Below are 71,903 nucleotides of genomic sequence, written 5' to 3'. Positions count from 1 at the left end.
ACTTACAAACATTTAGACATCAAACAATACAACATTAAACATTTACACTTAATATATTTACAAGATTTATTTTTTAACAATTCTATTTACTATACCTTTTTCTTGATTTCCACCCAATTGTAAATTTTTTCCCACACTTTGTAATAGTCCTTATTTTGTTGATTTTGAATTTCGTATGTTAATTTGCTAAATTTGGCGCAGTCTAATATTTTTTTAATTACCGTTTCTTTGTTTGGAATCTTATCTTGTTTCCAGACTTGTGCATATGCTAATCTTGCAGCAGTAAGTAAGTGATTTATTAAGTAGTAATTTTCTTTGCTATGTTTGCCTCTAATTATGCCTAATAAATACATTTCCGGTTTTATTTCAATTTTATAGCCCAATATTTCTTCCATCCATGCCCTAATTTGAATCCAAAATTTTTTTGCTTCGTTACATTGCCACCATATGTGGTAGTATGTTCCCACTTCTTTTTTACACTTCCAACATTTGTTACTAATGTTTACATTCATTTTGGCTAGGCGTGCTGGCGCATAATGCCATCGGAAGAACATTTTATAAAGATTTTCTTTATATGGTGTTGACAAAGTCATCTTATAATTAACTGACCATAGTTTTTCCCAGTCTTCTAGCTGAATTGCATATCCAAAGTTGGTCATCCAAGATATCATGTTAGGTTTAACAATTTCTTCGATGTTTTCATAGTTTAATAGATAAATATACATTTTGGTTATAAATTTTTTGTCAGATCCTGTCAATATTTTGTCTATTTCATTTTGTTTATTACATATTCCAAATTGTACCAAGTCCCTTTTATATCTGCTTTGAATTTGGTAATATGGAAGCCAATCTATTACTATACCTTCCTCTTTAAGTCTTTCTCTAGTTTTAAGACTTCCTTTAGTATTTAATAGGGCTTCGTAGGTTATTTTTTGTTCTTGGCTTATTATGTTTGGATGAATTTGAGCTTCTAGAGTGGATAACCATCTGGGAATTTCGTTGTAATGTTTTTTCCTGACTTTCCGCCAGTGTGTCAATAGTGTATTTCGAATTTGGTGTTGTTTAAAGTGAGAATGTTTTGAGTGTTCTTTTTCCCACAAATGTGCGTGCCATCCTTCATTTATATCGTGGCCTTCTATTGTTAGAATTCTAGGATTTTCAAGGTTGACCCATTCTTTAATCCATAGTAATTTAGTGGCTTGGTAGTATATTTCTAAGTTGGGTAAACCGAATCCTCCTCTTGTTCTTAAATCTTGTAGGGCTTTCATGTTTATTCTAGGTTTTTTATTGCACCAGATAAATTTAGAAATTATTTTATTTATTTTAGCAAAGAACGATTTGTTTAGTTGTATTGGTGCTGTTTGGAAGAGATAGAGCCACCTTGGAAGTATATTAGACTTTATTGTATTGATCCTTCCCATTAAGGATAGATTTAACTTTGACCATTTTTCTAAATCTTCTTTTGTTTTTGTTAATAATTTTGTATAATTTAGTTCTTTCAGTGAAGAATACCTTGTCGTAAACCAAATCCCTAGATATTTAATTTTCTTTTCTATTTGAAAACCTGTTTCTTTTATTAATAATTTGTTTAAATCTTGATTACAATTCTTGGTTAATATTTTAGTTTTGTTCCTATTTATTTTTAAGCCGGCCACTTTCCCATAGTTCTCTAATTCTTTTACTAAATATATCATTGAGCTAACTGGATTCTCTAAGAAGAAGACCAGATCATCAGCGAAGGCCTGTGTTTTATAAATTTGTTGTTTAATTTGGGTGCCCTGTATTGATGATTCCCCTCTAATTCGGTTTAATAGTATTTCTATAGACATTATATATATTAAGGGAGATAGTGGACAGCCTTGTCTCACTCCTTTTTTAATATCGAATGTATTGGTTAAATCTCCATTTATAATTATCCTTGCCTTTTGTTTGGAGTATATTTTATTTATTGTATTTTCAAAGTTCTCTCCTAAATCCATAGTATTTATTAATTTTTTGAAAAAGTTCCAATTGAGGTTATCGAAGGCTTTCTCAGCATCTAGAAATAGCATTGCAAACTCCTTATCATTATGGCTTTCATAATATTCTAGCATATTTAATGTAATTCTTATATTATTTCTAATTTGTCTGTTAGGTAAGAAACCATTCTGATCAGAGTGTATTATTTTGTTTAATATTTTTTTAAATCTGTCTGCTATTATTGCCATATAGATTTTGTAGTCTACATTTAACAGGGATATTGGTCTATAATTCTTAATATACTTTGGATCTGTGTCTTCTTTATGTATCAGCGTTATGTTAGCTTCTTGCCATGATACCGGGCATTCTCCGTTCGTTAACATTTTATTATAAATTTCTAATAATAATTCTCCCGTTACATGGAATGTTGCTTTATAGAATTCAATTGGGAAGCCATCTGGGCCTGGTGTTTTATTATTATTCTGTTTCATAATTGTTCTTTCCAATTCTTCTTTTGTTATTTCTTTGTTTAATATTTCTTTATCTTCTTTACTTATTAAATTGATTTTACATGTCTCTAAATATTTTAATATATCTTCTTCCTTAATATTTTCTTCACTATACAATTCTTTATAGTATTCTAATGCAATTTCTTTCTTTTTTTTTAACTGGCAATGTGTTATTTCTTTTTTATCTGTTAATTGTTGGATTAATTTCTTCTCTCTTTCTTTCCTCAATTTATACGATAGCCATCTGCCAGGTTTAAGCTTCCTAGGGAAGTACACGTGAGATGTGTAAAAAAGGAGATTAGAAATGAAATATTGAAAATTACAAAAGACGAAGCAATAATTCATAATGGGAAGGAAATCAGAGTTCTTAAGCAAATCCCAAAAAAATTAAGGGACAATCGAAGGGGATACCGACCGTTGGCAGATTTGTTAAATCAAAGTAAAATTACCTTCAGATGGTTAATTCCGGAGGGGATGCTTATCACATGGAAGAGGCTGAAAACTGTCTGTCGGAGAAGGCAGGTGGCTTTCCTTGGTTGACCAATGAAGAGAGAAGAAGACAAGAAGCAAAGCAGGAGGGAGACCAGGAGGATGTAGGAGAGGTCCCGGTTGTTGGCTTTGACAATGGGAGTTTCTAGGTATTTAATGAAGATGATTAAAACAAGACCTGTGCTTAGGAACAAAAGTAGGGCAAAGGTGACCAGGATGATACCTAGATGTTCTTCATAAGACAGAAAGGTTATAACTTTGGGGATACATTGGACTCTATGCTCATTAGGATATTTATCATCCGGACACTGGGTGCATTTTTCAGTATCTGAAAAATAAAAAGCAATATTTCCTTAATATTTTGTTTTTTAACATTACAAGAAATGACCTGAAAAATGGTCCAGAAAACAGCCAAAAGAAAGACAGTTTGCAGGTGATTTTTTTTGGACCAAAAATAACCTGAAAAACAGCCAGAAAATGGCCTGGAAAATGGCCAAAACAGGCATATGCACTCTAGCCAGCTGGTCTTTGTGTTTCCGATGCTCCAGCATGTGTGTCTGCATGTTCTTGTTTGGAAATTCGGGGCCGAAAAAGTTTGCCATCACTGGTATAGGTTCTCCTGTTTGGGTAGGTGGTGGGACTAGAAGACCTCCAAGGTCCCTTCCAGCTCCATTTTGATTGATCGATTGATCGATATGACCTGCAGGATATTTGTGTAAGGAGTTCCCCCCATAACTATCCACAACACCACATTATGGACCTTCTCAGTGATTCTAAAGGGGAGACCAATATACAGTGAATTGCAAGGCCTTTCAGAAAGTGGACCTGAAAGAATTCATCAAGTTTCAAAGATCTCAGATGTTCCTAGAAAGGTAAATTTAGAAGCACTTATCCAAACTAAAGAGTGTATGATGTATCTACTCTGCTGTTAGTAAAGCTTGCCCAGTCTGCCCCCCTCCCATCTCTTCTCAGTCCTCTTTCAAAGTCTTATTGATTTACTTCTGTTTAGATAAGAAATTGTGCAGGTTAAAAATAAAAAACAGGTTCGCTTCAACCTGCCTTTTAACTTGTACTTTCATGAAAATGTTTCCTCAGTGTCACCCACCTTCCTGAGTGGAGAAGGTCCCCTCCGGACAAGAAACGCAGTCGTAGCAGCAAACTGGCTCTCCTTCTCGAGCCCTCTTGACAAATCCAGGATGACAACTTTCCACACATTTGGACTCAGGCAGGGACTGAGCAGAAAAAAGAGAATGTGTTAGGAAATATGTTAGGACTCTCCATCCATGGAAAATGGAGGTAAAAATGGATGGAGACAATTAGCCTCTGGTCTTCACTGAGGTAAACATGAAATCTCTTACTCCTTCTAAACAGATACAGGAGATATAACAACAGGCAGATTCTTCATTTAATTCCTCCCTTTTGCTTTTGGAATTTAACATTACAATAAAGTACTTTTTTATTTGATAAAGTCTGGAGGGATGGAATTGTAGAAAAAAGATTTAAGTATGATGATGTCTTCATGTTAAAACTGAGAATAAAGTTTACTGTAAAAGATTTGGGAAACTTTTATTTCATTCAGTTTTTTTTTAATGTGGAATAAAACTGTGATGAAGAAAGAAACCTCTGGCCAGTAAGATCTTGAAAGATTTCCATAAAAGATGGCAAAGATGCTCCACTTCATGTCCTTTCTATTGAAGAACCTCCATTAGATGACACCAACTTGCATGGAATGCCAACCATCCTGGAGACTCTAGGCTTTCTGCACTTGAAATGGGACCTCAGGCTTTGGAAAACAGAAAAAATACAGCAAAATGTCTCCCACCTTATTGAGCAACTTTAGCCATGAAAGAGCATCTTGGTTGATAGAAAGTCTCTGTCTTACAAAATACGCCAGAGTCTCTTCCTTGACATCTTCCTTGGGGAGAACCAAGTAGCTGTCAATGAAGAGATCTGCTTTGATCTCTCCATTTTGGTCCAAGTACATTTTATATTGTGAAATATTCCAATATTCATTCTTCTCCAGAAAGGGATGAAACTAAAATGAGAATATCCATGAATTTGAAATATAGAAAACATTGTTTCTTATCCCACATTGAATCTTTCTTCTACAATTGTCTAATCTCCAAATATGGTTAAATAATACTGCCATTATCTTCAAAAGTGAATGAAAAGGTTTGAGAAAAAATAGTCAACCATATACTGTACTGACAAAATATAGAGAAAATATAATTGACACAATTGGTCAATTATAGGGAACATTCTAGACCAGATAACAAATAAAATGAACACAGAGAGAAAAAAAGATGATTTATTTATTTATTTAATAATTAATTTACCATATTTTTCAGTGTATAAGATGCACCGGTGTATACAGTGATGGGCTCCTAAGGGAATGGTCAGGAACGCAGTTCCGGTAGCAAAATTTGGAGCTCCATCCCAGCGCAACCAGTTTTCATTGAAAGATGTTGAAACAAAATGTATAAGCCATGGCCACAGTGTGGTAGTAAAAATTTTGGTAGCCCATCACTGGGTGTATAGGACGCACCTAGATTTTAGAGGAGGAAAACAAGGAAAAAAGTATTCTGAACCAAATGGTGTAGTATTAAATATTTTTCTCTTTCTCCTTTTCTCTCACACCTCTCACTTCCCTCCCCCCTCTTTTTCCCTCCATTTCTGTCTCTCTGGGGATGAGCCAGCAGCTTACCCACTTCTTCTTAGCTTGTCCTCCGGGGATGAGTGGGGTGTGAGGCCTCCAGCCAGCGGAGGAGCCTATGGGGCAGCTTCGATCATCTGAATGGGGTTCAGCTCCATCAGCCCCCACCCCCTCTACTTGGAGCACCTTCGCCAACCGCTGTGCCCTGCCAAAGGTGCCCCTGAAGGCGGGAAATTAGGGTGGGTGCCACCGGATGATCGAAGCTGCCTCACAGGCTCCTCCGCCGTCTGGATATGTTGAGGGACATCCTCCTTCTTCTTGGAAGCTGCTGCCATGTGCCCAGCCTCAACTGCCCACCAGTAGGCTTTCCGGGTGTTCCTCCCAGCATCCCTGCTGGCACTGCCCCAGCAGCGGTGGCGGCTGTCCCCAAAGCCGCCCGGCAGTCATCGGCTGGAGGCCGGCAGCTTGGCCCCAGGGGTGAATGGGCTGCATGGTATCCAACTGGCAGAGGAGCCCACGGGGCAGCGGAAGGGGCTTGGCTCCATCAGCTCCCACCACAATCTCCTGCCTTCAGGGGCACCTTTGAGAGGGCGCAGCGGTCAGCAAAGACACTCCGAGCAGAGGGCGCCAGCTGCAGAATTCCCAAGCTGAGGCAGCTTTTCTCGGAGAGCCTTCGCTGACCACTGCGCTCTCCCAAAGGGGCCCCAAAGGTGGGAGATTATGGTGGGGGCTGATGGAGCCGAGCCCCATCCCGTTGGATGATCGAAGCTGCCCCATGGGCTCCTCCGCCGGCTGAATGCATTGAGGTGACGCCCACCCACTTCTCCAAAGCTGCTCCCATGCACCCCACTTATCCCTGGGGCCGAGCCGACGACTGCCGGAAGGCCTTGGGGTAGTCCCTGTGGCTGCTGACCCCCGCCCCACATCCGGTGTATAAGACGCACCCGTTTTCTGACACATCTTTTTGAGGTAAAAAGGTGCGTCGTATACACAGAAAAATATTGTATTTATTTATTTATTCAATTTTTTATGCCACCCTTCTCCTTAGACTCAGGGCAGCTTACAACATGTTAGCAATAGCACTTTTTAACAGAGCCAGCCTATTGCCCCCACAATCCGGATCCTCATTTTACCCACCTCAGAAGGATGGAAGGCTGAGTCAACATTGAGCTGGTGATGAGATTTGAACCGCTGACCTACAGATCTACAGTCAGCTTTAGTGGCCTGCAGTACAGCACTCTACCTGCTGTGCCACCCCGGCTCTGATTCATAAATTCTTTAGAAACCATAGGTAGACTCCCAGAAAGCATGGGTTTATCAAGAAGAAAGATGTCAGGCTAATCTTCTCCCTGGTCACCCTGATGGAAATTACCTGCAGATGTGCTAATTCTACTTGATTGTAATGCAAAATTAACCAAATGTCACAAATCTGAAATCTGCCTGGAAAGTTAGCCAGGATCCTTTCTGAGTTTCCTTCTCTCCCATTATGCATCTGCAGGATTCTCCCCTCTGATCTGATCCTTCCCTAGGAAGCCTCTCTTTTTCTCAGGGAGGGAGGGTGGGAGGGAGGGAGGAAAGGAAGGAAGTTTGGGTGGCTGGTTGGGAGGGAGGGAAAGAAAGAAAGAAAGCGAAGGGGAAAGAAAAAGAAAGAAAGGAAGGAAGGAAGGAAATAAGAAAGAAAGAAAAGAAGGAATGTTGGGTTGCTGGAAAAAGAAGAAGAGAGGGAGGGAGGGAGAGGAAATTAGGAAGGAAGGAAGGAAGGTTGGGTGGCTGCTCGGAGGGAGGGAAAGAAAGAAAGAGAGAAGGGGAGAGAAAGAAAGAAAAAAGAAGGAAGAAGGGAAGGAGAGGAAGGAAGGAAGAGGAAAGTTGGGTGGCTGGGTGGAAGCGAGGAAAAGAAAGAAAGGAGGGGAAAAAAGAAAGAAAAAAAGAAACAGAAAAAGAGGAAGGAAGAGAGGAAGGAAGGAAGGAAGGAAGGAGGAGGAAGGTTGGTTAATTGGTTGGTTGGTTGGTTGGTAGGGAGGGGAAAAAAGAAGGGAGGGAGGGAGGGAGAGGGAGGGAGGAAAGAAGGAAGTTATAGATGAGAAAGAGAAAGAAAGAAAAAGGAAGAGAGAAAGAGAAAAACTCTGTACTATTATTTTTATTTGTTCCATTATTTATCATGTGTTAATATATCCTATTTTACACACAGAGTGATTTTACTGCCTTTCTTTTGCCCAGGGCTACCACATATTTTTCTGGGATTTATTCTGTGCATCAGGTTCTGTAATTCCAGTTTAATTTGCTATTCCATTCCATAATCAGCCACATCAGCCTTAACACTAATGACTATTTTGAACAATATGCAGGCTGTAGCAATTTTATATGTGAAATTATGACCGAAATATTTCTGCACCTATATTGGTCCTCACTGTCAGGCAATGTTTCCTTAGTTTTAGGTGGCTTCTCTTTCTTCACTTTCCATCCATTGCTTCTTGTTTTGCCTTCTGGTGCTTTGGAAAATACATTGCCCCCCTTCTTTCTGGCAGCCCCTTAAGAGCCTGTTGCCCCTCACACTCTTGGGCAAAGCATGGGAGCCATTTCCTCCTTTCAGGGGTCCATGAAATGACATCTATAGTATGTAAAGTGGGAAAAAGGTGAACAACATTGTTGCAGAACTGTAGATTAATTGAGGCTGAGTGTGACAAGGAATGGCTGGGAAGGGTAGGGCCAGGCGAAGCATCCCTTGATGTGAGTGACATTGAGTTGGCCACACCCACCCTGGCCTCACCTGCTGAATCACATGACCATGAAGCCACTCCCCCCCGTCACAATTGCCAAGCCAATCCCATTCAGTCACATGGCTGGTAAGCAGTGATGGGCTACCAAAATTTTTACTACCACACTGTGGGAGTGGCTTATGCATTTTGTTTCAACATCTTTCAGTGCAAATTGTGTGCTCTGGGGTGGAGCTCCAAATTCTGCTACCGGAATGGCGTTCCTGACCGTTCCCGTAGGAGCCCATCATTGCTGGTAAGCCACCCCCACCTGGTCACATGACCATCAAGCCACATCCACAAAATAAGCCACGGCCACAGTGGTAGTAAAAAAATTAGAAATCTCCTCCTCCCCCCTTTGGAACCATTATTCCCTAATTAAATTGGGAAGATCTGTTGATCTTCCTTCTCCTCTGGATTCCTTCTCCAAAGGATCTAAGATTAATGGATCCATATCGGGACCCCCTACCTGCCACGGCTGCAGCCTTGGAGACCCCAAACTCTTTTCTCCCTCCTTCCTTCTCCTCCTCAATCTGGAGGAATAGGCAGCATTCAAGGCCTGGGCCAGAGTCTTAATGAGGCAGTAATAGTCATAGATATTTCTGATCCCTAATCTGTTCCTTTTCTCCTGGGTCTCCAGTAGGACTTTCTGGGTGCATCTTCTGCGGCCTTTGACAGAAAAGACGTTCTTTGAAAGAGAACAGAGAAAATAAATATCTTGAAACTTTTCCTCCAGAAAGAAATGGGGTTCAAAGGCTTTATCTTTTGGGCTCCTTTTTAGCTGATAACCAAAGTTCAAAATACTGTGGATGTATTTGAGAAATCTGTGCTTGTCAATTTCATACGCTGCAAAATTTGTGAGGATCCAGACTTTCTCTTCAATGAGTCCCGGCAAGCACAGAAGTGTTTCATGGAAGGGAAGAATTCTGTCCCAAAGGGAATCAAGTTCCATGAAGTGAACAAAGACATTGACTTGTCTCCACTTAGAGAGGGCATCCCTGAGGGAGGCTGTATGTTCAGTTGTTGAGAATCGTTGTGATATAACCACACAAATTCCATTCCTGACAAGCACAGGAGGGAAAGTCCTCATGAAATTCTCTCCCTTCTCTGTGTCTGAAGCAAAGAGGCCAATGAAGGTCCATCTGAAATGGAGGAGCAGTTGGACAATGGCTGGGTACTGGAATCCTTCTTTGGGGAACATCTGGTGGAAAAAGGGGAATTTGCTTTTAACACTCAGAGACTCTGAACCTCTATGATAATTGATCTGAAAAAGCAATGAAGAATGCTGTGTCAGATCAAATCCAAAATATTAGATTTTAATAAATCCAGCCAGAACAATTTGTAGTTAGACATTGTTTGAAATATTAAAGAATATTAGCAAGATTGTATAATACAAATGAAAAATAATAAAATTTAAAAACTATAAACAACTGTATCACCTCTACAATTTACCACAATTAGATTAACATTCTGAATTGCTGACTGAAGTATTATATTCCAATAAAAGGCCTATTATAATTTTTGAGGATTGGTGCATCTTTTTCTGTTTCTGTATCCCACATTTTTTTTGGTGGACTCCTTTTAGCTTCTTTTCCAATTATACAAGAAACAGGCAGACCTCAGTTCCTAATATGATTTGTCAGTTGTATAATCCAAGATTTCTCTTTAATTGAATTTTTTTCTGTTTTCTGTTTTCGGAGTCTGTTAGTTTCCAATTAATTAAATTTTATGCCGATATCCATATTTTCTGAATTTAGACAAAGCAGAAATTACAATAGAACTGTGAGGGCAGCAACTGGAGTCCTTTTACTCACCCATAGATACTCCTCAGAGGCTGTGATTGGGTTGGTTCTGCTAGTGATTTCCCTCTGAAGCCACAAACTTCAGATAGATGTAAGAACATGGGGGAAACCTTGGCCTCTGATACTTTGATAATTGGGGCTGAGGAAGCTGGAGAGCTATGAGGTTTTCATTTAAGCACCACTTTCACTCCTGCCCTTTCTCTCACTGAGCTCCTTTGATGATGAGGGTCCCAGATTCAGTCTCAGAGAAAACAATCCCAGGTAAGGAAAGGTGTTACACACTCTATTGGCTGACCAACTGTGGCTACCATGTCATTTCCCAAAGACCGTAACTTTTGAAATTGATTAATTATCAGATAATTATTATGACAAAAGAATCCAATTCTTGTTCACAGGTTATACAACCCAGTGTGTAGATATCATTTTGTTAGTGAAAACTAGTGTGTTCTAACTAGTGTGTTCCACATTAGAAAACTAATGTGTTATTTAGCTTGCTAAATATGTGTACCTTGAAACAGAATAAATTAATTGGAAGGGACGTTGAAGGTCTTCTAGTCTAACCCCCTCCTCAATCAGGGGACCGTATACTATTCTAGCTCTCTAGTCTCTTTTTAAAAACCTCCACAACTTTGGGAGACACATTGTTCCACTGATTAATTGTTGTAAGTGTCAGGAAAGTTCACCTTAGTTCTAGGTTGTTTCTCTTCTTGATTAGTTTCAATCCATTGATTCTTGTCTTGTTTTCTGGTTTGGGGGAAATAGGTTAGCTGAAATATTGCACACTGTTATTATGTCACTGTGAGAAAAGGAAAAATAATGACACAGGAGCCAGGTGAACAGGAACAGAGGTTTACTATCTCGTTAATCAAGGAGAGGCCAACTCAGGTAGAGAATCACCCCTGAAGAAGGCAATTGACATCTTCACACCTCCATTTTTATACCAAATCAACAATACATACGTGACTCCCAGTATATTGAACACGCTCATGACATGAGCAATGACATATGTTCTTAATGTGGTTTTTCCTCTTACTTAGGGACTAGCCCCAGTTTTATATCCTGTTTTTCAAACAATGAGCTAAAAATACAACATTTGATCATAATACTGCTTCACATGCATGGTTTTATAATGGTACAGAGGAAAGGTCATTTGAGTATAAAATATACCTTTTTATCACAATATGGCTGCACTTTGGTTCTCTGCTTTACACAAAATAAACCATCTTTACATTTTCCTCTCAGCACCCTGGTTCTTTCACTAGACTAGACACACCCAATTCCTGCAACTGTTCTTCATATGTTTTAGTCTCCAGACCCTCAATCATCTTTGTTTCTATATCTTTTTTATAATATGGTGATAAAAATTGGATGCAGTATTCCAAGTGTGGTCTTCTAATACTTCTACTAATACTTCACATGAACCTGATTTTATCTCTTAATGCAAATGTTTTTGACTTTTTTTGGCTGGTGCCACACATTGCTGGTCCAAGTTCCCATCACAGTTACTGCTAGTGAGGCAGGTTTCGCCTAATCTGTATGTGTACATTTGGTTTTTTTAGCCTAAGTGTAAAACCTTACACTTTGCTCAGCACTGAATATTATTTTGTTAGATAGGCGGAGGGTTCAAATCTATCTAGAGCCACCTGGATCTTCACCCTATCTTCAGGGGTGTTGGCTATTCCTGCCACAGTGTTGTCTTCAAATTTGATGATTTCCCCATTTCACCCCTCATCTAAATCATTCATGAAGATGTTGGAGTTCTGGGCCTAAAATGGAACCTTGGGGTCCCCTACTGCTGGTTTCCCTCCATGCAGACGTAGATTCATTGAGGACCACAGGCTGACTCGATCTGGGCATCATGCTCTCTATCCCACATATTTTTAACTTACCGAGAAATAGGTTGTGGTTTACTTTGTCAAAGCCTTTCTGAAATCATTGGTACACTAATTTAGTAATTTTTGTTGAAAAATGAAGTATCATTTATTTATTCATGATCTGTTTTTTAGTCCTGCATTAGTCCTAGTAAGTCATTAATATCTATACTGAATAACAAGAGTTCAAATATGTATCTTTCCTTTTCCCCTTGGTAAGCATAGATCCTTCTTCTCGTGGCCCCATTGAGCCCAAACCTCCCTCTCCAACAAGGGCTTGGATCAGGGCCAATAGGCTGAGCTCCATTTTGGGGGACAATCCATTTTCTCCATCATATTTCTCTGTTCATTGAATCAAATGCTGAACTAACATCTAAAAAGGCAGCAAAACCTATTTTACCTCATTGATATAGATTAGATATTTCAAGACCAATTTGAGCCAATATATGATTATTTCTTATAAAATCCATATAGCTTTTAACTCTGTTTAAAACCTTCTGGTTCTTCTTAAAGGAATGCATTTTTTTTCAAGTTTAACTAAGAGGAAGTTTAACTAACCAATTTTAGCCAAATTCGCTGTGAGCTGCCTTGACTCCAAATAAATAAATAAAAATATATCATAGTCCATTTGGTATATAATTGCTAGATTCCTTTTTATTCAACATTTTACATAGATCAAATGCTACTAATGCCAACTTCAATCTGAGTAGATACAGCAGATCTTGTCTTCTAAAATGAAGATGCCAAGAGAGGCCCCAACAACCAGGGATATTTTTGATCAGTGAAATAGTTGGTAGAATGTCTTCTCCATGGAATGTATTGCTTGCACTTCAGGCCTTTTATGATTAATCTCAACATGAATATAATGGGATAAAATATTGAGATTTTTGCTAATATGGAGAAAAGCAGCTCTTGAATTCCATGGAGAACATGATTGCATCTGTTGTTCACCCACCATCACCCACCATTTACCAGATGGAGAAAATCAGACACAAACCTGAGGGACTTTGTAGGTGCCTACTAATGTTGACATCTGGATGGATATTTCCCTGTCAGCTCCATCAAAAAGAGCCAGAAGATTCTCCTTCCTTCCACAGCCATAGTTGGGGACATTGGCTTCTCCAGTGGAGAGAATGTCCAGCAAGACATCTGAAGTATGGAAAGTGCTCATATAGTTGTCATGGATATTGTAGCCAAGTGTGAGGTTGTTCAGGAGCTGGGAATTCTTGTTGATCAGTTGAATGTTGAAAATTAATGTTAAGCCAGATAAAAAAGCATAAACATCCCTATTGTAAAAAAATGTTATTATAAACAACAGCAATAACAAATACTGTACTTCTTTAATATACACTACTCAAAAAAATAAAGGGAACACTCAAAGAACCCATCCTAGATCTGAATGAATGAAATATCCTCATTGAATACTTTGTTCTGTATAAAATTGAATGTGCTGACAACAAAATGAAATTGTTTGTCAATCAGTGTTGTTTCCTAAGTGGACAGATTGATTTCACAGAAGTTTGATTTACTTGGACTTATATTCTGAACCAAAAGAAATGATCAGTAACACAAATATGGAAATTGGCTGAGGTACAGAAACTACAACTGATTCCAGCACTACTTTAAATAAAATTCATTATTCAAGGGATAAATTAAGGATTGAACAGAAAGAGGAAAATAATCTGCAGCCCTTTCAGGTTTTTCTCAGACCCCTTTTTGAGTCTCTTTCACAAAATCAGACAAATGAGAGAAGCCATGGAAATCAAAATCATTCAGAAAAATTAGACATATTCCCCAATATAGGAATAAATGGGAGTGGGGACAGAAAATAAGGAGAATGTTAGATCGGAGGGAGTGCAACTCCATCACCCTAAAATGACTTACGGATCATGGAAAACATACTGAAGAGAAGGAGGCACATTGAAAAGCAACTTTGTATGTAATTTTTCCTTTTCATTGGTGACTGTACCAATGAGATGGTCTCCTGGGCTGTAAAAGCTCTGTGGTTGTTTTCCATCCTGGTGCTCCAAACTCAGCTGGCATTTCCTTCTCAGCTTCCCAGAGACTGGATGGGGCAAAAGCAGCACTAGAAGCAGAAGCAGGAGGTCCATAATTCATGGGGTGACTCAGTCAATCTCCTTCCTGATCCTAAAGAAGAATTAGAAGAATTCAGAAAATTCTCACAAGGTAGAATATAATCCAGTTGCTTTCCTGGAAAGGAGAGAGACATACAAGCAAGAGCACAGACTCTACCTGTCTCCAAACTCCATATTTCTCAGCCCAAAGTCTCCTCTCGAGGATTCAGCCAAAGAGCAGAGCTGAAACTTTGATCTTAATTCTCCCTCTCAGGAGAGATCCCTGGATAATTCAACTTTGGGAGATTCTCTGGAGACAAATGAAAGGCAAATAATCCCCATATGGCACATAATGGCAGGGCCAGAGCTGGAATTAAATCGGCCATCTAGAATTGAGAGGTTTGAGAACTCCATGCTTGAAACTGACCCCGGAGGGAATATACGGCAACTGTGGCTGAAGAAACAAATAAATCTGAGACCTGTTGGCATAAAGAGAAAATCCCAGGGGCCAGTTAATGCCAGAGCATCTCACAGATCTGAAATAGCTGCCTGATGAGTTAAAGCCAACATGTATTTAACTTTATTTTGAAAGTTAAAGCTCAAAGACTCCACACAAAAGGACTGATGCAACTTTAGTGTAAAACTAGTTGCCAGAACTTTGCAAAGTTAAAAAAACCCTTTCTTTCCCTCTCATATACACAAACGCGCACACACAGAAAACTGGCTAGCTTAGCAACCTGAAGATGAGTGGACTTCAACTCCCAGAATTCCTTAGTCAGCACTCTGGGACCTTCCTCCCCTAGGCCTTTCCATGCTTTAGCTGTCCTTCTACACTGCCTGTAGGGGGCAATCTGGGCTCTGGCATTTAAATCCTAACTGGCCTCCTCAGGCAGTGAGTGGGACAACTAAAGCTGGCAAAGACCCATCTGATTTTTTTTTTAGGCCCATTCTCACAAGGCCTTTAAAACATGTTTGTCTGAAGATAAATAAATAAATATAGGAATGCAGATGTGGTCACATGAAGAACTACATTACCCAGAGTGCAATTTCACTACATTCCCCCTAATGAACATGTCTTTAAGAAACATGTCTCAATGTAATCTCACTATTTCTGCCTGTGGTGACTTTTTGGGGTCCGAGGATGGCCACAGATTGTGGAGAAGGGAGGCCTCCCCCCCACCATCCCTCCCCCTCCCTCTGGGAAACATCTTGAAGGGCTTCGGGCCTTTTGTGGCCCCTGTGAGGAAAAGGCCTTTCCGTCTAGAGGTGCCTTGGGGACATCTATATAGCCAGCCCTCAACTGATGACGGTTCCCTTAGAGACCGTTTGTAGAAAGAAGGGACTTAGGATCATTTCCCACCCTTATGACCTTTGCAGCATCCCCAGGGTCACATGATTGACATTCCGATGCTTTGCAGCTGACTCTCATTTGTGACGGTCACAGTGTCTGGGAGTCACGTGATCCCCTTTTGGGACCTCCTGACAAGCAAAGTCAATTGAGTCAATTGATCTTTAAAAAAAGTGGGACATTTTTGAAATGCCACGTGAGCGGGGACAAAAGATCAAAAAGCAGGACTGTCCCGCGGAAAGCAAGAAGTCTGGTTACCTTACCAATGAATCTAATTTCTCTCTGTCCTTCATAATTGACAGGAACACAACAGAAAAATCTCCAACTAATTGCACAAAAGGAAGAGCCCTGCAAAAATTTGGAACAAAGATTGAGAATTTTTAGATAGCAACCCTTACTTTTCTTCCAGAATTTCATATTAAATTCTCGACAGTCCCCCCACACCCAAACTATTATTCTATAATGGTCATAGTTTGACAAAATATGAGTTTTTATTGATTAGCTCTTGTGCCATATTGAAGTGCAAAGTTCCAGAAACAAATTATTATTAAAATTTGATAAAACAATTTAAAATTGTATTTAATATAATACAATTTAAAATAAAATTGGAATATAATATGGTGTAAAATGAAGTTGGAATAAAATACATTCTAAAATTAAATTAAAGAAAATACAATAAATTAAGATATAGATAAGGTATGATAAAATTATACTTTGACGTTTACATAAATAAATAGAAAAGTGGTGAGGCCATCCAGCGAGAGCCCACCAAAGTTCCTTGGAGACCCTGGAAAGTGACACTGTTCATCTTTGGGGTCTGTGTATGGTTTGGCCTCTGCATTCAGGATGTTGTGTCATCAGAACCGCCAGGTGAAGATGAGGAGGTGGCCTCCATCACTGTGGAATCCCCATGCAGCAATCCATCAATTTCTACATCACCATAATTAATGAAAGATGATGTCAGACCTTAAGCCCTGGTCAACAATGTGATGGTTGCTGCAATTTGTCCTTGGGCAAAAGAAGCACAGATTCAATATTTTAATAATAATGAAATAGTAACCACGAAACAAAACAATGAATAAATCCGAGCAACTACGGTAAATTAAAATGAAAGGCTCCTAGTTTTCTTTCCTGTTAGCTTCCATAGTCCAAGCACCCAAAACCCCAAAGCAAGAAATGCAAAACCACAAAACCCATTAAGAATTAAATAACAACAAAAACAATTACAGAATATATTTTAAAAAGAAAAATAAAGAAACACTGACAAGTAAGTAGTTCAAACACTTCCCAATCATCACATTGTTGTGCAAGGCAGAAGGTCTGACATCCTTCGTTCATCAGTTATGGTGATGTTGGGGTTGATGGATTCAGGGATGTAGGATTCCACAGTGATTATGGCAGCCTGCACATCTTCACTTCATGGCTCTTGTGACACTTGCAGGCACCATTTTCTTTGGATTGAAGAAGAAGAGAAGAATAAACTATAACTGACTGGCACATTGTTTTCTTAACAATGCTAATAAAGCTTATTTTTAATAGGGGCTCCATTTTAAAGATTGGGGTTTAGAAGACCTTCAAGGCCCCTTCCAACTCTGTTATATTCTGTTAAATTCTGCCTACCTGAAATCACCAGCAACCAACCAGGCAAAGCACAGATCCCACCCCTGCTCAGGGATGGAAGGCTAAGAATAAGCCACCTTTGGTGAAGGTCAGCCATGAGCTCTCTGAGGAGCCTTGAGGCCCCTGGGGGTTTATCTGCACCCTCAGGGTCACCTGAATCAGAGGGCGAATATGGGGCAGGGCAACCTCCTTGGAACTGGGGAGACTGTCTTGGGAGAGAGCAAAGTCCACCCTCTGGACAGAGGAGACCCGTGGTTGGAAAGAGGGCTCAAAGAGGCCATCTGCATTACAAGGAACAGCCCTCTCTCAACAGAGGGGGGGATACGGACACCCCCTCTCCTGTCTGTCACACAGTCCTGAGGACAAGGAGGTTTGGGGGGGGGCAGTCTGTGTGAAAGGAGTCGGCCGGGTCTCTGCAGGTTTCCAGAACTGAGAGGATTGATCCCAGCCTGGCCTGCTTTCTGCCTCCATCCTCCAATGCAGAATGCAGGAAGACTCCTTGGTGGGAGGAGGAGGAAACCCCAGAGACCCCTTGGTCCCCTCCTTCCAGGACGAGCTTCACATTGGGGCCCTTTCGCCTAATTCCTGCAATGCACAAGTGGCAGAACTCCTGGCTGACCCCCAAGTATGGCCATCTGCGATGGGGAAAGGGAGGTTTTATAGGTGTTATTGCAGGAAGTCCACATTATTCTTCCTTGCAAAACTGTAAAAAATGCACTGCTTGAAAAAATTAGAGGCTTACTGACATTGATCAAGGACATTAATAGCCTTTGTCATGCCCCCCTTGGAGTCTGAATCTGCAGGGGAGGATGAATCTGCAGGGGAAGTGTTTTTAATAGGAAAGTGAACACAAGAACAAGGGGACACAATCTGAAGTTAGTTGGGGGAAAGATCAAAAGCAACATGAGAAAATATTATTTTACTGAAAGAGTAGTAGATCCTTGGAACAAACTTCCAGCAGACGTGGTAGATAAATCCACAGTAACTGAATTTAAACATGCCTGGGATAAACATATATCCATCCTAAGATAGAATACAGAAAATAGTATAAGGGCAGACTAGATGGACCATGAGGTCTTTTTCTGCTGTCAGACCTCTATCTTTCTATGTTTCTATGAGCTGGAAGAAGAGCCGACAGAGATGGAGAGAGCAACTCCTTTGGCCTTGGAGGAAACTGGAGAAGGGAAGAGTCAGTCCAGGCAAGGCTGTTCAGGATTATAAAGGCTTGCAGACAGGGAAGAGGGGAGGAGGAAGAGGAGGACAGGCAGAACTCAAGCGAAGAGCAAGGACCACCCCCTCCTGATCCCAGAGCACAGAGAGAAGAGAGAAGGCCAGACCAATGCAGACTGAGCCCTACGAGGGAGGAGAGTGCCCCGCCCCCTTCGCAAGCACACCTGGGGACTGAGATGTAAGGAGGGGCTGGTGGGAGGGGATTTGTCAGGAACAAGCCTTGAATCTGTGGTGTCTTGTGGGCATTTACCGACCCCTGGAGATTACTGTGCTTGCCTGTCTTGTGGGGCTCGCCCAGTTAGCCTGCTTTGCTGAACTTCTTGCTCTGTTTACTCTTTGGCTAACCTGGCTTCCTGGATTAGAAGCTGCTGAAGGTGCGTGTTAGCTTTGCTCTAGGACTTGTAGTAGTTGTGGGGATAAACGTTGAGGGCAAAGTTGGGGCAGTAAAGGGGAATTAGACCCCTCCTCTGGCTGGGTTGCTTTTGTGCCATGCCCTGGGTCATCACAGCCTTGAATGTGGCCCATGAAGAATTCTTGTCCCTTTTTGGAGACTTCATGGAGTCCCATTCTCTGAAGGGTCCTCTGTTCAGATCTGCTTCCTTACCAGGATCTTCCTCGGCTCCTTCAATGAGGTGGGGGCTCCTCCTGTGTTGCTTCCCCTCCAAAGCTGGGCAGACACTCCGAAGGAGCCCTGATGGATGACCCCATGGAGCCCAGTCCACGATCAGCCCAGGAAAGGTTCCCTGACCTTTGGTGTTACATCACAACCTTTGATCCAGCTGTGGGGAGTGCTGGGGGTGTTCCCTTAGAGACCCCTCAGCCACTGTGGTCTTTCAAGATGAAGAGTCAGAAGCTGAAAGAGTCCCAGGCAAAGTCTGGAATGAATAGAAAAAAACGGGGAGTGAAAGACCTTGGGCTAAATGACTTTATGGAGGGGGGGGGGAGAAGGAGAGGGGGGGAGAAGGAGGAAAGGAGGGAGAGAAGAGAAAATACAGGGAAGGGAGCAGTGGAAGGATTCAGCCGGTTTATTTATTTTTATTTATTTGTTTTGTCAAGTACATGTTGGTGGTATACAAAGATATAACAATATTTATATACATAATACCAATAAGAGAGAAACATTAGGACAGGAAATGAAAGGGACTCGGGTACACTTATGCAGGCCCCTTACTGACCTCTGAGGAATCGGGAGAGGTCAACAGTGGACAATCTAAGGGTGAAGTTTTGGGGGTTAGGTGATGATACTACAGAGTCAGGTAGCGAGTTCCAGGCATTAACTACTCACTTACTAAAGTTGTATTTCGTGCAGTCAAGTTTAGAGTGGTTTACTTTGAGTTTGTATTTGTTGTGTACTTGGGTGTTGTTGTGGTTGAAGTTGAATAGTTGTTGACAGGAAGGATGTTGTAGCAGATGATTTTATGGGCTATGCTTAGGTCATGTTGAAGGTTTAATGGAGTTAATCATGTTTAAGCTGGTTCTCCCTGTTTCGCTAGAACCATTTAATTTTATGGCCAGTTCAGGGAACCATCTGAATTGCCTGGCCCCGGCCGCTCTTTCTGGCCTCTCTTGCCTGGCCCTGCCCTGCCCTGCCTCACCCCTCCCCTCCTTGTTTGTTTGTTTGTTTGTTTGGTTTATTTGATTTTTTGCCGCCCTTCTCCTTAGACTCAGGGTGGCTTACAACATGTTAGCAACAGCACTTTTTAACAGAGACGGCATATTGCCCCCATAATCTGGGTCCACATTTTACCCACCTCGGAAACATGGAAGGCTGAGTCAACCTTGAGCAGGAGATGCGATTTGAACCGCTGACCTACATATCTACAGTCAGCTTCAGTGGCCTGCAATACAGCACTCTACCTGCTGTGCCACTCCGGCTCAATAATGGGGGGATGGGGGAGGGGCAGAAGGGAGTCCACCCTCCCCTCCAGGGCTGCCACGACCCCCCCCTTGAGCAGCATCCCCCCCCAAGACTGAAAACATCCCCCCTCCCTCCCTCCGCTTCTCTCTCTGCCCCTGAACTCGCCTCCCTCAAATGAAGTCCAGGGAGACTCTGCCCGGAGACCGATGACGCTGAAGAAAGGGGAATTCCCATTGGTCCCTCTGATTTTCTGCGCCCTCCCTATTTCGAAGTTCCCCCACCCCCCATGCAGCCCCTCCGTCTCGGGCTGAGCGGCCACATCCTTTCCATCTCTTCCAAAAGAGCCACCGTTCAAGGGGGGAGGGGCAAGGGCTTCCCTGCTTCATTGACTCCTGTCCTAGCAGCAGGGAGGGCTGGAAGTAACCGCTGTGCAGCCTCCCAACGAAGGGGGTTCCTGCAGATGGGAGGCTTTTGGGTGGGGGGAGGGTCCCCCTGAACCCCAGGAAGAAACCCGGCCTTTAGGGGGGTCTTCCCAGCATCGGCCAAGCAAAGTCCTTTCCCCGACCAATCCAGGCTGTCCCTGCAGCATCTCCAAGTACAAGATCTCCTGGAATCAGCCAGGGATCCCTCCTGAGAGGGAGGAGGAACAACCAAGTTCTCAATAGTTTTCTTCCTCCCCACTGAAGATCAGGGCTTCCTGGAGGCCTTCCCATCCAATGGGCTTCGGGGGGGGGAGGGAAAGGCTGGTTCCAACTCCAGCCTCCCAGAAATCTCCTGGACCACAAAACTCATCAGTCCCTCTTCAGATCACCCTCCTCCCCCTTCCTGGAAGAATCCACGGCTCCCTTCCCATGGGGAGAGGGACAGTCAGGCCTTTGTAGCAGCGCCTTTGGGACTCCACCGCCAAGAGTCTCTGCCAAAGTGGGGGACAGGACCCAGAAAGGCCCTTTGGCGACCCCCCTCTTGCAGCCACCAGAACCTGCCAAAAAGCCCCCAACAGTACCTGCACGCCAAGTCTCCCCAGCACTTCAGCGCAGGGAAAAGGGATTGCCTGTCCCAGCCGTGTATTCATCCCCCCCCCCCCGGAGTGAGAGAAGCCTTCGAGCCTCGTGCGCACAACAGCAGCTTCAGAGGACCAACGGAATGTGCATGAGAAAACGTTTCCCACAGTAGCTCCTGGATGGGAGGGGGGAATTCCACGTGGGAGGACCGTTTGCAAGGAAGGCTGGAAGCCGGAACTCCTTTCCACTCTAGGACTTCACAACTCTGTGGCCTTAACCCTTGCGCTGCGGCTCCATCAGGCATAGAAGATGTGAACTCTGTCCGTGAACTGCCCGGTGTCAGTTAGCGTCGGGCCTTTCTCGTGAGCCGAAATGAGCCCCTTGGTGACCCGTCATCAACTCCCTCCACCCGTCAGATCTCAGCCCCGCTTGGATTGCGGTGCCAAAGAGGCAAAGGCGCGTCTCTCTCTTGCCTCCGGCTCGCAAGGGGAGCTGCCGTGGCCGACCACCAGGGGGCTCCCTCCGCAGGCGGCGCTGCCCTGGCAGCTCTTTAGCCTCAAAAGGAAACTGAGCACGTACGCCCACCTTTTGCCTGCTTCTCTCGCTCCCCAGCCGGATGAAAAGGCACGGAGGGGGGAGGGGAGGAAAGACTTCCACGGCGTCCGTCCCTTCCTCCCCACCCTTTGCACCGAGACACCAGAGGCTGCAAGGGGGTCTTGCAGGGATGGAGGGGCCGGGGGGAGCATCCCCGGGAAGGGGGTCCCACCAGATGGCAGGCAGCCGTGGGAGGGAGGGAGGGAGTGGGGCTTGCAAGGAGGGGGGGGGCTTCCTATCTCCTCCGAGCCAAAATCGCAGCACAGGAATTTCTTTCCCACTTGATGTCAGGAACGTTTGGATGCTCTTCAGGAGCCCCAGGAAGAAATCCCGCCTTTACAAGGGGTCTTCCCAGCATTGCCAAGCTGCACCCTGATCTAGGATTTCCCTCCAGGAAAGAAGCTGCTGGCGGCATTGCTATGGGTTCCCTGTGGAGGGGCTGGCGGGGGGGCGTTTGGGGACCCCCTCTGGGAGGGAGAGAAATACAAGCCTCCTCCCTCCTGGTTTTGTGCATGTGTTTGTGTGTGTGTGTCTATCTGGGAATCCCCTGTTCATAAGATGAAGGCGTGGGTGGGGTATTGTTGGTGGGGTGTTGTGGTTGTGTGTTGTATGTGAGTGAAGGAAAGCAGTTGAGGACGAGAAAGAATAGGAAGAGGAGGAGTGGGGGCTTAAAGCCCGGGAGGGAACCCAAGGGAACGTGTGAGCAGCAGGCGAGGGGCGGGCAAAGTGCCCGAGAAAGGCGGCAGAGGAGCCGCAAGAGAAACCAGTTCAAGCGTCCAAACGTCCGCAGAGATTCTCCCGGAGCGGCTTCAAGGGCTCGGGCGGCAGCTTTGCCTGGAACGTCTCAGGTGTTAAGCAGGGAGGCTGAAGGTCCCACCTGGATGGGCGACCAGGACGAAGGCTGCAGAAAAGCAAGGAAGTCTTTTCTTCCCTTCCGCCCCCCCCCTCGGTTCGATCCTAGGTAGAGGCAGGTGTTGCTTGGGCTTGGGGTTGGACTAGGTGACGTGCAAGGTCCCTTCCAACTCTGTTGATGTGTTCATCTGAACTGACTGAATTGCCTGGCCCTGACCCCTCCTTCTGGCCTCCTTTGCCTGGCCCCACCCTGCCTCACCCCTTCCCTCCTGAGGGTCCTCCCCACCACCACCACCCAGAAATCGACCTGTCTCAAGATCCCGTAGATCCCTTTGGCTCAGGCAGTGGGATTCCCCGCCGGTTCCCCCTCTGTGCCAAGCGAAGGGATCGTGGAAAGGCTGCTGAGCCCAGAATGGGGCTTTCTCGAAATTAGGAATTGTGAGAATCCAGAAGAGGAGGACCAATGGGAATAATGTCTTGTGTTGCGTCATCGGTCTCCGGGCAGACTCTCCCTCGACTTCACCCTCTGGAGGAGAGAGTTCCGCCCAGAGAAGAAGCTCCAGTTGGTTCTTCAGGCCCAGATCCCTCCCCCTTCCCTCTATCTCCGCTTCTCTCCCGCCTCCTTCAGGTGCAAAGGACTCTGCACAGAAACCGATGACGCTCAAGCAGGGAGAATTCCCATTGGTGCTGTCCCTCGTTCTGGTCCCTCCCACCTCCAACGGCCGAGATAAACGCTTCTCTGCGACACCCCTCTCCCCAATGTAGAACCTCGGATTCTTCGTCTGGGGCTGGAAGCATCTGGCTGCAAACGCACGCATCCACACACAAACATACACGTTTCATTTCTGTCCTTCTATCTTCTTTCCTTTCCTTCCCCTTTCTTTTCTTGTCCTTTTTCTTCCCCCCTTTTCCCACTTTCTCGTTCCTTTACTATACTACCTTTATTTTCTATTTTATGTTTTGATAATTAAAAATAGTAAAAAGGAGCCTTTTGTTTTAGGAGCGCTTCTTGTTACACGGCTTGAATATGCAAATTTCTCTGGGGAACATCTGTGAAATGATATGAAATGTGTGCGCGTGCGTTTGTCTCTGGCGGGGTTCCTTCCTGGGGCTCCCGAAGAGCATCCAAACGTTCCTGGCACCAAGTGGAAAAGAAGCCCCAAAAGAAAGAAATTCCTGCGCTGGCTGCAATTGTGGCTCGGGGAAAATAGGAAGCCCCCCCCCCCGCTTCTTGCAAGCCCTCCCCCTCCCTCCTACGGCTGCCTGCCATCTGTTGGGACCCCCTTCCTGGCCCCTCTCTCCCGTCCAGACTCCCTTGCAGCTTCTTGGCCGGGGAGATTGTATGGAGAGCTCAAAAGCCCGAGCCTCCTCCGCTAAAGCGGCTTTAAATGTCAAGTCGGAAGGACGTTTTATTGAAGGTAAACAACGAGAACAGAACGAAGCAATTACAACCATGTTAACCTCTATTTATATTCCCAGCTGGCTGAGGAGAGAGCCAATGGCCTTCTCTAGAATTTCCCGCTCAGTTGACACCACCCCTTTTTACTAACCAATCCGGTACACGATAGCTCCACCTATTACTGTCCGTCTCTAGGCAATTCCTGCTTGTTGTTTATACGGGGACATTACACCTTCGCTTGGCGCAGAGAGGGAACTGGCGGGGAATCCAAAGGGATCAGCGAGATCATGAGATAGGTCGTATTTAGGGGGGGGGACCCTCAGGAGGGGAGGGGGAGGCAGGTCGGGGCCAGGCAGGGGAGGCCAGGAGGAGGAGCCAAGGCCAGGCAATTCAGCTGGTTGAGATGAACACATCCACAGAGTTGAAAGGGACCTTGCAGGTCATTTAGTCCAACCCCCTGTCCAAGCAACACCTACCTCTGCCTGGGATCGAACCCCCAACCTCCTGAACCAGGGAGAACCAGCTAAATCCCACCACTGCTCCCCTGTATTTTCTCTTCCCTCCCTCCTTTCCTTCTTCCTCCTCCTCTCTCTCTCCTTCTCTCTCCCTGCCCAAGTCATTGAGCCCCAGATCTTCCCAAGGCCTTTCACTCCCCGATTTTTCTATTCATTCCACAGACTTTGCCGGGGACTCTCCGGGGGTCTCTTTCAGCTTCTGACTCTTCCTCGTTTGAAAAAAAATTGAAAAGTTTTTAAAACATATAAATAGAAATATACACATATACAAAACCAACTTTCAAAAGACACTACATGACATCACTTAACACAACAAGACCTAAACAGTAAAAAATAATACAGTATAGCCCCCACCCAGTTACTGATTGATTCCTCCTTTCAGTGGTCCATGAAAGTACATCTATCGCAGGGATGGTGAAGCTATGGCAGGTGAGTCAACATCCCTAAGGCAGGTTGTGTGAACCAACCCCACAGGGAGGATCTACGCAAGGTCAGAATGTAACCAGACTGAAACCATCCGGTTTCCCACCAGGATAAAGCCGACACGGGGCTCCTCTGCCATGAAGAAGCCCCTCCTTCCCGGGCATTAAACCCCCAAAGGCTCGAAGGGCAAAGCAGACCGAGAACATCATAAGGACTCTGCACGGGCGGAGGGAGGGAAGGGGAAAAGCTAGCGAGGAGGGAGAGGAACACGCATGCGCGCAACGCCGAAGCTGTCGGCAGTTGGCAAGAAGGGTTGGGCTGGGAGCAGGTAACGAACTGCTGGATGGGATTGGCTGAAAGGCAGGTGGGCGGGGCAGAGGAAGGCGGGGTTAGGTTCGAAATAGCCAGCAAAGGGAGCTTTGGTTGCATCGTTTTGCATGGACGGAGGGGAAGTTTTGGGCTGAAGGGTCGGTGGGGTTTTATTTGGCCTGAGTGCAGACAACAGAGAGACGCAGCCTGGAGACATGCAAATATAATCCCCCCCTCCAGTTACTGATTCTTGGTGCTGTTTTTCAGCTAAAGCTTCGGTTAAAAAAACCCGATAAAGCAAAGCAACCTTGTATGCTTTTGTCAGTTTGAGAAGTCTGGAAGTAGGAAAAAAAGACTAAGAATTCAGGTCAGCTGAAGGGGGTTAAAATGTCCTTTTAACAGCTTGTTCTTGATGCAAAACGTTGGGTCCAAAGTTGATTCCCCCCCCCCACCTTATTCGATTGACTTCAAGCTTGGGAGGAGTGAGAAGAAAAATGTTTGTAGTTTACGTATAGTAGCGTCTTTGTTGTGGGAACTAAGCTGTCTCCTTTTTTAAAAAAATGTAATTGATTTTTAAGAATAAAGTATACAGCATATAACAGTGTGGCTAGTGTTCTTAGTGCCCGCCACCCAACAACATTCATACCCCTCCACCAAAATGGGGGCATATTTTGTATATACCATTTTAACTCAAAAGCAATATATCTATTTACATATTATAAAGTGATTCTAATTTATTCTTTATGGCTTGGTCTTGAAATCTACTGACCATATATTCTCTTATCTTGTCAGATCATCCCATCAGTTTCCACAGATCAGTTTCATTGGCCAAATTCATCCTCTTATCCATAATCTCAAACTGAATATGATCCACCATATACTGATACCAATTTTGTATGGTCCATTTTGTCGCATCCTTCCAGTCTAAGACTATTACTGCCTGAGCGCTTTCTATCACTTGTTCTTTTATTTCTCTAAATTCTCCCATCTTGTTCCTTTTAACTAATACCGCCTTTTTCTTTGTAATTGTCTATCATATGTTTAACATCCTATTAGTGTCCTCTTGCACTTTTTTCAAAAAGTTCTGCACTACCGGGCATTCCCAAAACGTATGCATAAACACTCCCTTATCTCAACTAAGCTGTCTCCTTAACACCAGAACAGAGTTTAATTTCTTGGGCCCCAGCATGCTTCTTCACCTCAATGTGTGAATTATAGCTTGGTTAGATGGGGTGGACGGGAGTCTTGTGGGACAGATATGAACAGATGGCCCTGAGTTGGAGGACTTGCAATCCAGCCCACCTCCATTGTTTTTAATTGACTTCTGCTCCAGATAAAGGTTTTGTGGGAAGCCCACACCCCAGAAGAATAAACTATTTTGGGAAATATTTGAAAAGGGTAGATTATATTTCCATAAAGGAGAAATGCTTTTAGTGGCAGAAAGCAGCCCCAAGTCTAATATCCCCACAGCAGATGCCAGCACTTAAGGGAGATAAAGAGCTTGTTGAAAAAGGGGAGCCAACTATCTAGATGGTTCCATTCAAAAGCAAAGCTAAGACTGCAGGTAGAAGCCCATTCAAGACAGGAGATTTCAAAACTGCTTGCAACCAAATTTGACAGCTGGCCAAAGCAGAATGGTAGGATTAGCATTTTGCCTTTGCCTTTCCTAAGCTGTACCTGTTGAACCCAAGTGCATCTATTTATTTAATAAGACCTGTCCCACAAGGGAAAAGAGCACACACTTTCTTGCCACTTGCCTAATTTCAGTCCAACATCAGTTTCAGGCTTCTTAAAATAGGCCATTAAAAAAAGAGGATTTCCTTCAAAATAACTCCTGGTTATGTTTCAGAAGACCACACAATAAACCAGAGTTACAACTGCACCAATTAAGACTGCAACTAGAAACCCCAAGTTTTGGGAAAGAGGATCACTCTAAAATACATTAGCAATGCATTTCTCTGAATGCATCATTTATCTTATGAACTTTATGCATTATAAATTGATTTCTGATGCATTTAATTTACAGAATTGTCTTTTGTTACTACTTCCGCAATATTCATCTGCATTTCTTACTTTATTTAAAATGAACAGATTTCAAATTCTATAGACCCCATTGAGGTTGTCTGTAGCCAAACACAACCCCCTGTCTCTCTCTCTCTCTCACACACACACACACACCAGTCTGCTTTCAAAGGTAAATATATAGCAAGGAAATGTTACTGGCAATACCTTAATGCTGATTAAATCTAAACGAGGCCAAGTCAGGAGGACTGATCAGAAAGGACAGGCCCACCTCAAGTTTCATTTAGATTTAATGTTGTCATTTGCATATTGTTTTCTTTACCTGTTCAGAAACATTCCTCTATGCTACAAGCAAAGGACAGGGATTATAAAGGAATTTTTATGTTTGGAATTAAGCTAGTATCCTTGGATTAATAGTTTTTTCCAGCACTTCTTTTTTCTTCTCTTCCTTAAACTTAGCTCAACTTTTTAAAGGTAGAATTAATATCATGCCCAAATTTATAGTTAGAGACCAGTAGCTGGTGGCAGCCGGAATGCCCCAATATGGCATCCAGGTGGCAAAAATGGAGCTGCGTGTGCGGTTCTAGCTGACCAATGCATGCACATTGTTGGTGTGAGATTCTAATTCTGCGCATGAGCCGGAAGCCAAATCTCATGTGAAGACACATGCACAAGAGAGATTTCAGTGATTTTCACCTATTTTTTTTGCTTCTGTGCCTGCCGAACAAAGGATGACCTTGAATCTCTGGAAAGAATGTGTTGTGGTGAGTGTCTTTCCCTCTCATGCAACCACCCCTCCCTCCCCACTCTTGACTCCCCAGCCTGAATAAAACTCCTCTCCAAATTCATATCTATGTATTTCCTCAGTTCCTCCAGTTCGTTCGGTGTCATGGAGTACATTTGGGGTTTTGGGAGAGTTACCCCTGGTTCAAACTCTATTGCGCAGACTGTTGGGCGGTGAGGGGGGAATTCATTGCAATCTTCCTCACTAAATACCCCTTCCAAGTTCCGGGACTCAAATGGCACCTTCATGAGGTCTAGAGGCATGGCCTCCTTCGCTGCAGCAGCAAAAGGGTCTTCTTCTGTGTCTTGAGGGGTCTGTTTCCTCCCACAGGTTTCTGGTGGAGGAATGGGGCCAGTGGGCAGGGTCAGCTTTCGGCATCCAGCCTCCCACCTTATGGTGGGGGGGGTCCATTTTCCCAACCAGGCCAGGCCCAATATGATGGCTTCTGACATCTTAGGGGCAACTATAAACCAGGTGAATTCATGGTAACGGCCTCTCTTGTTGAGAGTTCAAATTCTGATACAAAAGTTAAAAGGTTTATTCAAAAGCCAACCCATAAAATACACATTACATTTGTCGGAACTGTGCAAAGAAAGAGGGTTCCTTACCTAAGAATAAAACATTCTATACAAGTGGGCATCTAATGTGCCATCATGACTGTGAAGTAAGGAAGAAGGAGAGAAGGAGGGGAAAGAGCAACAAGGTAGAGACAGCAAACTGTACTTAAATACAGTAAATGCAGGTGAGAGGGATTTAGCTAGAAAAGGCCAGCATTTAAACAGACACAGCACCTTTTCCCCAAAGTCCGTACAGAGGTGACTATTCCAATACATCTGCAGTTCCACTAACTTGATTAGGAGGGTGGCTGGAGCTGGAATGGGACTTTTTGCCTCCTTCGTTTCTCCGAGCCTGTTTTGTCCCCAGCCTTCTGCCCCCCTTCCCCCCCCCCCAGCCATTCGGTGCTGCCTTTCTCCCTGGCCCTTTCATGGAAGGGGCTCAAAAGCACTCTCGCCCTGGCCTTTGGAACGCAGGGGACACTTTCCTGTCAGCCAATCGGAGGATTCGTTCCTTTTCACCCCCTTCCAATCTGCCTGCGCATGTGTTTTTAGGAGAAGGAGCAACGGGAGTTTTATATTTTAATTTGATAACAAGCAAGGCAGAAATCGAAATAACAAATGAGTGCAGTTTCTCTGTCTTTTTTGAAAAAAATATCTACTGTACTGCTATTTTTTTCCTATTCTTGAAAGAAAAAATTCAGTGGAAATTACATGACAAACTTTATTTTTTTTAAATTTACTTTATGTTTCTTTTTATTTTGGTGCAAAGTACAGAAACAAAAAAATAATAATCTGCGAGTCTGCGGAGAGGGGCGGCATACAAATCCAATAAATAAATAAATAATCTCAAACTGAAATCCCAAATAGCTGTTCTGCTGAACACTTTCTGCAAAAGTTTTATCAGGAAATCAATAAAGAATTATATAAAAATATTTTTTTAAAAAAAGAAAGAATTATATAAGATTTCCATTCCAAGCTGAGAACCGATCAAACCTGACATTTCACTTCATTCCGGCATTCAAAAAGCCATGCTGGTACTTGGACCCAACAACTTCGTCCTGACCTTTTTTCCTACTCATCCTCTCTCACAAACACTTTTAGCTGCTGTCAATAGGAACAAGTGTCCATATTATTTTCTATAAGCTTTCACATTCAGTAGATGTTGCTGGACAGTTGAATTCTTCTGAACTTTACAAAGATCTCTTTAGCAAGATTTATTGAAAGGGGATGGAGCTGCAAGAATTCCATTCATTCAACAATTTCCCATTTTGAAACATATAGATATGGTTTTCTTTGACTCTTGCATACTATCTAAATGGAAATCAAATAAAAGTCACATCAACAATTTTCCCAATATCACAATGGTGTTATATATCATGTTTTTACATTTGTTCTGGCTGTGAGATGCTCCTTTGTGTTCAGGTCTGGTCTCAGAAGGATAATGTAGCACTTGGGGATGAAGATGCAACCTAGCAGACCAGCACTGGAGGTCAGGATGGAGAAGACCTGAACTGCCACCATGTATTTCCCTTTGGTGCTCAGGTAGGTGGGCACAAAAGTCACCCAGACACTGCAGAAGACCAGCATGCTGAAGGTGATCAGCTTGGCTTCGTTGAAGGCCCCAGGCAGATTCCTGGCCAGGAAAGCCACCGTGAAGCAGATGGCAGCCAGGAAGCCCATGTAGCTGAGGGTGACGTAGAACATGACAACAGCCCCTTCGTTGCATTGCAGGATGATCTCTCCATGCTGGGAGTGGAGGTCAGAATCAGGGAAGGGGGGAGAAACTCCCAGCCAGATGGAGCAGATGACAATTTGAACAGCAGAAGAAGAAAGGATGATGGAGTTGGCCAAGCTCTTCCCCAACCATCTCTTCACTCGGTTTCCTGGTTTTGTGGCCAGAAAAGCCAGTACTACCATTATGGTTTTGGCCAAGAGAGAAGAAACAGCAATTGAGAAGATGAGGCTGAAAACTGTTTGTCGGAGAAGACAGGTGGCTTTCTTTGGTTGGCCAATGAAGAGAGAAGAAGACAAGAAGCAAAGCACGAGGGAGACCAGGAGGATGTAAGAGAGGTCCCGGTTGTTGGCTTTGACAATGGGAGTTTCTCGGTATTTAATGAAGATGATTAAAACAAGATCTGTGATTAAGAACAACAGTAGGGCAAAAGAGACCAGAATGATGCCCAGAAATTCCTCATAAGACAGGAAGGTTATAACTTTGGGGATACATTGGACGCTGTGCTCATTAGGATATTGATCATCTGGACACTTGGTGCATTTTTTAATATCTAAAAATATAAAAAGCAATATTTTTATGGGTTTTTTTGACATTGCAAGAAATATCTTTTTTGGACAACACCTAATTCCAGGAACATTTTCCAAGAAGAATTTCTAAACAATTGCATTCAAAAAAGCTAAGAAGGGTATTTTTAAAAAATGTAGCTAGGTATATGAAGTTGAGGGAAGTCATAGGGTGTTAATTATTTTCTGTGTAATGTGTAGAATCTTCATAGGAACCTACATTGTTAGATGTTAATAATGAATCATATCATCTTTTTAGGCAAATATCCCGAGTCCTGCTCCATGGCAGTTAAAGGGACTTCGAGGATGCCTACAGTATCCTTTAACATCTGGAAGCAATATGGAATTAAGGAGAAACTTCCTAACAGTAAGAACTATTAACCAGTGGAACAGCCGGCCTCCAGATGTTTTGGGTTCTTCAATATTGTAGGTTTTTAAGAAGAAACAGGACAGTCACTTGTCCAAAATGGTATAGATTCATGATGGCAAACTGTAGCATGGGTGCCAGTGGTGGCATGCAGAGCCCTCACTGTGGGCACACGTGCAATTGTCAGCTGATATTCTGATTTCCAGTGTACATGTCTGTCTTTGCAGGCATTGGAGCACTGGGAAACAGCCTGAAAACGGCCTGAAAAATGGTCCAGAAAACAGCCAAAAGAGTCCGTTTTCAGGTCATTTTTCAGATGAAAAATGACCTGAAAAACAGTCAGAAAATGCCTGAAAAATGGCCAAAACAGGCATATGCACACTGGGCAGCTGGATTTCCAATGCTCCAGCATGTCTATCTGCATGTTCCGGTTTGGGCACTTGGTGCTAAAAAGGTTTGCCATCTCCAGTGTAGGTTCTGTTTGAGCAGGGGGCAGACTAGAAGACCTTCAACGTCTCTTCTAGCTGTATTTTGATTGATCGATTGATTGATATGACAGGCAGAACTATCTATTTTCTAACTAACTATTTCCCCCCCCCCAAAACTATCCACAACACCACATTATGGACCTTCTCAGTGATTCTCAAGGGGAGGCCAATATACAGTGAATTGCAAGGTCTTTCAGAAGCAGAACCTGAAATAATTCATCAAGTTCAAAGATCTCAGATGTTCCTAGAAAGGTAAACTTAGCAGCACTTTCCAAACTGAAAACTGTAAGAGGTATTTCCTCTGCTGTTAGTAAAGCTTGCCCAGTCTGCCACCCCCTCCTCCAATATCTTCCCACCCCTCATTCAAAGTCTTTTTGATTTACTTCCTTGTATATAAGAAATTATGTAGGTTAAAAATTAAAAAACAGGTTTGCTTCAATCTGCCTTTTAACTTGCACTTTCATGAAAAGGTTCTGGATGGATCCATTTCGACAAAGCCTCCCACTTTCCTCAGTGTCACCCACCTTCCTGAATGGAGAAGGTCCCCTCCGGACAAGGAACGCAGTCGTAGCAGCAAACTGGCTCTCCTTCTCGAGCCCTCTTGACAAATCCAGGATGACAACTTTCCACACATTTGGACTCAGGCAGGGACTGAGCAGAAAAAAGAGAATGTTTTAGGAAATACATTAGGACTCTCCATCTATAGAAAATGTAGGAAAAATCAAAGGAGACAATTTACTTCTGGTCTTCACTGAGGTTAATATGATATCTCTGACTAGTTCTGAATGTATGCAGGAGGTATAACAACTGGCAGATTCTTCATTTCATTCCTCCCTTTTGTTTTGGAATTTAACATTATCATAAAGTACTTTTCTATTTCATAAAGTCTGAAGGGATGAAATTGCAGATAAAAAAATTACCGTATTTTTCGCTCCATAAGACGCAGTTTTTTTCCTCCCAAAGTAGGATGAAAAATCAGCCCTGTCTTATGGAGCGAAGATGCAGGCAGGGAGGGGGGGGGAGGCGCTGGAGCAGAGGGGGGGCTAGCAGGGAGATAGGGTGCGCGTGCAACCGCCTGTGCGCCCCCAACATTTCCAGCCCCCCCGAACCCCCAACCTGGGTTCGGGGGGTGCTGGGAAGCCCCCCAGGCCGGCTGTGATCTTTTAAAACAGCCGCGCCGCTTCCCAGCTGACTCCTGAAGCGCGGAAGTTCGCCTTTGGCTTTTGGCTTCAGGAGTCAGCTGGGAAGCGGCGCGGCTGTTTTAAAAGGTCGCAGCCGGCCTGGGGGGCTTTCCAGCACCCCCCCGAACCCCCAACCTCACCTACAAAAAGATATTGACAAAATTGAACGGGTCCAAAGACGGGCTACAAGAATGGTGGAAGGTCTTAAGTATAAAACGTATCAGGCAAGACTTAATGAACTCAATCTGTATAGTCTGGAAGACAGAAGGAAAAGGGGGGACATGATCGAAACATTTAAATATGTCAAAGGGTTAAATAGGGTTCAGGAGGGAAGTGTTTTTAATAGGAAAGTGAACACAAGAACAAGGGGACATAATCTGAAGTTAGTTGGGGGAAAGATCAAGGGCAACATGAGAAAATATTATTTTACTGAAAGAGTAGTAGATCCTTGGAACAAACTTCCAGCAGACGTGGTCGGTAAATCCACAGTAACCGAATTTAAACATGCCTGGGATAAACATATATCCATTGTAATATAAAATACAGGAAATAGTATAAGGGCAGACTAGATGGACCATGAGGTCTTTTTCTGCCGTCAGTCTTCTATGTTTCTATGTTTCTATTGAAGACCTACAATTAGATGACACCAACTGGCATGGAAGGCCAACCATCCTGGAGACTCTAGGCTTTGCCCGCTTGAAACGGGACCTCAGTCTTTGGAAAACAGAGAAAGACAGAAAATTGTCTCCCACCTTATTAAGCAACTTTAGCCGTGAAAGAGCATCTGGTTTGATAGAAAATCTCTCTCTTTCAAAATATGCCAGAGCCACTTCCTTGATATCCTCCTTGGGGAGAACTAAGTAGCCGCCAATGCCCAGATCTGCTTTTATCTCTCCATTTTGGTCCAAGTACAGTTTTTGTTGTGAAATATTCCAATATTCATTCTTCTCCAGAAATGGATGAAACTAGAATGGGAACATCCAGGGATTTTAAATACATAAAATATTGTTTCTTATGCCACATTCAGTCTTTCTTCTACAATTTTCTAATCTCAAAATATGGTTAAATCATACTGCCATTATCTTCAAAAGTAAACAAAAAAGTTTGAGAAAAATTTGTCAATCATATACTGACAAAATATAGAGAAAATATAATTGACACAATTGGTCAATTATAGGGAATGTTCTAGAGCAGATTAGAAATAAAATGAATAGAGAGAGAAAAAAGATGATTCATAAACCCTTTAGAAACCTCAACAAGAAAGCATGGGTTTATCAAGAAGAAAGCTGTCAGGCTAATCATGTTTCCATGTCTCCTATCTTTTTCAAAATCAGCTGAAGTTGGCTAACAGTAATTCAAGTGCAACCGCAGTATAATGTCTGAAGGAGAATTCACCCGCTGCTTTGGTTCTTGCCATATATAAAGTACATCCACCCAATTGGTTGCTGAACAATTTTGGTAGCTTCCATATGTGTGGATAGATATGCACAAGTGTGGCAAAAAGCAAATCAGTTTGAATTCTCCTTCCGGCTGAAAATCCCAAATGACTAAAAGGAGGAGGCTGGTCTCCCCTCGCTTCCCTGGCTGCCCCCCTGCTGGCAGGCACTCACAGCTCTGCAAAGCCAGAAGCCTTTGGCTGGAACCAAAGGGGAAGGACCCATGTGGGCCCCTAGAGAGGAGAAGGGAGGGGCCTTGATTGACACCTTTTCTCAGCCTCTCATGACTTCTGTGCTCTGTGATGAGGAGTTATTTTGAAGGAAATCCTGTTTCTTTCATTCTTTTTTTAATGTCTGTTTTTAAAGAGCCTGAAGCTATTGTTGTATTGAAGTTAGGCAAGTGGCAAGAAAGGTTCCACTCTTTTTCCCTTTGGGGGAGTCTTGTTAAATAAATAGATTCCTTGGGGTGAGCAAGTACAGCTTAGGAAGGAGAAAGGCAAAAAAATTGGACTGTTAAACTGGCCACGCCCACCCAGTCACATGACCACCTAGCCACACCCATCCACTCACAAGCCCACCCACCTGGTTCAGCCCCCCAACCATCTGTGGGGCTGTGAATCTGCCCCCTGTTTAAAACATTTGAGGACCCCCGTTCTAGTATTCAACTGCGGGACAATATATGTGTATGAGGTTTTGTCTGTTTTTAAATGCACAATTAAAAAAAAGTTTCATCTACTTTTGTTTTGTCTTGTAATTTAATAAGCGGAATATCAAGTTTGTTTTCACACATGAATGGTGCACAAGTAAAAAGCAGTAGAAAAGAATCTGGTTTTTTAGCACCTAGGATTTGACTAATAATAGAGTCTCATATTGATGATGGAATAGAAGAAGAATAGAAGAAGAAGAATAGAAGAAAAATTAGGGACACCAAACTTGATATGCATGTTTGTGAAAATGACCTCAAAATGCAGTTAACTGGAAACAGAATTTGAGTCAGCAGGGAGATGTTCTTGGAAAGAAGGCAAATGCAGGCATAAGAATCTCAGGGAGTGGACCTTCTGGCTAGGGGAGACCCCAACTCAAGGAAAAGGTCCCCCTGAAGGCAACAAGCTTTAACTGGGATTCCTGCAGAGAGGAAGGGTTGGGCTAGATGGTCTCAGGGTCTCTTCCAAATTTATAAAGCTAAAATTCCACAACACTAATCCCAAACCTATACATACAGAATTTTATTTTTTTAAAGAATACACTGTTTAATATTGAAATGCCATGTTATCTAGTCTTTCACAGGGCTGCCTCCTATTGGTACGAGCACATTGGTAGCAGCCTGCTGGTGACGTCACCACACCTGGAACCGGTCCTTAGGGGCCGCCATTTCCCCCCCACTTTTTTCCCCAATATTTTTAATTTGGGGGGGATTTTTTATTTTTTTCTTCTTCTGAGCATGTGAAGAAATCAAGTTTTTAGCAGTACTTAAGCATCACCATTTTGTTTTGGGTGGGTTTTTAATATTTTTTTTATTTTTTCCTTCTGAGCATGTGTAGAAGCCGAGTTCCGGAGCTGTACATATGACTGCCAATTTTTTTTGGCTTTGTTTTTTTTTTTGGCCACACTCTGTAGGAGGAACCAAATGGGGCCTCTCTTAGTTTGACCTGGTGACACCTGATGAAGTGGACAAAGCCATTGGAGCTGTGAGTTCCTCCACCTGCTTATTGGAACTGTGTATCTCCTGGTTGGTTTCGGCTAGCAGGGATATGACACGGAGTAGGTCCAGAAGATTACCAATGCTTCATTGAGGGAAGCCTTCCCTGGACCCAGCCATATTTAACAACTATCATCCTGTCTCTAACCTTCCTTTTATGGGGAAGGTTGTTGAGAAGGTGGTGTCGCTCTAGCTCCAGCGGTCCTTGGAAGAAGCTGATTATCTAGGCCCTCAACAGTCAGGATTTAGACCCGGCTACAGCATGGAAACTGCTTTGTTCATGCTGATGGATGATCTCTGGTGGGCCCAGGACAGGGGTTTATCCTCTGTCCTGGTGCTCCTTGACCTCTCAGTAGCTTTTGATACCATCGACCATGGTATCCTTCTGTGCCGACTGGAGGGGTTGGGAGTGGGAGGCACCGTTCTACAGTGGTTCTCCTTCTACCTCTCTGGTTGGTCGCAGTCGGTGTTAGCAGAGGGTCAGAGGTTGACTCCTTGTTCCCTACCTTGTGGGGTACCGCAGGGGTCGGTCTTCTCCCTCCTGCTGTTTAATATCTACATGAAACTGCGGGGTGAGATCATCCAAGGACATGGGGTGAGTTACCACCAGTATGCTGATGACACTCAGGTATACTTCTCCACCCCATGTCCACTCAGTGAAGCAGTGGAAGTAATGTGCTGGTGCCTGGGGGCTGTTGGGTTCTGGATGGGTGCCAACAGGCTCAAGTTCAATCCAGACATGACGGAGTAGCTGTGGGTACTGCCTCCCAAGGACATGTCCATCTGTCCATCCATTTACCTGGGGGGATTGTTGACCCTCTCAGAGAGGGTCTGCAAGTTGGGCATCCTCCTTGATCCACAGCTGACTTTAGAACACCATCTTTCGGCTGTGGTGAGGGGTGAATTTGCCCAGGTTTGTCTGGTGTACCAGTTGGGGCCCTATTTGGACAGGGAGTCTTTGCTCATGGACATGGTCACATGCCCTTATCACCTCAAGGTTCGTCTACTGCAATGCTCTCTACATGAGGCTACCTTTGAAGAGTGTTTAGAAACTTCAAATCGCCCAAAATGCAGCCATGTTATGGGCCTTCCAAGGCATAGCCATATTTCACCATCACTCCGCGGACTGCACTGGCTGCCAATTAGTTTCTGGACACAATTCAAAGTGTTGGTTATGACCTACAAAGCCCTACATCGGGCCAGATTACCTCCGAGACCGCCTTCTGCTGCATGAATCTCAGTGCCTGGTCAGGTCCCACAGAGTTGGCCTTCTCCAGGTCCCATCAACTAAACAATGTCATCTGGCGGGATCCCAAGGGGAAGAGCCTTCTCTGTGGGGGGTCCGGCCCTCTGAAATCCCCCCCCGAGATTCACACTGCCCCTACCCTCCTTGCCTTCTGAAAAAGTTTAAAGACCTTTTTATGCCACCAGGCCTGGGGCTATTAGATCTTAGCCACTTGACCAACGAGTGTTTTAGTGTATTTATGGAGTGAATGGTGATGAATGTTTTTAAAATTATTTTGGAGTTTTTAAGTTGTTTTAGTCATATCAATTGGATCTTTTGAGATTTACAGTACACTGTTTTGTATTTTTGATATGTTGTGAGCTACCCTGAGTCCTCGCAGAGGGGCAGCATACAAATCCAATTAATTAATTAATAATAAACTGGTAGCAAACTAATTCACAATCCAACCCTGCTGCCAAAGTCACCTATGGCCCTTTTGGCTCCCAGGAAGATGTAGGGAGACTTCCTAGGCCCAAAATGGGTCACTGGGGGTGTGTTAGGCTAGTTGATCTGTTTGTATGGCAGTCTCCCCAATTTATCAACTCCTTACACATTCTGTTACAGTAGGAGAAAGAAAGGAAAGGGGAGGAAAGGGAGGGAGGGAGGAGGAGGGAGGAATGAAGGGATGAAGGACACTTGGGTGGGAGGGAAGGAGAGAGGGAAAAAGAAAGAGAGAAAGAGAGAGAGAGAGAGAGAGAGAGACAGAAATTAAAGAAAGAGAGAGAGAGAAAGAAAGAGACAGAAATGAAAGGAAGAAAGAGATGGAGGAAGAGAGGGAGGAAAAGAAAAGCAGGCAGACAGACAGGAAGGAAGGAAGAAACGAAGGAATGAAAGAATGAAGGAAGAAAGGAGGAGGAAAGTTGGGTGGGTGGGATGAAGGGAGGGAGGGCAGGAGAGAGGGGGGGAAAGAAAGAAAGAAAAAGAGAGGGGGGGAGAAAGAAAGAAAGAAAGAAAAAAAGAAAGAGAGGGAGGGAGGGAGGGAGGGACAGGGGAGGAAAAGAAAGGAAGGAACAAAGGAATGGAAGAAGGAACAAAGGAACGAAAGAATGGAAGAAGAAAGGAGGAAAAAGGTTGGGTGGGTGCGATGAAGGAAGGGAGGGAAGGAGGGAGGGGGGAGGGAAGGAAGGAAGGAGTAGATGAGAAAGAGAAAGAAAGGCTACCACATATTTTTCAGGGATTTACGTGCATTCAATGTTTATAGTCCCGAGTATATATATGAGTGTGTTTATTTTGTACACCAGGTTGCATAAATCCAGTTTAATATGCTATTCCATCCCATAATCAGCCACATCTGCCCTAACACTAATGACTGTTTTGAACGATATGCAGGTTGTATTCCACGAATGGCTATTTTATATGTGAAATTATGACCGAAATATTTCTGTACCTCTATTCGTTCTCACTGTTTCCTTGGTTTTAAGTGGCTTCTCTCTTTCTTCAGTTTCCATCCATTGCTTCTTGTTTTGCCTTCTGGTGCTTTGGAAAATACATTGCCCCCCCCTCTTTCTGGCAGCCCCTTAAGAGCCTGTTGCCTCTCACACTCTTGGGCAAAGCATGGGGGCCATTTCCTCCTTTCAGGGGTCAATGAAAGGACATCTCGAGTATGGAAAGTTGGAAAAAAGGTGAACAACATTGTTGCAGAATTGCAGATTCATTGAGGCTGAGTGTCACAAGGAAGGCCTAGGAGGGGAGGGGCCAGGCAAGGCAGCCCTTGACGTGAGTGACAATGAGTTGGCCACCCCCACCCGGTCACATGACCATCAAGCCACATCCACAAAATAAGTCACGCCCACAGAGTGGTAGTAAAAATATTAGGAACCCCCCCTTTGGAACCATTATTTCCTGAGTAATTAAATTGGGCAGATCTGTTGAGGTGGTTCCCCTCCTTCTCCTCTAGATTGCTTCTCCAAAGGATTCATGGATCCATATCAGGACCCCCTACCTGCCATGGCTGCAGCCTTGGAGACCCCAGCCTCTTTTCTTCCTCCTTCCTTCTCCTCCTCAGTCTGGAGGAATAGGCAGCATTCAAGGTCTGGGCCAGAGTCTTCGTGTGGCTGTAATAGTCATAGGAATTTCTGAACGCTCTTTTGTTCCTTTTCCTCTGGGTCTCCAGTGGGGCTTTCTGGGTGCATCTTCTGCGGCCTTTGACAGAAAAGACATTATTTGAAAGAGAACAGAGAAAATAAAAATCTTGAAACTTTTCTTCCACAAAGAATAGGCGTTGAAACACTTCATCTGTTGGCCTTTCTTTGGTCAGATAACCAAACATCAAAATGCTGTGGATGTATTTGAGAAGTCTGCGCTTGTCTATTTTATACCCTGCAAAATTTGTGAGGATCCAGACTTTCTTTTCAATGAGTCCAGGCATGTGCAGAAATGTTTCATGGAAAGGAAGAATTCTGTCCCAAAGGGACTCAAATTCCATGAACTGAACAAAGACATTGACTTGTCTCCACTTAGAGAGGGCATCCCTGAGGGAGGCTGTATGTTCAGTTATTGAGAATTGTTGTGATATCACCACACAAATTCCATTCCTGACAAGCACAGGGGTCATAGTCCTCATGAAATTCTCTCCCTTTTCTGTGTTGGAAGCAAAGAGGCCAATCAGGGTCCATCTGAAATGGAGGAGCAGTTGGACAATGGCTGGGTACTGGATCCCTTCTTTCTGGAGCATCTGGTGGAAAAAGGGGAATTTGGTTTTATCACTCAGAGCCTCTGAAGCAAGTCCATAACTGATCTGTAAAAGTAATGAAGAATGTTGTGTTATATTTGGGATCAGATCAAATCCAAAATATTCGATTTTAATAAATCCAAACTGCTTCTCATGAATGTATTAGAACAATTTGTAGTTAGACATTGTTTGAACAATGACAGAATATTAGCAATATTGTATAATAAAAATGGGAAATAATAAATTTAAAAACTATAAACAATGTGAATAATATTACTGTATCACCTCTACTATTTACCACAGTTAGATTAACACATTGAAATGCTGTCTGAAGAATTATATTCCAATAAAGGGCCTATTCAAATTTTTGAGGATTGGTGCATCTTTTTCTATTTCTGTATCCCAGATTCTTTCTAGAGGACTCTTTTTAACTTCTTCTCCAGTTATATAAGAAACAGGGAGAACTCAGTTACTAATACAATTTGTCAGTTGTATAATCCAAGATTTCTCTTTCATTTCAACTTTGTCTGTTTTCAGAATCTCTCTGTTTCCATAGATTAAATTTTATGCCGATATCCATATTTTCTGAATTTAGACAAAGCAGAAATTGGATTCCCCTGCCTTGTGACTGTCACCACTGGATTTCCGGATGCTGGGGGGGGGGGGGGGAGCTGCGCCTGAACCTGGAGCCCGCTTAGGAGCCACCACCTGCTCAGAGGAGGAGAAGCTGCACTGCCACTGCAGCCACCGCTGCAGTAGGAGCCGTGCCAGGTTTCAAAGTATGCAAAAGTTTCCGCACCTCCTCTGTGACCAGGAGGCTCGGTAGGGAAGGAGGCCATGTTCAGGCGCAGGAGTCTGAGCCCCCGAGCCAGCCTCGCGCCCCTGGCGTCCCGCCTCTGCCCCCCACCAGCCCGATTCACCCCTCTCTCTGGCTTTCTCCTCCTTCTCCTCCCACCTTGGGGCACGGCTCCTCCCGCAGCCCTGGCTGCAGCGGCGGTGGTGGCTGCGGCTTCTCCTCTTCCTCCGGCCATTAGTGAGGATACTGGCGGGCAGCTTCAAGCGGTCTTCTCACAGCCCTTTCACTGACAGTGCTCCCAGCAAAGGGGCTGCGAGAGGGGTGGGGCAGGCGTTTCCGAAGCACTCGGCTAAAGAGCTCCCAGCGAAGGGGCTGTGAGAGGGTTTTCTCCAAGTGCTTTGGGAACGCCTGCCCTACCCCTCTCGCAGCCCCTTCACTGGGAGCGCTTTTATCCAGGGATGTCAGTGAAGGGGCTGCAGGAAAGGTGGGGCAGGCATTCCCTAAGCGCTCAGAGAAAACCCTCTCACAGCCACTTTGCTGGGAGCGCTTTCGCCGAGCCATCCCCTTCGCAGCTGCTCCAGCCCCGCCCTCCCAAAGGTGAATTCCATCCCTCTGGCAGGACAAGAGGATAGTGGTGGGGGCGGCGGTTTCCCTTTGAGAAGCAGCAGCAGTGCCGGCAATGTCACATCCACTCCCCACCACCGCTAACTCCCCCCAAATAAGGATCCGAATGCCAGCAGTAATGGGCAAAAGGGGTGAGTTTTGGGCTTGCACACATTATTCGCTTTTCCATTGATTCCTATGGGAAACATTGTTTCATCTTATGAACTTTTCACTTATGAACCTCATCCTGGAACCAATTAAGTTCATAAGACGAGGTATTACTGTACAACTGTAAGGGCAGCAGCTGGAGTCCTTTTACACACACCAAAATGCTCCTCAGAAGCTGTGATTGGGTTGGTTCTGCTAGTGATTTCTCTCTGAAGCCCCAAACATCAGATGGATGTAAGAACATGGGGGAAACCTTGGCCTCTCATGCTTTGATAATTGGGGTTGAGGAAGCTGGAGAGCTATGAGGTTTCCATTTAAGCACTACTTTCACTCCTGCCCTTTCTCTCACTGAGCTCCTTTGATGATGAGGGTCCCAGATTCAGTCTCAGAGAAAACAACCCCAGGTAAGTAAAGGTATTACATGCGCTATTGGCTGACCATCTGTGGCTACCACGTCAATTCCCAAAGACTGTAACTTTTGAACTTAATTGACTAATTATCAGATAATTATTATGACAAAAGACTCCAAGTCTTGTTTACAGGTTATACAATCCAAAGTGTAATTGTTTCAGAATTGTAATTGTTGTAACAGGCTGAGCTCCATTTTGAGGGCAATCCATTTTCTCCATCATATTTCTCTGTTTATTGAGTCAAAGGCTGCACTAACATCTAGAAAGCCTGCAAACCTTGTTTTATTTCACTGATGTAGATTAGATATTTCAAGACCAAGTTGAGCCAATTTATGATTATTAATTTATGGATTATTTCTTATAAAATCGATATAGCTTTTAACTCTAACTAAAAAATTCTGGTTCTTCTGCAAGGAATGCATTTTTCTCAAGTTTAACTAAAAGGATCATGGCACAAATTTTAGCTACAATATCTGCTAGTCCTTTTGGTCTATAATTGTTAGAGTCCTTTTTACTCCACATTTTAGATAGATAAAATGCTACTATTGTCAACTTCAATCCAAGTGGATAGAGTGAGTCTTACTTATATGTGAAAATGAAGATGCCAATAGAGGCCCCAACAACTAGGGATATTTTTGATGAATTAAATAGTTGGTAGAATGCCTTCTCCAGGGACTGTATTGCTTGCATTTCAGGCCTTTTATGATTAATCTCAACATGAACATAATGGGGTAAAATATTGAGATTTTTGCTAATATGGAGAAAAGCAGCTCTTGAATTCCATGGAGAACATGATTGCATCTATTGCTCACCCACCACCACCCACCACTCACTTTTACAAGATGGAGAAAACACACACAGACCTGAGGGACTTTGTAGGTGCCTCCTATTGTTGACATCTGGATGGAGATGTCCCTTTCAGCTGCATCAAGAAGAGCCAGAAGGTTGTCCTTCTTTCCACAGCCGTAGTTGGGGACATTGGCTTCTCCGTTTGAGAGAATGTCCAGCAAGGCATCTGAAGTGCGCAAAGTGCTAAAGTAGTTGTCATGAATATTATAGCCAAGTGTGAGGTTGTGCAGGAACTGGGAATTCTTGTTGATCAGTTGAATATTGAAAATTAATAGTAAGCAAAAGGAAAAACTATAAATATCCCTATTGTAAAAAAATGTTATTATAATCAACAGCAAGAACAAAAAATGTTATTGTAATCAACAGCAACAACCACAAGCCTATTGAGCCTTAAGCCAATATTGAACCAAAAGCAATGATCAGTTACACAAATATGGAAATCGGCTGCGGTACAGCAACTAGAACTGATTCCACCATTATTTCAAATAAAATTCATTATTCAAGTGATGAATTTAGGACTGAACAAAGTAGAAAATAATCTGCAGCCCTTTCAGCTTATTCTTTGACCCCTTTTTGAGTCTCTTTCACAAAATCAGACAAAAGAGAGAATCCATGGAAATTAAAATCATTCAGGAAATTACTCATTTTTCCCAATATAGGAATAAAAGGAGGGAAAAGCAGTAAAGAAAGAGTGCAACTCCATCACCCTGAATGACTTACCAATCATGGAAAACTAACTGAAGAGAAGGAGGCACATTGAAAAGCAACTTTGTAGGCGATATTCCATGTCCAGTGAAGACTATACCAATGAGATGGTCTCCTGGGCTGTAAAAGCTCGGTGGTTGTTTTCCATCCTGGTGCTTCAAACTCAGCTGGCATTTCCTTCTCAATTTCCCAGAGACTGAATGGAACAAAAGCAGCATCAGAAGGAGAAGTAGGAGGTCCATAATTCATAGAGTGACTCAATCAATCTCCTTCCTGATCCTAAAGAAGAATTAGAAGAATTCAGAGGATTCTCACAAAATGGAATATGATGCAGTTCCTTTCCTGATTGAAACACAGCTTCACCTGGAAAGGAGACATACATGCAAGGGCACAGACTCTGCCTGTCCCCAAACTCCATATCTCTGCCCAAAGTCTCCCCTGGAGGATTCAGCCAAAGAGCAGAGCTGAAACTTTGATCAGGCACAAAGATGGAATTAAATTGGTCATCTAGAATTGAGAGGTTTGGGGGCTCCATGCTTGAAACTGACCCCGGAGGGAATACACGGCAACTGTGGTTGAAGAAACAAATAAATCTGAGATTTGTTGGCATGAAGGCAAAATCCCAGGGGCCAGTTAATACCAGAGCATCTCACAGATCTGAAATAGCTGACTACTGAGTTAAAGCCAACATGTATTTAACTTTATGTTGAAAGTTAAAGCTCAAAGGATCCACACAAAAGGGCTGATGCAACATTAGTGAAAAACTAATTGCTAGAATTTTCTCTTTCTCACATACACACAGAGAGACACACATAAACAGACATACACTCCTCTCCGAGTCTTTTAAAACCTGCTTTTCGTTCTGTGTGCTTATATCAATAAAGAGTTTGATTTATTCATAAAATAAAGGGTTTTTGAGTCAGGGGTTTCACTCCGAGGGCTGTGGACAGAACACCAAGGAGGAAGGGAAAGATGAATATTTTAACCCTGGTGTCAGCGAACCAAATAGCATATGAGAAATAAATCACATTCCACTCCTGTGCTATCACACAAGGCTCAATTTATTAACATAGCCATGTTGGATTCATGGCTGTCATTCCAACACTGAATTTCTCTTCAGTTCCCCATCCAGGTTAAGGTTCATCTGACATCCCCATGCCCACAAGTGCAATTATGTGGACCAATCCGATGCAGGGATTCCCTAGCTTCTTCATTTATTCAGTTGACCTTGGACTCTGGGTAAAGGAATGTGTGGTGGTATCAATCTCTCTCTCTCACCCCTCCTGTTTTCCTATCGCTGCTAACTGTGGCAGGCCAAAACCTCTAACTTCACGTAATGGCTTTGGGCCTGACAGGTGGCCCCCCTTCCTCAAAGACCCATCTCCTAGAACGATAGAATAAAACATAGGGGTTAGTACCACTTCCAAACCATTCTACCTCCCCCCCAGGACACTTTGGCTTATTTGGGTAATTCTCATGGAACTGCTTGACTAACCTATCAGCACTGACATCCCGACTCTTTATCCAGGTAGCCTCCGACAGACGGTACCCCTTCCAGTGAATTAGGTACTGTAGATTATCCCAGAAAATGCGGGACTCCATTTTTTTTTTTCATTTCATAGTAGGGTTCCCCCGAATCACTACAGAGGAAGGGAGCAGCTGTGCATGTGGCCTAATGTTGGACCCTATCACCAGCTTAAGCAGGCTGCAGTGAAATACAGGGTGGATCCTCCCTAGGATTCTAGGCAACGCAAGCTACACCATGACCGGGTTGATTACTTTCACTATTGGGAAAGGGCCCAGGAATTTAGGAGCTAGCTTTTTGCTAGGCAGCCTTAACCAAATGTATTTGGTACACAGGAAAACTTTATCTCCCACTCGAAAAGTTGGGGAGATCGGTGTTTATCTGCTGTTTCTTGTAGGCTTGCACTGCCTCTGCCAGCACTTTCTTGGGGTCCTCCCATCCTCTCTTCAGCTTCTCCATCCACTCCGCCAACGTGATGGACGAAGGAGGTTCTGTAGGTAGTTCCGGCATGGGAATGAAATCTTGACCACTGGTAACCTGGAAAGGAGTTTGTCCATGCTGCTGTGTACAGAGTTGTTGTATGCTATTTCTGCGAAAGGCAGCAATTCAGCCCAATTTTCTGCTGGTAACTCACATAACATCTGAGGTATTGTTCCACTAGGGCGTTAGCTCTTTCTGCTGCTCCATTTGTGGAAGGGTGGAACACAGAACTAAGTCCTTGGGTGGAACCAATAGTGTGGACAAATTCTCTTCGGAATCTGGCAGTAAGTTGGACCCCCCAATCTGATATGATTCCATGGCGGACTCCATGCAACCTATAAATGTGTTTTAGGAATACCTTAGCCAGATGTCTGGCTGTGGGTAGCCCCGAACAAGCAAAGAAATGGGCTTGTTTGGAGAATAAATCAATGGCAGTCCAAATAAAAGTGTTGCCCTTGCTCTTGGGGAGTTCCACTATGAAATCCATCGCTATTTCTTCCCAGGGCCTAGTAGGGCTGGCTACTTGCTGCAGCAATCTGGGAGGTTTTCCGGACCTATGCTTCCTGGTGGCACAAGTGGCACAACTTTTCACATAATCGTTGACTTCCACTCTCATTCTGGGCCACCAGAACTGGCTCCGCGCCAGGTGCAATGTTTTCAGGAACCCGAAGTGGCCCCCTAGTCTGGAGTCATGACTCCATTGGAGAATCTCTAATCGCAGACTGGCAGGCACATATAGTTTGGTTCCCTTCCAAGCCAACTCTTTCGTCAGTGTTGGGATTTCTTTATGGTTGTTGAACTACGGATGAGTGGGCAAAGCTGACTTCAATTTGTTCTCCCATTCCCCCTTTCCTGGTGGAAACTGTCTCCTGGTTTGGTCTCAGGGGAGGACAGATGCAGCTTTCTCCTTACTTTCAGGATGTGGGGAAAGACATGGGATGATTGGATGTACTTCTTCCTCTCTCTTGCAATTGTACTGTGGTTTTCGTGACAGAGCGTCAGCAATGAGATTCCTAGCTGGGATATGTTTCAGTGTAAAATTGAAAGGTCTGAAGTATTGGGCCATACTTGCTTAGGAGAAAGCCTCCAAGGGGTCTTTAATGCTTCAAGGTTTTTATGGTCAGTCCACACTTCGAAAGGAATTGCTCCGCATTCTAGAAAATGCCTCCATGTCCCCAGTGCTACACATACAGCAAATGCTTCCTTCTCCCAAATGGCCCATCTCCTCTTGGTGGGGGTTAGCTTCTTGGAAAGGTATGCACAAGGCAGCAACTGTACCTTTCCATTGTCTTGTAATAACACCATAGCTATTGCCACATTGCTGATGTCTGACTGGATCACAAACTTCCGCTAGGGTCAGGATGTTGCAGGATTGATTCCTTTGCAAAAAGTCTTTTGAGCCTTTCGTAAGCCTTTTGGCATTCCATCGTCCACCTGATTGTCTGAGACAGTTTGGGCTTAGTAGGGGCTGACCCGGTCTTTAGTAGCTCGGTTAGGGACAATGCAACTTCAGCGAAAGCTGGAATGAATTGCCGGTAGAAATTTGCAAATCCTAAGAAACTCTGTAATTGTTTGCGTGTGTGGGGAGCTTGCCAATCAAGCACAGCCTTCACCTTGGCTGGGTCCATTCCTATGCCTTCGTTTGATATGTGCTATCCCAAATAGTCTACTGACATCTTGTGAAATTTGCATTTGGAAACATTTACATAAAGTTTAGCAGCCAATTTTTTTTTCAAAACTTCCCTCACCAATTTGACATGGTCAGGGAGATTCTGTCTGTAGATAAGAATGTTACCTATGTACACGAGTACTCCATTGTAGAGGTAAGCATGTAGAAGAACTTCATTTATGTACTACATGAACACAGCAGGGGCTCCCTTCAGACCAAATGGAATAACTCAGAATTGGAAACTCCCCAATGGGCAGTTGAAATCGGTTTTTCACTCATCCCCTTCTGATGAGTGATTAATCTTATTCTGATGCGGTAATGAGCCTCTCTTAAATCCAGTTTGGTAAATATTTTCCCCTTGGCTAGATGATTTAGTAAGTTCTTCATAAGGGGGAGGGGATAAGTGTTCTGCACGCACACCGCTTTTAAATTTCTAAAATCCACCACTCGGCAGCTCCCTCCACCCTTCTTATCCTTAAAGAGAACTGGGGCTGCTGTCCTGGCGTTGGCAGGCTGAATGAATCCCCTTCTCAGGTCTCCCAATTCCCTCGGTGACATTGCATACATTCTAGATCTTGAGAGAGTTGCCCCTGGTTCAAATTCTATTGCACAGTCTGTTGGTCTGTGACAGGGCAGTTCATTGCAATCTTCCTCACTGAAAACTTTTTCAAGTCTCTGTATTCCAAGGGCACTCTCTGGACACCTGGAAGTGTTCCTTCCTTCATCATAGCCACTGCTAAGGACCCATCTGGTTCCTGGGGATTTTTTCCTGTCAGTCTCTGGAAGAGGGTTAGAGCCAAGGGGGAGGATAAGCTTGCAATATCTACCCTCCCAACGAATGGTAGGCATCCATTTGTCTAACCAGGCCAGACCCAATATGACTGCTTCCAACATCTTGGGGGCAACTATGAATCTCAGAAATTCATGGTGTTAGCCTATCCGCAGCTTCACTAACTCAGTCAGGAGCATAGTGGGAACTCCGCCCACTAGAGAGCCATCCACCTGTTGGAAACGGATGGGTTTCACTAAAGGCCTGGTCTGGATTTTTAACTTTTCCACTACGGTTTTGCTGATAGGGCATCTCGAGCACCCATATTTCTTCCTCCTTCCCTGTGGCCATTACTTTAATCCTTACTTTCATGAGGAATGGATGGATGGGCTCACTCACCATTGGGTCATCTTCTCCACCGGGCTCCTCATTCCAATTGGGGCTGGTTCCTGAAGAAATAGGTTCTTCACCCTCAGGAGGGCACAACTCTGTTGTTTGAAAGGCCCAGCGATCCTGCAGAGGGGCTTCTTCAGACCCTCTTTCTGCTACTGGGCATGGCTTGGGTTTTGGGGGAGAGAGGGGCCTCAAGCAGTTGCTCCCCTGATGGCCAATCCGGTCACATCGATAGCAATTTGTCCTCATGGCTCCTGAGCAAGAGGGGCCCAGCGGGCAAGGGAGAAGGCAGCGTCTTAAAGAATTATTTGGTGCATGGAGGAGGAGAGGTTCCTTCTCAGCAGGAATTACATCACCAAAAGTGACTGCTGTGGCATGCCAGTCTTGAAAGGCCTAGATGACTCCCCCATACAATTCATAAGCCTCTCTCAATTCTGGGTCAAGGGCAATTTGAAAAATATGGACCAAAAGTTTTTCTGGCCATTCTCTCAGGTTGCAGGCAACTTTTCTGAATTCCTCCACAAATTTCTTCACAGGCTGCCCTGATTGTCTCAATTGACCAATCCAGATTCCTGCCTCTGTTTGTCTTGACACATCATCCATCTCAGGGCCCCCCTCATTATGCAGTTTAGAAACCAGTTTGGGTTACTCCCACTTCTCCATCCCTTTAGAGATGCTATAATTCAACTGCTGATTAATTTGGAGCAAAAGGTCACATCTTCAATCTCAGCTTGGAAAAGCGGCAGGCCAGTTGCAATCACAGGAGCAGAAGGAAGGGGGGTGAGCGGGGGTTGAAATCCCTCCACAGGGAATTTTCTTTGATGTAACAGAGGGCTTTGTCTATGTCCCAAATCACTTAGAGGGTGAGATGCTTGGGTGGAAGGGAAAATTGTATTGTTTATTTTTGCCGTGTAGAAAGGTGGCTTCGGAGGCCCATGGGGAGGGGGAATTCAGGAATCCATTGGTTTTTCTACCAAAACTATGCCGTCGGGCTTCAGTCCATTTCTTGTATTCTTACTTAACTCATTCCTGCTTTTTAAACCCTCATTTTATCGTAGCTGCCCTTAACAGAAGAGATTTCCAAATTTACTTCTCTTTAAATCCCAGGAAGGAAAGAAAAATGTACCGTTCACATCCTGTCTTAATCTAATTATAACAATATCGATATATATAGGAGGTGTTGTGGTTCAGCCTGAGGCTGCTCAGGGACTGGCTGTGTCTCTGCTGGCTCCATGCCCGGAGGAGGATGACAGCGAAGAGGAGGGGGCTGAACAGTCGGAAGGGGAGAGGAAAGTCAGGAATGGGATGAAGGAGACCAGCATGAGAGCCCCGGGGGGGGGGGTATCTCCCCAGCCAGTAGCTTGGAGTCATTAGGTGATGACGCACAAGCTGTCATTGACATGCGACAGAGACGTTCAGATCAGAGAAAGGAGCAATTAAAGAAGTATTATCAGCAGTGAATTAGGAACAGCTGGGCTTGGGTGTGGTCCTCCTTAGCAGGGTTTAAAAGGCAGGCAAGCCCTTGAAGCCATGTGGAGTGTTATCAATTGGAGTTACGGTGTCCTGCTTTGTTCTCGGCGTCTCTGTTCCTGGCTTGTGGCCCAGCAGTTTGGAAGACCCGTGGGAGGTGTAGGTCTGCTATCTACAGCCTCGTATTGGCAGCAAGAATTCTGTATTGCTGCATGGACTTTTGCCTTCGTGGATATATCTGAAGATACAGCATTTTCCTGTTTGTAAGGACATTTTCTGTTACCTGTGTTTTTTCTTGAATTTTATAAACTGCCTTTGCCTTTTATCGGTGTGTCTGGATTCTCTTTTTGGGTTGGTATTGGCTTCCGGAGTGACCCAGACAGAACAGGAGGAAAGGTTGTTATTAAAGATTTAAAATATATTTCCTTCTCACTTCATTCCTTTCATTTCTTTCATTATACCAGTATATTATTTCTACTTTAACAAGTCAAAATCATTATACAGTATATCATATTATTCTATTATTTTTCAAGAAAAGTACCTTCCATTAGAAATACCAATATAGTAATATTCTTCCCTAATCTATATATTTTCCACTGCTGTTCTCAGTGTTATAATCTTTCCAGGAATCTGCTTTCAAAGAGGAAGTGAATGTTTTTGCTTTTGTTTTTTCTCAGGACGTTTCTCTCTCATTTTCTGAACACGCTGAAGAGAAAGCAGAAGACCAGGCTTTCCTTAAAGCCCCCAGGCTGAGCCTTGAACCAAGGACTGACAGACACGGTGGGGGTCCAGCCTTTGGAGGAAATGGGCTGCAGCTGCCCCCTCTTGCCAGGCTCAGAGCGTTGGGCAGGTAAGGGGCTCTCCAGCGTCTCCTATTGTAAGGGAGACCCTATGTTCCCTTCGTCCTTTCCCCCAACCTCGCAGGCTAGGCCAGACACTGAAGAAGAAGACCTCAAAGGACAGGGAGGCAAAGTTGTCCCCATTTCAGGGAGCCTATTTAGGATAGTTAACCCAGAAGAGCTGATGAGGTGCTATCTTGCGTTTGGAAATGTTGATTGTCTCGGCGGGTTTCCTGTGGATTTTGTTCCTAAGATAAACTCCACCTATAATTAAAAGGATTTATTATAATAAAAGTAATAACAACAATAACAACAACAATTATTATTATTATTATTATTATTATTATTATTATTATTATTATTTATTTATTAGATTTGTATGCCGCCCCTCTCAGGGTACTTGGAGCGGCTCACAACAAGCAATACATAGTATACAAATCCAATATTAAAAACAATTTTAAAATCCCTTATTAAAACAATCATACAACCCAAACAAACCATACATAAACTGGAACAGCTAAGGGTATATCAATTTTCCCATGTCTGGCAACATAGGTGGGTTTTCAGGAGTTTACGGAAAGCAAGGAGGGTGAGGGCAGTCCTAATCTCCGGGGGGTGTTGATTCCAGAAGGCCGGGGCCGCCACAGAGAAGGCCCCGCCAGACGACATTGTTTTGTTGACGGGACCCAGAGAACCAGCCAACAAGATTCATGTGGCAGAAGGCGGTCCCGAAGGTATTCTGGTCCGATGCCATGTAGATGCCATTGCTTTTATCCTTTTTCTTCTGAATGTGTAGACAGTGTTAAAGTCATTGATGCTTACTGAAGTACCAATTCACAGTTATGAGAAATAATATAACCCAAAAAAAGAAACACAAAGAGATAGAAGTAAAGTAATCTAAAAAGCGTACTTTACAATAAAATCAGAAAACAAAATAGACTAAAACGTGGATAGGCTGCAAAGAATAATGTCCAGCAGAATAGCTTGCATCTATGTGAATCTAGATGCTTAAATTCTGATACCAAAATAACCCATATAGCATAAAGTTGTATACTTTTGTATGTTATGTTTTTTGTTTGTACATTTTTTTTCTTTTTGTGTGTCTCTATCTCTGTTATTTTAAATGTAAATATTCAATATATTGTTAATAAGATAAACTCCACCCACAGTTCAAAGGACGAGGAGATCTGGCCGAGCAGAAGCAAAGGAAAAACTAGCAGATCCATCTGCCGCCTGGTATTCCAGATCCCTCCAGCTGGGGGGCACACCCCAGAGGAGCCCCAGGACCCCCAAGTGGGCTTTTCACAGGGCCTGAAGGTGGAGCGGAGTGAAGGCAGAGCTCATCCTGGGCCTGTGGTGGGAAGCGCGTCAGGGAGCGGCAGAGAGCAATAGCCTGCTCATCTCTGGGAAGGGCCAATGGATAGAGGGGGCAGTGGAGATCCTAATGTGAGCAAAATCAATGGGGGGGTGGGAAGCGAGGCTAATGGATGGGAATCAGTAGATTCTAACATTGGAACCCACATTGCATAACTGACATTGACACAATTGAGAGAGTCCAGAAATACTCCACAAGAAGAGTCCTTCACTCCTCCTCTTGAAACAAACTACTGTACTCCTCCAGATTTCAAATACTACAGCTACACAATATATAACTACACCGCCTCCGAACTGATTTAACTGTTGTTCATAGGATCATACACCATAATGTTGTTGTTGTTGCTGTTGTTGTTATTATTATTATTATTATTATTATTATTATTATTATTATTATTATTATTAATTAGATTTGTATGCCGCCCCTCTCCGCAGACTCGGGGCGGCTCACAGCAGTGACAAAAACAATATACATTGACAAATCTAATAATTCAAAATATAAAATAACACTTGTACATTTAAAAATCTAAAAGCAAGGAACCCCAATATAAAAAACATACATACAGTCATATCATGCACTAAAACTACATAGGCAGGGGGAGATATCTCAGTTCCCCCACGCTTGACGACAGAGGTGGGTTTTAAGGAGTTTACGAAAGGCAGGGAGGGTAGGGGCAGTTCTAATCTCTGGAGGGGGCTGATTCCAGAGGGTCAGGGCCGCCACAGAGAAGGCTCTTCCCCTGAGTCCCACCAGACGACATTGTTTAATCGATGGGATCCGGAGAAGACCAACTCTGTGGGACCTGACCGGTCGCTGGGATTCATGCGGCAGAAGGTGGTCTCGCAGATATCCTGGTCCGGTGCCATGAAGGGCTTTATAGGTAATAACCAACACTTTGAATTGTGACCGGAAACTGATCGGCAACCAATGCAGACTGCGGAGTGTTGGAGTAACATGGGCATATTTGGAAAAGCCCATGATTGCTCTCGCAGCTGCATTCTGCACGATCTGAAGTTTCCGAACATTCTTCAAAGGTAGCCCCATGTAGAGAGTGTTACAGTAGTCGAGTCTCGAGGTGATGAGGGCATGAGTGACTGTGAGCAATGACTCCCGGTCCAAATAGGGCCGCAACTGGTGCACCAGGCGAGCCTGGGCAAACGCCCCCCTCGCCACAGCTGAAAGATGTTTCTCTAATGTGAGCTGTGGATCGAGGAGGATGCCCAAGTTGCAGACCCTCTCCAAGGGGGGTCAATAATTCCGCCCCCCCAGGGTGATGGACGGACAGATGGAATTGTCCTTGGGAGGCAAAACCCAAAGCCACTCCGTCTTATCCGGGTTGAGTTTGAGTCTGTTGACACCCATCCAGACCCCAACAGCTTCCAGGCACTGACACATAACTTCCACTGCTTCGTTCTTCCTGTTAGTGACTACTTCACATTCAACAACAACAACATAAGAGCATGCAATAGATACAAACTCAATGTAAATCGCTCCTAACTTGACGGCAGAAAATATGACTTCAGCAACCGAGTGATCAATGCCTGGAACTCACTACCTGACTCTGTTGTTTCTTCCCCTAACCCCAAAACCTTCAACCTTAAATTATCTATTGTTGACCTCTCCCCTTTTCTAAGAGGTCTGTAAGGGGCGTGCATAAGCGCACTATTGTGCCTATCATCCCTGTCCTTCTGTCCTATTATCCTTTTTATCACCTTTTTATACTTTGTTATGTTAATACAAACTATAATTCTATACTTGTATGACAAATATATAAATAGGTAGGTAGGTAGGTAGAGAGATAAATTGGGAAGAGGATCCTGAGATGTTTAGAATCCCATCTTCCTTGTTAGGAAAGGCAACTTCAGGTTGGGGTGGTGGTGAGAAAAGTAGGTGACTTAGCAACAAGTGTGGCACAGAAGCACCTATGTTGTGGGGGGGCATACATTCCAGCTAATTTGAGGAGGGGGGGTTGCTCCTTTTCTGAAGGCTGCTGAATTCTCTCCTGGCAAGAATTGTGAGCGGGGAAGCAACACTTTCTTCCAACAACACCCCCCCTCATTATCCTCAGTTCCATCGCCCCCACCCACAATTCCAACTTTTGGTCTCCCTGGAGGGATCAGACTTTGCTCCCTGTGGGTGAGGGGAGGGGTTCGCCTTGGTTCTAGGTTGCTTCTCTCCTTGGTTGGCTTCCAAGAATGGATGGAAATTCATCAAGGGGAGAAACATGGCATTAAGGAGGAACTTCCTAGCAGTGAGAACAACTAACCAGGGGAAGGTCACAGGTACTTCATCACTGGACCTCCAAGGTCCCCTCCAACTCCTGTGATTCTGGAAGCATCTCCTTCTTGAAGAGGGGGTTGGGTTGGATTAGATCACGTGGCATTGACAATACAAACAACGCAACTGGTTGGTTGGCCATCGGGAAAACGGACGTCTGTTGCCAATTCCACGGCTGAGGTGGAGCTCATAGCATTGTCAGAATTGTGTTCAGAATTAACACGGTAAACACAACAATTAAAGGATGTGGATATTGAAGCGAAGAGAGCTATACCAGTGTTGGGTTGCTGAGGGAGAAGGGAAGATTTCTTTTTCCCGCCTTTTTTCTGGAGTTATCTGATGATTTAGCTCACGCTGCTCCTACTTCGAGGGCCATCTTGTTTGCCTTATATTGTAAATATATATCAGGGGTAAAATGCTACCAGTTCTGACTGCGTCTGGCATCTGGGTAGGAAAAATGTTGATTGGCCCTATCCACTTGCCCTTCCTCTTCTTTCACAACTCATGCATGCACAATCCCCCCACTCCCACATTTTTTGACTTCGTGTGGGCCTGGTAGACCCATTTTTTGCCCTTCCCAGTCTCCAAAGACATTCTTGGAGCCTGGGGAGGGCGAAAATGGCTTCTCTGCCCACTCCGGAGGCTGAAAGCGCCTTCCCAGAGCCTCTGCGGAAGCCGAAACTCTGTTTCCACATTGCTTATATGATAATCATTAAGTGTTGTACCTCATGATTCTTGACAAATGTCTCTTTTTTCTTTTATGTACACTGAGAGCATCTGCAACAAAGACAAATTCTTTCTATGTCCAATCACACTTGGCCAATAAAGAATTCTATCTAGAACTATTACAAAAGGAAGATTATGTTTTTAATGTGAGAAACATTTACCAATTCTTTATAAAAACATCATTTGTTTCCATAAGGATCCAGGATTGTGTATCAATCATCAGTTATAACACATATGGAACTGGGCTGTGACTAATTTAAACAAAAGTTAACATTCAAGTGATGAACTCAAGTTTGGATGGAGAGAGGAAAATAAAGATTCCATCCCATTTTTGGATTTCAGTGACTTTTACCAAATAAGACAAAGAGAGAGAAACTTTGTTAATCCAGACCATTCAGGAAATTGGACAATTCCCCCTCAATAAAGAAATAAGCGAAATAAAGAGAAAAGAAGGAAAGTGGGAGGATTGCAAACATTTATTTAAGTTGAAAGGTACCTTGCAGATCATCTAGTCCAACCCCCTATTGAAGCAGGAGACCCTACACCTCCTGAGCCATATGGCAATCCAATCTCCTCTTGAATGTGTTAAGTGTTGGGGCGTTCACAACCTCCACTGGCAGGCTGTTCCACTGGTTGATCGCTCTGACCATCATTTCTACGTTGAATTTTTCTGCAAGTTCAAATCCCAGTGAGGGTATGGCTAATTGATGAGGCCACAACAAGGCTAAAATATATCTATACTAGTCTCCCTTCATTTTCAAATTCAACAAAAATATGTTACACATACAGAATATAGTTTGTCGGCTATGAAAAAAAAATACTTAACTGCCTTGGAAATGGCCCTGGATTGGGCCAAGAGGGAAGAGGAAACATTAAACTCCTCCCGTATTTGGAAATACCAGGGTGATATTTTCGACAGAAAAAAAAACATATGTGGGGTGGCGTTTGCTTTTTATTTTTCTTCTGTCAAAGTCTAAATTTTGTTTTTTTTTAAAATATATTTTTAACTATTCCTTCATTTTCTTGGATCCTTTTCTCCTCATTCTGGGCTGCATCTGAGTAGGATTTCCTAATAAAAGCAGATTTTGCACTCAAATCCTCCATGCTAATGGAGAAGAGGCTGAAGGAGCCATGTCAAAGGGGGGCGGTATCAAATAAAGGGCAAAGTTCAGAGCTTTGTGGGTGATGAGAAAGAGGCAAAACCTCCCAGAATTGCAGAGAGAGGTCCAGAGGCTTAAGCCCCTTCCCAGAAAAGGCTGCAGTGAAGAGGGTCTCCTCAGCCGGGGGCTCTGGAGGGGCCACGAGGAGCCCCATCTTCCTCAGAGTCACGGAGGGTCCCCTCCAGGGTGAGGCTGGCTGCCTTTTCCTCCAGGGCAACCTTGGATCCCCTTTGGAAGACCCAGCCCTGCATGGCTTCTCCCCGACATGTTATTATTAGATCATCATGAATAGAAACAAGAAAATCCTTTCCCCCCTCAATTTAATCTTCTTTGTCTCCACCAGCTGACTGAGTCTCAAGCCAACCCTGATCCAAAACCAGAGGCAACTGATAGTTATCTATCACCTTAATATTTTCATGAATTTTGAGAAAGTGGGATGGAGTTAATTCACCAGAGTCACAAATGCACCATTATTTGTAGAAAGAGTAATTTTTATCGCCCCCAACAATGCCTGCATGCCAAATTGCCTGTCCTACCCCCACTCCATGTATTCCCCAGGACAGAGAGAGCCACAGTAGTTCCTGGATGGGGATAGAAATTCCACGTGAGAGGATCGTTTGCAAGGAAGGCAGGAAGCCGGAACTCCTTTCCACTCTAGGACATCACACCTCTCTGCCCTTACCCTTGCGCTGCACTTCCATCAGGCGTAGATAATGTGGACTCTGTCCGTGAACTGCCCAGTGTAAATTGGCGTCGGGGGTTTCTCGTGAGCCGAAATGAGCCCCTTGGCGACCCGTCATCCATTCCCTCCACCCGTCAGATCTCAGCCCCGCTTGGATTGTGTGGCTTCAAAGAAGCAAAGGGGCATCTCTCTTGCCTCTGGCTCACAAGGGGAGCTGCCATCACCATGGCCGACCACCAGGGGCTCCCTACGTAGGCGGCACTGCCCTGGCAGCTCTTTAGCCTCAAAAGGAAGCTGAGCATGCGCGTCCGCCTTTTGCCCGTTTCTTCTGCTCTCGCTCCCCAGCCTGATGAAAAGGCACTGAGGGGGGAGGGGAGGAAAGGCTTCCCTGATGTCCGTCCTTTCCCCCCCACCCTTTGCACTGAGACACCCCTGTCGTCCCCCCAACCAAGGGGCTACAGGGCGGTGCAGCAGGGTGGGAGGGGCCGGGAGGAGCATCCCCGGTAAGGGGCTCCCACCAGAGGACAGGCAGTCGGGGGAGGGAGGGGGAGGGCTTGCAAGGAGGGGGACTTCCTATCTCCCCCGAGCCCCAATCACAGCCAGCGCGGGAATTTCTTCCCTTTGGAGCTTCTTTCCCACTTGGTGCCAGGAACGTTTGGAGGTTCTTCGGGAGCCCCAGGAAGGAACCCTGCCTTTATCAGGGGTCTCCCCAGCGTCGTCAAGCAAAGGGCGGGTGGCCCCTGTCTCCCCCCCTTCCAACCCAGGATTTCCCTCCAGGAAAGAAGCTGCTGGCGGCATTGCTGGGGGTTCCCTGCAGAGGGGGGGCGTTTGGGGACCCCCCCCATTGGATGGATAGAGATACAAGCCTCCCCCCACCTATTTGTGTGTGTGTGTCTATCTGGGAATCCCGAGTTCATAAGATGAAGACGTGGGTGGGATATTGTTGGTGCGGTGTTGTGGTTGCGTGTTGCATGTGGGTGAAAAAGAACAGTGGAGGAGGAGGAGGGGGAGGGGGCTTAAAGTTCGGGAGGGAACCGAAGGGAACGTGAGAGCATCAGGCGAGGGGCCGCCAAAACCGCAGAGAAAGGCGGTGGAGGATTTTGGAAGACGAAGCTGTTGTGTTTGACGGAGAAATCGGCAGGCAACGGCATTTTCGAGGGCAGGATTTTAAAACCGGAACCCACAATACACTTGATCGCTTCTTGTCCTTCTCTTCTGGGACAGTTATCAAGAGAGAATTGCAGGGTTCCTTCAGTACCTGTGGAAGAAGTGCTTAAGGAATGGTGATTATTCAATCCTGTTTTGTTCCCTTCAGGGAAAAAATAACTCATGGCCAGCCCTGAGGAACAAATATCCCCCTTTATTGGTAAAATACACAGCGGTCTGCAAATTCACATGAACTCCCTCCACGTCCAACAGCCAGCAGCTTTGACTCAATTTTTGCTCCAGGATTTCACCACCCCAGGACTAGGTGGGCTCCCCACTAATCGGGGAGGAGACAATCGCGCCTGTGACTCCTTGGGCACCCCTCTCCCCTCAGCGGCGTTTTTTGGGAAGGCTCAAAGGGGTCACCTTTTGTCCCCCCAACGTCAAAATGAAGCTTTCAGGCCGTTGCGGGGGTGGGGGGATAAATGTCCCTCCCCGCCCTGGTTTGGGCCATCCGATACCTATTTATTTATTTTATTGATTGATTGATTTTGTCCATTACACAATGAGGGTTATATTTGGTATACATATAGTAAATATATAATGAAGGTTATGGTATCCTTCTGCACCGGCTGGAGGGGCTGGGAGTAGGATGCACTGTTCTGCAGTGGTTCTCCTCCTACATCTCCGGTCGGTCACAGTTGGTGTTAGTGGGGGGTCAGAGGTCGTCTTCGAGGTTACTCCCTTGTGGGGTGCCTCAGGGATCGGTCCTCTCCCCCCTGCTATTCAATATCTACATGAAACCGTTGGGTGAGATCATCCAGAGGCATGGGGTGAGGTATCATCAGTACGCAAATGATACCCAGTTATACATCTTCACCCCATGTCCAGTCAACGAAGCAGTGGAAGTGATGTGCCGGTTCCTGGAGGCTGTTGGGGTCTGGATGGGTGTCAACAGACTCAAACTCAACCCGAATAAGACGGAGTGACTGTGGGTTTTGCCTCCCAAGGACAATTCCATCTGTCCGTCCATAACCCTGAGGGGGGAATTATTGACCCCCCTCAGAGAGGGTCCGCAACTTGGGCGTCCTCCTCGATCCACAGCTCACATTAGAGAACCATCTTTCAGCTGTGGCGAGGGGGATGTTTGTCCAGGTTCACCTGGTGCACCAGTTGCGGCCCTATCTGGACCGGGACTCATTGCTCACAGTCACTCACGCCCTCATCACCTCGAGATTCGACTACTGTAATGCTCTCTACATGGGGCTACCCTTGAAAAGTGCTCGGAAACTTCAGATCGTGCAGAATGCAGCTGCGAGAGCAATCATGGGCTTCCCCAGGTATGCCCTTGTCACTTCAACACGCCGCAGTCTGCCTTGGTTGCCAATCAATTTCCGGTCACAATTCAAAGTGTTGGTTATGACTTATAAAGCCCTTCATGGCATCGGACTAGAATATCTCCGGGACCGCCTTCTGCCGCACGAATCCCAGCGACTGATTAGGTCCCACAGAGTTGGCCTTCTCCGGGTTCCGTCGACTAAACAATGTCGTCTGGCGGGTCCCAGGGGAAGAGCCTTCTCTGTGGCGGCCCCGACCCTCTGGAACCAGCTCCCTCCGAAGATTAGAACTGCCCCCACCCTCCTTGCCTTTCGTAAACTCCTTAAAACTCACCTCTGCCATCAGGCATGGGGGAATTGAGGCATTTCCCCTCCCTCCCTCGGGCCTATATAATTTATGTATGGTGTGACTGTGTGAATGACTGATTTAATAATGGTTTTTTTTAATGTTTTTTTAAATTTATTAGATTTGTTTTGAATTGTCTTATTGTATGCTGTGAGCCGCCCCGAGTCTTCGGAGAGGGGCGGCATACAAATCTAATAAATAAATAAATTGGTGCCTCTTCCAGAAATCTATATGTTCCCACTTCAGGAGAACCAGTTGTTAACTTTCTGAGCAGTTTGACAAACTGGTTGTTGGAAGAAATCATTAGGGCATAGAACAGGTTGTTAAATTACTTGAATCCCACCACTGGTTAACACCCTTATTCACCCCCTTCTTGGACCTGGATGAATATTATGCAGCATTGAACTTTTGTGACAGGATGCCTTCAATCTCCTTCTGGGGAGAGTCTCAAGGTCTCCTTTTTCTGGACATCTTCTCCAACCCTTCACAGACAAGACAAGCTTCAAAGAGGAGCATAGAAAATGCTTTAGGCAGAAATTGTAGGGTGGAAAATTAAAGGGCCTGAAAACTGCTATTTTATTTCTCTGCTTGAAAGAAAAAAACACAGTGGAAATGTCATTAGAAACTTTATTATTTTGGTGCAAAATACAGAAACAAAAAATAATAATCCCTAACTGAAATCCCAAACTGCTGTTTTGCTGAACACTTTCTGCAAAGGAGGGTTTATCAGGAAATCAAGAAAGAATGATATAAAAAAAGAAAGAAAGAGGGGCGCAGATTTCCCTTCCAAGCTGAGAACCAGTCAAAGCTGGCATTTCACATCATTCTGGCATTCTCACGGAGAGGATCAGGCAACAGGGCTGGTACTTGGTCCCAACAGCTTCCTCCTGACCTTTTCCTACTCATTTTCTCCCACAAACACTTTTAGCTGCTGTCAAGAGGAACAAGTGTCTACATTATTTTCTATAAGCTTTCACATTCAGCAGCTGTTGCTGAACAGCTAAATTCCCTGAATTTTACAGAGATCTCTTTAGCAATATTTATTGAAAGGGGACGGAGCTGCAAGAATTCCCATTGTTCAACAATTTCCCATTTCAAAACATATAGATATGGTTTTCTTGTACTCCTGCATACTATCTAAATGGAAATCAAATGAAAGTCACATTAACATTTTTTCCAATATCACAATGCTGTTATATATCATGTTTTTACATTTGTTCTGGCTGTGAGATGCTCCTTTGTGTTCAGGTCTGACCTCAGAAGGATAATGTAGCACTTGGGAATGAAGATGCAGACCAGCAGACCAGCACTGGAGGCCAGGATGGAGAAGACCTGAACAGCCACCATGTATTTCCCTTTGGTGCTCAGGTAGGTGGGCACAAAAGACACCCAGACACTGCAGAAGACCAGCATGCTGAAGGTGATCAGCTTGGCTTCGTTGAAGGCCCCAGGTAGATTCCTGGCCAGGAAAGCCACCGTGAAGCAGATGGCAGCCAGGAAGCCCATGTAGCTGAGGGTGATGTAGAACATGACAATAGCCCCTTCGTTGCATTGCAGGATGATCTCTCCATGCTGGGAGTGGAGGTCAGAGTCAGGGAAGGGGGGGAGAAACTCCCAGCCATATAGAGCAGATGATAATTTGGACAGCAGAACAAGACAGGATGATGGAGTTGGCCAAGCTCTTCCCCAACCATCTCTTCACTTGGTTTCCTGGTTTTGTGGCTGTTGTGGTTCCGTCTGAGGCCCCTCAGGGAACGGCTGACCTTCTGTCGGTTTCCAGCTCAGAGGGAGAGGCTGAGGAACAGGAGGTGCAGACAGACGAGGAGGAGGAATCCCAGGCTGAAGAAGAGGGAGGACAGCCAGAGTCCCACCAGGGGGAGCTCTCCCCAGCAAGCAGCCTGGATTCCTTAGAGGAAAATGCACAAGCCATAATTGATCTGCGACAAAGAAGAGCTACTCAGAGAAGAAATCAATTGGCTAAGTACTTTCAGCATTAACGAGGCAACAGCTCGTTTGGGTGTGGTGCTCTTGGGAAAGGCTAAAAGGCAGACCCACCCTTCCTGGCTTGTGGAGTTTTATCTTTGAGAGTCGTGGGACCTGGCTGTGAACTTTGGCGTCTTGGAATCCTGGTTTGTGCCTTTGACTATTGAAACCTTGGGGGGGGGGGGGTGCCAGCAAGAAGCTTGCTGTATTGTCTGGACATCAGGACCCTGCTGTAACGTATTATAGCCTGTCTGTTGGGAAGAACAGGTTTTCCTCTGTGCTTATTTTTTCCAGCTATAAAATACTTTTGGCTTTTACCAGAGTGTCTGGCTGTTTTTTCCAGTTGGTGTTGAGGTCTGGGGGAACCCAGACAGAACAGTGGCCAGGAAAGCCAGCACCACCATGATGGTTTTGGCCAAGAGAGAAGAAACAGCAACTGAGAAGATGAGGCTGAAAACTGTCTGTCGGAGAAGGCAGGTGGCTTTCCTTGGTTGACCAATGAAGAGAGAAGAAGACAAGAAGCAAAGCAGGAGGGAGACCAGGAGGATGTAGGAGAGGTCCCAGTTGTTGGCTTTGACAATGGGGGTTTCTCGGTACTTAATGAAGATGATTAAAACAAGGCCAGTTGTTAGGAAGAAAAGTAGGGCAAAAGAGACCAGGATGATGGCCAGATGTTCTTCATAAGACAGGAAGGTTGTAACTTTGGGGATACATTGGACTCTATCCTCATTTGGATATTGATCATCCAGACACTTGGTGCATTTTTCTGTATCTGAAAAATAAAAAGCATTATTTCTTTAATATTTTGGTTTTTTTACATTACAAGAAATGCTGTTTTTGGATAACACCTAATTCCAGGGACATTTTCTAGGACATATTTCTAAACAATTCCATTAAAAAGAACTAAGAAGGATATTTTTTAAAAATCTAGCTAGGTATATGAATTTGAGGGGAGTCATTGGATGCGAATTATTTTCTGTGTAATATGTAGAATCTTTATAGGAACCTATATTATTAGAGGTTAATAATGAATTATAACATCTTTTAGGCAAACATCCTGAGTCCTGCCCCATGGCAATTAAAGGGACTTACAATATCCTGTAACATCTGGAAGCAATATGGAATTAAGGAGAAACTTCCTTACAATTAACCAGTGGAACAGCTGGCTTCCAGAGGTTTTGGGTTCTTCAATATTAGAGGTTTTACAGAAGAGACTGGACAATCACTTGTCTGAAATGATATAGGTCCGTGATGGCAAACTATGGCACGGGTGCCAGAGGTGGAAGGCAGAGCCCTCACTGTGGGCATGAGTGCCATTGCGTGCCAGCTGATCTTCTGATTTCTACTGTACATGCCAGTTTTTGCAGGCACTGGAGCACTGGGAAACAGCCTGAAAATGGCCTGAGAAATGATCCAGAAAACAGCCAAAAGAGAGTTTTCCAGCCATATTTTGGACCAAAAATGAGCTGGCCAGCTGGTCTTTGGATTTCCAGTGCTGCATCACTTGCACCTGCATGTACCTGCATGTGTGTTCTGGTGTGGGCACACAATGCTGAAAATGTTTGCCATCACTGGCATAGGTTCTGCTTTTGGAGCAGGGGGCTGGACTAAAAGACCTTCAAGGTCACTTCCAGCTTTATTTTGATTGATCGGTTGATAGATATGACTGGCAGAATATTTCTGTAAGGAATTCCCCCCATTACTATCCACAACACCACTTTATGGACCTTCTCAGTGATCCTCAAGGGGAGGCCAATATACAGTGAATTGCCAGGTCTTTCAGAAGGTGGACCTGAAAGAATTCATCAACTTTCAAAGATCTCAGATGTTCCTATAAAGGTAAACTTAGCAGCACTTTTCCAAACTAAAAAGCAGAAGACATACTGTATTTTTGGTGTATAAAACACACCTAGATTTTAGAGGAGGAAAACAAGGAAAAAGGTATTCTGAACCAAATGGTGTAGTATTAAATGATAATATTAATAGTAATATTAACCTCTCCAGCCACAAGTGGGTGGGTTTGTGGCTCACAATCTTTTCTGTGGGAAATGTCTCCTTCCTTCTTTCCTTCCCTCCCCCCTTCTTCCTTCCTTCCTTCCCTTCCTCCCTTCCTCCTCCCTTCCTCTCCACTTCTCTCTTTCCCTTGCTCTCTCTTTCCATTTTCTTTCTTTTTCTCCACTTCTCTCTCTCTTTTCCCTCTCTCATTCTCTCCCTCCAAGTCTCTCTCATTTCTGTGTACCTCTCCCTCTTTCTCTTCCTTTTATTTCTCATTTGTTTCTCTCCCCATTTTGCTCTCATTTCTCTAACTTTCATTTCTGTTTTTCTCTTCCCTCTCCCTCTCTTTTTCTTTCTCTCCCCTTCCCTCTCTCATTCTCCGCCTCTCTCAATCTTTCTCTCATTTCTCTCTCCCTTCTCTCTGATTTGCCTCTATTTCCTCTACCTCATTCTTTCCCTCCATCATTTTCTCATTACTCTATCTTTCTCCCTTTTTCTCTCTCATTCCCTCCCCCTCTCACTTCCCCCTCTCTTTTTATATCCCTGTCTCCTCCTGCCCTTGTGTGTGTATGTGTGTGTGTGTGTTCATTCTTGAACCATTTCCCAAAACAGGTGAGGGCTGGGGGTTTTTCTCTCTCCTTCTTCTTTGGGTGCTTTTAACCATATGATTTAAATGAAGAGTCACTTATCTCTCTTTTGTTTCTCTCCCTTTCCTCTCATTCTCTATCTCCATCATTTTCTCATTTCTCTCTTTTTCTCCCATTTTTTCTCTCATTTCTATCTCACTCTCTCCCTTTCATTCCTTTGTTTCTCTTCCCTCTCCCTCTCTTTTTCCTTCTCTCCCCTTTGCTCTCTCATTTGTTCTTCCTCTCCCTCGTTCTTTCCCTCCATCATTTTCTCATTTTCTCCTTTTCTCTCTCTCACATTCCCTCCACCTCTGACTTCCCCCTCTCTCTTTTTAAAAAAAAAATATTTTTATTAATTTTCGTAAAAAGACAAACAAAACAAACAAACATTTAACATATATTTGGGGCTGCAATTACCCCCACTTATTATAGAAGTCTTTCTAATACAGAAAAGGAATATACTAAAATTTGCAAAATCAACATAGTAATTTGAATGAAAATAAGAATTTTTGTTTTTCTATAGTTTAACCATTAAAAACTATAATTGTACAAAAAGAACTATTTTTGTACATTTATATTGCTTTCAAGTCATTTAGTATTTTTTTTATTTATTTAGCCATACCTAGACATTATTCCAAATATTATAAAAATCTGATTCTTCTTGATTATTTAGTTGCCTTGTCATCATATCCATTTCAGCACATTCTATAATTTTCCTTATTACATCATCCTCCTTGGGAATGTCTTCTCCCTTCCAGTTTTATGCGTATACTATCCTAGCCACTGTCATAATATGAGTAATTAAGAAAAGAATATATTTTTTGTATTTTTGTTTTGTTATACCTAATAGAAATAGTTCTGGGGTTTTCTTTATGTCCTGTAAACTAATTTCATTTATCCACTTTTCTATTATGTTCCAATATGATTTAACTTTATGACAGGTCCACCACGGATGGTAGTAGGAACCTATTTCTCGCTTACATTTCCAACAATTTGGGGACATATTAGGAAACATCTTGGCTATTCTGTTGGGTGGCAAATGCCACCTATAGAACATATTGATCTGGTTTTTTAAATTAATTAATTAATTAGATTAATTAATTAATTAATTAATTAGATTAATTAATTAATTAATTAATTAATTAATTAGATTTGTATGCTGCCCCTCTCCGTAGACTCGGGGCAGCTCACAACAATAAAACAATTCAAGACAAATCTAATAATTTAAAAACATTTAAAAAAGAAAACAAAAAAAAACCCGTTATTAAAGCAGACATACACACAAACATACCATACATGAATTGTATAGGCCCGGGGGAGATATCTCAATTCCCCCATGCCCCTGGGACCCGCCAAACCACATTGTTTAGTTGACGGGACCTGGAGAAGGCCAACTCTGTGGGACCCAATCAGTCGCTGAGATTCGTGCGGCAGAAGGCGGTCCCAGAGATATTCTGGTCCGATGCCATGAAGGGCTTTATAGGTCACTTCTCCACAGTTGCATGTGGGGAATTCTCCTCGTGATGCGCTCCCAGAGGCTCCGCTCTACACCAGGTTAAACTGCAGAAGCAAAGTGTCGCATTCCAGGCAGCTGCCCAGGGCAGGAGATTGGGGTGGGGGCTGTTGGAGCCATGTCCCCTCCCACTGGATGATCAGGGCCACCCCACGTGCCTCCTATACTGGTTGGATCCACCAAGGGATGCCCTGCCCACCTCTCCGCAGCTGCATGTGGGGAATCCTCCTCACTAGGGGCTCCCGGAAGCTTTACTCCGCACCAGGTTAAGCCCCAGCAGCAAAGTGTTGCCTTCCAGGTGGCTGCCCGGGGTCTCCAGCTGGTAGGGACAAGACGGGCGTGTCACCTGAGTTAGCCGGTCCTAGTGGAGACAGTCGCGGCAGTGGTGGCTGCGGCCTGGGACATGGATGTGACATTCCCGGTGCTGCTGCTCCTCGAAGGGAAGGTGCTGGAGCCGCCTCAGCAGTTGCCGGCTAACTCAGGCTACATGCCCGCCTTGACCCTGGCAGCCAGAGGCCCCAATTGTCCAATGGGAGGGAGCTTGGCTCCACCAGCCCCCAACCCAATCCCCTGCCTTCAGGGGCATCCGCAGGAGTTGCCGGCCATTCAGTGTATAAGACGCACCCAGTTTTGACACACTTTTTTGAGGTAAAAAGGTGTGTCTTATACACGGAAAAATACAGTATTTCCTCTGCTGTTAGTAAAGCTTGCCCAGTCTGCCACCCTCTCCTCCTGTCTGTTCTCAGCCCTCCTTCAAAGTCTTTTTGATTTACTTCTTTTTAGATAAGAAATGGTGCAGGTTAAAAATAAAAAAAAACAGGTTTGCTTCAATCTGCCTTTTATTTTGTACTTTCATTTAAATGTTCTGGATGGATCCAGTTCCACAAACCCTCCCACTTTCCTCAGTGTCACCCACCTTCCTGTGTGGAGAAGGTCCCCTCCGGACAAGGAACACAGTTGTAGCAGCAAACTGGCTCTCCTTCTTGAGCCCTCTTGACAAATCCAGGATGACAACTTTCCACACATTTGGACTCAGGCAGAGACTGAACAGAAAAAAGATAATGTGTTAGGAATCCATGGAAAACTGAGGCAGAAATGGATGGAGACAAGTAGCTTTTTGGAATTTAACATTACAATACAGTACTTTTCTATTTAATAAAGTCTGGAGAGATGGAATTTGAGAAAAAAGATTTAAGTATGAAGATATATTCATATTAAAACTGAGAATAAAGTTTACTGTAAAATGTTTAGGAAACTTTTATTTCATTCAGTTTTTTTAATGTAGAATAAAACTGTGATTAAGAAAGAAACCTCTGACCAGTAAGATCTTGAAAGATTTCCATAAAACATGGCAAAGCTGATTCACTTAAGTCCTGTCTGTTGAAGAACTTCCACTAGATGACACCAAATGTCATGGAAGGCAAACCACACTAGAGACTCTAGGCCAGTGATAGAGAACCTATGGCACATGAGCCGTTGCCCTAGCTCAGCTACAATGTGCATCTGCGTGCCGGCCAGCTGGGTTTTGCCTCGCACAGAGGCTCAGGAATGGCATTTTTTGCTTCCAGAAAGCCTCTGGGGGGATGGAGAAGGGCAGTTTTACCCTCTCTAAGCTCCAGGGAAATCTTTGGAGCATGGGGTGGGCAAAACATCAGCCTATTGGGCCCACTAGAAGTTGGAAAACGGACCATTTCTGGCCTCCAGAGGGCCTCCAGGGGTTGAAGGAAGCTGTTTTCATCCTCCCCACACATTGAATTATGCGTGTGGGCACTCCTGTATGCATGATAGTGCTCTTTTGGCACCTGAGGAAAAAAAGGTTCGCCATTGCAGCTCTAGGCTTTCCACACTTGAAATGGGACCTCAGGCTTTGGAAAAGAGAGAAAAGACAGCAAAATGTCTCCCACCTTATTGAGCAACTTTAGCTGTGAAAGAGCCTCTTGGTTGATAGAAAGTCTTTGTCTTATAAAATGCCCCAGTATCTCTTCCTTGACATCGTCCTTGGGGAGAACGAAGTAGCCGCCAATGCCCAGATCTGCTTTTATCTCTCCATTTTGGTCTAAGTACAGTTTTTTGGGTGAAATATTCCAATATTTATTCTTCTCCAGAAAGGGATGGAACTGGAATGGGAACATCCAGGAATTTGAAGTACAGAAAACATTGTTTCTTATTCCACATTGAATGTTTTTTCTACAATTGTCTAATCTCCAAATATTATGCATGATAATGTATGTTTGTGTGTGTGTGTTTGTTAGAAAAATTGGGTTTTTTAAATATTTTAAAGTTATTTGGATTTGTTATGAATTGTTGTGTCTTACTGTGAGCCGCCCCGACTCTGTGGAGAGGGGCAGCATACAAATCTAAATAATAAATAAATAAATAAATAAATTATACTATATTATACTATACAAATATTATAATAATACTGCCACTATCTTCAAAAGTGAATGAAAAGGTTTGAGAAAAAATTGTCAATCATTGTCCATCATATACTGACAAAATATAGAGAAAATATAAATGACACAATTGGTCGATTATACAGAACATTCTAGAACAGATGAGAAATAAAATGAATAAATGGGGGGGAGATGATTCATAAACTCTTTAGAAACCATAGGTAGATTGTGTGCAGAGGGTTTGGGAGGTCTGCAGAGTGCTCCTGGGGGCTCTTTTACTTCTTCGAAATCTTGGTGCATCTTATAGTCCAACATTGGAAATTTGTAAGAAGATATTGGATATCCATTTGTCTGAAGTGGTGTAGGGTTTCCTGCCTAGGCAGGGGGTTGGACTGTAAGACCTCCAATGTCTCTTCCAACTCTGTTATTCTATGTTCTAATACAGAGATCTTCAAACTATGGCCCGCGGGCTGGATATACAGTAGCCCACCAATGCAAAGTATCCGGTGCACAGAGTAGTGGAATTAAGCCCCGCCCTTTGCCCCGCCTCTCACCAATGGCCTTATTTTCCCACAAGCATCTATTCCAGCAGCGCTTCTGTCACTGTTTGAGCTGCCCTTCTGATGACACAGCTGCTACCAGTGGATGAGCTGGGGAGGGACGGCTTTTAAAAGTAACCCTTTAAAAGTGGGTGGGTGGTTGGGGGACATGTGTCCATGACCCCTAGACGTATTTCCTGCAGTTGAGATTGGACCGGTTTCATGTGTGATAATTATGCACAAGTGTTGCAAACAGAAAATCAGTTTGAATTCTCCTTCTGGTTTAAAATCCCAAATAACTAAAAGAAGGAGGCTGGTCTCTCCCCTCCCTTCCCTGGCCACCTCCCCTGCTGGCAGGCACTCACAGCTCTGCAAAGCCAGAAGCCTTTGGCTGGAACCAAAGGGGAAGGACCCACATGGGCCCCTAGAGAGGAGAAGGGAGGGGCCTTGATTGACAGCTTCTCTCAGCCTCTCATGACTTCTGTGCTCTGTGATCAGGAGTTCTTTTGAAGGAAATCCTGTTTCTTTTATTCTTTTTTTAATGCCCTATTTTGAGGAGCCTGAAGCTGCTGTTGTAATGAAGTTTGGCAAGTGGCAAGGAAGTTTGCCCTCTTTTTCCCTAGATTCCTCGGGGTGAGCAAGTACAGCTTAGGAAGGAGAAAGGCCCTAACCGTAACCCTAACTAGGACTCGAGTAACAATAGAGTCTCTCATAAGAACATTAATTATGGACTGGAAGAAAGATGAGGGACATGAAAATTGATATGCATGTTTGTGAAAATGACCTCAAAATCATAGTTAACTGGAGACAGACTGTGAGTCATCAGAGAGATGTTCTCGGAAAGAAGGCAAAGTCAGCCATAAGGATCTCAGGAAGTGGCTGTTCTGTCTTGGGGAGACCCCAACTCAAGGAAAAGATCCCCTTGCAGGTACCAAGCTTTGACTGGGATTCTTGCAGAGACGAGGGGGTGGGCTAGATGGTCTCAGGGTCTCCTCCAAATTTATAAAGGTGAAATTGCACAACTCTAATCACAAATCTATACATACAGGATTTGATTTTTATTTTTTTTAAATACAGTATTTTCAATTAACAGTGTTTAATATCGAAATGCCATGGTATCCAGTCTTTGACACGGCAAAGACCCCTCCTGGAACCAATCCGTAGGGATCGCCATTTTTTTCCCATTTTGGGGGGGAGGGATATTTTTAATTTGGGGGGATTTTTTTTCTTCTCCTGAGCATGTGCTGAAGCCAAGTTTTCAGCAGTGGGCAAGCATCACTATTTTTTTCTCCTTCTGAGCATGTGCAGAAGCCGAGTTCCAGTATTGTACATGTGGCTGCCAAGCTGTACATGTTTGCAGGAGGAAGCAAACTGGTAGCAAGCTAAGTCATAACATACCCCTGCTTCCAGAGTCCCCCCTGCCCCTTTTGGCTCCCAGGGGGATGTAGGAAGGCTTCCCAGGCCCAAAACAGAGCAGGGAGGGAGAGAATTTAGGCTACTTGATGTGTTGGTATGGCAGTCCCCTCAATTTCTCAACTCCTTACACACCATATTGTAGTAGAAGGAAAGGAATGGAAGGAAAAGAAAGGAGGAAAGGAAAGAAAAGGGGAGGGAAGGAAGGAAAGAAGGAAGGAAGGAGGGATGGAGGAAAGGAAAGGAGGGAAAGAAAGAAAGAAAGAAATGAAGGAAGTAATGAAGAAACAAAAGAATGAAGGAAGAAAGGAGGTGGAAGGTTGGGTGGGTGGGTGGCATGAAGGAAGGAAGGGAGGGAGGGAGGGAAGGAGGGAAAGAAAGAAAGAAAAAGAAAGAGGGGGAGAGAAAGAAGAAAAGAGAAAGAAAGAAGGAAAGAAAGAAAGAGATGGAGGGAGGGGGAGGAAAAGGAAGGAACGAAGGAACAAAAGAATGAAGGAAGAAAGGAGGAGAAAGGTTGGGTGGGTGGGTGGGATGAAAGAAGGGACAGAGGAAGAGAGGGAGGGATGGAGGGACAGAATGTGGGAGGGAGGATGGAAGAAAGGAGACATTGTATGAAGAAAGGAAAAGTGAGGGAAGGAAGGAGGTAGGGAGAAAGGAAGGAAGATTTGTGGGAAGGAAAGGTGGAGAAGGAAGGAATGAGACATATTGGGAAGGAAGGGAGAGGGAGGGAAGGAAGGAAGAAGACATTGTAGGAAGAAAGGAAGAGGGAGGGAAGGAAGGAGGGAGGGAGAAAGGGAAGAAGATTTGTAGGAAGGAAAGGTGGAGAAGTAAGTAAGTAAGTAAGGAAGGAAGGAAGGAAGGAAGGTATTGTAGGAAGGAAGGAAAAGTGGGAAGGAAGGAGGGAGGGAGAAAGGAAGGAAGATTTGTGGGAAGGAAAGGTGGAGAAGGAAGGAGACATTGTGCCAAGGAAGGGAGGAAGGGAGGGAAGGAAAGAAGGAAGGAAAGAAAGAAAGAAAGAAAGAAAGAAGGGATAGATGAGAAAGCGAAAGAAAGAAAAAAAAGAAGAGAGTGATTTTTGTCTTTCTTTTTCCCAGGGCTACAATACATTTTTCAGGGATTTACATGTATTCAATGTTAATAGAACAGCTGAATTCCCTGAATTTTACAGAGCTCTCTTTAGCAAGATTTATTGAAAGAGGATGGAGCTGCAACAATTTCCCATTTTGAAACATATAGATATGGTTTTCTTTGACTCTTACATACAATCTAAATGGAAGTCAAATAAAAGTCATTAACAATTTTTCAAATATCTCAATGTTGTTATATATCATGTTTTTGCATTTGTTCTGACTGTGAGATGCTCCTTTGTGTTCAGGTCTGGTCTCAGAAGGATTATATAGCACTTGGGGATGAAGATACAACCTAGCAGACCAGCACTGGAGGCCAGAATGGAAAAGACCTGAACAGCCACCATGTATTTCCCTTTGGTGCTCAGGTAGGCGGGCACAAAAGTCACCCAAACACTGCAGAAGACCAGCATGCTGAAGGTGATCAGCTTGGCTTCATTGAAGGCTCCAGGCAGATTCCTGGCCAGGAAAGCCACTGTGAAGCAGATGGCAGCCAGGAAGCCCATGTAGCTGAGGGTGATGTAGAACGTGACAACAGCCC

General features: G+C 44.2%; 1 protein-coding gene across 1 annotated transcript; it reads right to left on the bottom strand.

Moving 5' to 3' along the window:
- Positions 1 to 29,920: 29,920 nt before the first annotated feature.
- On the bottom strand, positions 29,921 to 42,924 carry LOC139172093 (vomeronasal type-2 receptor 26-like). The gene is made up of 5 exons (XM_070760835.1): positions 42,889 to 42,924; positions 39,320 to 40,114; positions 33,710 to 33,922; positions 32,301 to 32,427; positions 29,921 to 30,908 (listed from the first exon to the last, which is right to left on the bottom strand). Exons 1-5 carry the CDS (start codon positions 42,922 to 42,924, stop codon positions 29,998 to 30,000), a joined length of 2,082 nt encoding a protein of 693 aa, XP_070616936.1. The 3' UTR covers positions 29,921 to 29,997.
- Between the last annotated feature and the right edge of the window lie 28,979 nt (positions 42,925 to 71,903).

This window comes from Erythrolamprus reginae, chromosome 9, assembly GCF_031021105.1.
Source record: "Erythrolamprus reginae isolate rEryReg1 chromosome 9, rEryReg1.hap1, whole genome shotgun sequence".
Taxonomy (NCBI): domain Eukaryota; kingdom Metazoa; phylum Chordata; class Lepidosauria; order Squamata; family Dipsadidae; genus Erythrolamprus; species Erythrolamprus reginae.
This window is presented reverse-complemented; position numbering and strand designations above follow the sequence as displayed.

What these genes read in the sequence shown, in the direction of transcription:
- LOC139172093 (XM_070760835.1), bottom strand. Translation starts at nt 42,924, where the DNA reads ATGTCAACAATAGGAGGCACCTACAAAGTCCCTCAG. An exon ending in GCACCTACAAAGTCCCTCAG is followed by an intron (nt 40,115 to 42,888) that starts GTCTGTGTGTGT and finishes TTACTTTTACAG; the next exon opens with ATCAGTTATGGACTTGCTTC. An exon ending in GACCTTCTCCATTCAGGAAG is followed by an intron (nt 30,909 to 32,300) that starts GTGGGTGACACT and finishes TTATATTTTTAG; the next exon opens with ATATTAAAAAATGCACCAAG.